The sequence below is a fragment of the Aythya ferina genome, assembly GCF_964211825.1.
Source record: "Aythya ferina genome assembly, chromosome: 3".
Lineage (NCBI taxonomy): Eukaryota > Metazoa > Chordata > Aves > Anseriformes > Anatidae > Aythya > Aythya ferina.
Genome location: NC_140298.1, coordinates 2,462,387 through 2,534,475, shown reverse-complemented (window position 1 = coordinate 2,534,475; position 72,089 = coordinate 2,462,387). Strand labels below are relative to the sequence as shown.

Genomic DNA, 72,089 nt, shown 5'->3' with positions numbered 1-72,089 from the left:
TTCTAATACTTGTGATATAGAGAGTTTAGATTTAAAGTTATTTTCTTTATGCCTGCTTTTATCAACATGGTATCTTTCCAACAATCTCGCTCATTCTGGCTGCAGAAACTGTGGCACATAACATTACGGCATTTGCAACCCATTACAGCCTGTTGTTCCAATGATTTGCAATAGAGTGCAATATAAAGCTGTTTATAAGGCAGTTACTTGTGTATATAGCTTAGCGTAACTGAAAGATATTGAAAAGAAAGGCTTCCAGAGCCATCATCTGTTTTACTTACTTATAAAACTATTTTGGAACTTCAATATTCAAGTGTAAATTTAAGCCAAATTAAAGTGCTGAAATGTTTACTGAGTCATATTTTAGGAACAACTAACTTCAAAAGTATTAAGAAAACAAAAAATAAGATCTGAAGGCATACCTCTGCACAGAACAGGAAAATTCAAACAGTACGGTTTAGCTAGAAAACAGAGCGTTCAGTGAAAGTGAGAAAGCAATAAATAACCCTCTCATAAGGGCGCCACACACTGACAAACCCCACCAAACACAAGAGGCTGAGAGCCATGCTGAAGCCCCTTTGAACATCAGGTGAAAAATGTAAATCCAGTGCATACTGACTTTTCCTTATAAGAAGCAGGTTTTTGGCAGTTAAAAGGACTGGAACTTTGCTAATTTCAGTACAGGACTTGAAAGGCTTTTGCAAACGATCTGGATTTAGCAACTCTCCTGGGAAGCAAACGTGTTGTTATGCCCATTTTACAGAGACCTTGCACGAAGCAGGTATTTACAACAGGTTTTGCCCTCATATTTTAAGACATCAGCAATGTGGCAGAAGCAATTTTGAGGCATAGCTGTCCTTCATGGGGTTTCAGGAATGCTTCTGGAAGGCTGAACTGTTTTGATTGAACTGGTTTGATTTTGATCTGTGTTCCCAAAACCAAGGCAAGAGAAGCTAAAGGCCACCACCAAGAGGACGGAGGCTGGCAAAGCCAGAGAGCAAGTTCTCCTACATCTCACTAGTGCAAACAGTGTCTGCTGACCAATAACCCCCATCCAAGTCTGGGGCAGCAGCAGGGACCGGACTTTCTGGGAGGGGAGGCAATTCCCTCCCAGGTGCTCTGTGGCGGTGCTTGGCAATTTTTGTTGCTTCCACTGTTTTGCACTACTGAAAAAAAGCAGTGTAAAGTGGAAAAAGCACACGTTTTCAGGGAGCACGGGGCCAGTTCCTGTCAGTCTCTGCAGTGTGCCATGCACAATGGCCCAACTATTTTTCTTCTCTGCAAAAAACATTCCCCCAAGCAAGCCCCGCTCTACAGTTCCAAACCGACTGGCAACCAGCAGCAGACGAGCGCTCCAGATCATGCTGCATCACAATACAGTTACAACTATTTAAAACCCAATTAATTCTCTTTCATACTTTCCCATAGAGCTGTAAAGTTCCAGTTGGCAAGACTTTTTACTTTGATTTCGAATTCCTGCTTGGAAGATTAACTGAAAATGGATTTGGCTTGAACAGCTGCACCGAACATATTTTGTTTTATTTTGTTGCCATCTCAAATAACAATACTTAGCACTCTTCATCTTCAAAGCATTATACAAACACTGAGTCACATCCCCTCACAACACTCTCGTGACATCACCTCCTGTAAATAAAATCACGCTCCTCGCAAAGAGGTGGAGGCTGAGCAAGAGCTTGGAATTTGTGCAGGGTCAGAGGAAGAGCCCTTGGCAGAGGCAGATGGAGAGGCCGGAGGCTCACAGGCCCCTTCGGTCCTCACTTGAATCATCTCCACTCTCTCCACGTCTTCCCTCAGGTACCACCCATGGTAGCTAGTGAATGCATGTACTTGCGGGCACCTGCTGCTGCTGCATGCCCTGCCACCTGAAGTCAAGCAAGCTCAGCTGGCTTAGCAGCAGGGAGCTCCTTCCTAGTCACTGAGGAAAGAGGGATCTCAGACATGGTTGTATACAGTGCCCCTGCCCTGAAGTCACTGAGGCACGTCCGTCTGGCTGCATCCAGCCCGGGAGGATCACTCTTTCCCTCAGACACACTCGACTCGGACAAAGCAGCGGTGTCCTGAGGAGCTCACTGCCTGTGAGCAGAAAGCAGTCCCTGAGCAGAAGGCCAAGAGCGGCCTTGGCTGCTCCCGGGCTTCTCGTGGGCTGAGGAACCCAAGAAGGCACCGGGCAGCCCAGCCTCCGAGCGGCAGCGGCGCCTCCCTGTTCCCACCGGCTGCCTCCCCACCATCAAGGGGGCGAGGAGACGAGGTGTGCCTCGGCCACACCGTCCCCCAGGAACAGGGCACGTCCAGCTGGGACACACCACGGCCTAACAGCCCTCTCTCTAAAACAGCTACTCTGCTTTGTCCCAGTTCTCCCAGCAACTTACTCTGAGCGAGGAGGTTCCACTCCCACAACGCTGAGTGGGTTTCCTGACTTCGTGTAGTGGGTTTACGTGGCAGGGTTTTGGTAGCAGGGGGCTATAGGGGTGGTTTCTGTGAGAAAGATCTAGAAGCTGCCCCACGTTTGGGAAGGGCCCCATTGTTTTCCAGAACTGAGCCAATAAGCGATGTTGTTTTGCGCCTCTGTGAGAGCATATTTAAGACAGGGAAAAAACGCTGCGCCAGACAGCAGCCAGGAGTGAGAGAACAGCCTTGCAGGTGCCAAGGTCAGTGTAGAGGGAGGGGGAGAGGTGCTCCAGGCGCCGGAGCAGAAGTCCCCTGCGGCCTGTGGTGAGGACCATGGTGAAGCAGGATGTCCCCCTGCAGCCCATGGAGTACCACGGTGGAGCAGGGTTCCATGCTGCAGCCCGTGGAGGAGACCACGGTGGAGCAGGTGGCCCTGCACCGACGGAGGCTGCCGCCTGTGGAAGACCCCTGCCGGAGCAGATTCCGGGCCGGACCTGTAGCCCGTGGAGAGGAGCCCACGCAGGAGCAGGTGACCCGGCAGGAACTGCTGCCCGTAGGGGAGCCAGGTTGGAGCAGTTTGTTCCTGAGGGATGGACCCCGTGGTACGGACCCATATCTGGAGCAGTTCTGAAAGAGCTGCTGCCTGTGGGAAGCCCACGCCGGATCAGTTCATCAAGGACTGCATCCCGTGGGAGGGACCCCACAGCACAGGGGACGAGAGTGACCGAGAAGGAGCGGCAGAGAAGAAGTGCTGTAGACTGACCATAACCCCCATTCCCCTGCCCCTGCGCTGCTCGGGGGGAGGAGGTGGAAGAGGGTGGATGGGGGGGAAGGTGCTTTTGTTTTTTTTTCCTTTGTTTTCTCACTTCTCTCGCTTGTTAGTAATAGGCAATAAATCTTACTATCTCCTTATGCCGAGTCTGTTCTGCCCGTTACAATAATTATTGCGTGATTTTCTCGTCCTTATCTCAATCCTTGAGCCCTTTTCACATATTTTCTCCCCATTCCTCTTTGAGGAGGGGGAGTGAGAGAGCAGCTGTGGTGGAGCTCGGCTGCCCACTTGAGTGGAACCACGACACTTCGAAGCTGGGCATGGGGCTTCCGTGCCTAAATTAGGATCCGCAGGTCACTCTGAACTCAAGAAAGAAAAGGCATGTCCTTTCAGGGCTAATTCTGAGACATTAATGTAGGCTCCAGTGACTACAGAGAGAGCCTGTGCTCCTAAATTAGACATCTAAATCAGTAGTCTGTGTGAAGCAGATTTTGTGTTAATATGTCCCTATAAATACATATTCTCTGCTGTGCCAATTCCCATAAAGTGAACCAATGTCAAACATGCGGAGCATGTAGTTCTCATGGCTTCTTTTCCTGAAGAAAACTGACAAAGCAAATACACATTTTGCATTCCTTTCAACCTCTTGTTTTTCCCCTTATTTGGCTTCTTCCTAAATATATGAAGAGATCTTTCAGACCAAAACAAATAGATCACTCACTATAAAGCTGTAACACTACCCTGAAAACCCCTTCCCAAAGCATTCCAAGGCACGAGGAAGAGACCTGCTTCTCCCATAGAGCATGACAGGTATGTGGAAACCAAATTTAGCAGGTTTTGTTGCATTTATGCCTCTTTCTGAGGTCTAGACCCCTCTGTTTCTAGACCAGCAGGCATAATGAAGAAGCAGCATCACAAAGAGGCTGAATCAGCCAGCAATTAAGACACTGGCCTAGGGTAATTCCCAGGCCCGTTATTCCTGGCGCACAGCTTTAAAGAAGTTATTGCACCTCCATTCCTGTTATGAGGTAGCCTTGATCTCAGGAGATGGTCTTAGGTGCTTCGTAAAACCAGCCCTAGTGCCAGTTCTTGAGTTCATGTGAAAGTTGTCAGTCGAATTCCCAGCCCACACGGCAGAGTGTGGAGGTGCTGGGGCAGTGTGAGCAGGCTTGCACTGGTACCTCTGTGCTCTTCCTTCTTCAGAAAAAATAAAAAAACTCAAGCCATAAGCATAAGCAGCAACAGCTCTGTCAGTCTGACAGACACTTCTGGCCCATTTCAAAACGGAAAAAAATGCAAGAACTTCAGTTTACAGAAAATGGTTTGGGGGCATTAAAAAAATAATCTTTTAATCTGTATTTTATGCTCAGGTTCTTTAAACTGTACAGTTGGAACCTGTCCAATTTAGTCCTCCACCTCTGCAGAGACAGCTCTTCTATCAGGACTGCAATACTGTGAGGCATGCAGATCCTCACTGTTCACAAAAATCGTTGGCCCTCTGACATAATCTGAATTCTTCTTGCCTCATCTATGGGAAATTCCAGCCAGGAAGAAGGATCCTGAAACTGTGAAAGCTGTAGCCAGTGACCCTGACTGCCAAAGGACTACTCAAACTGTCCAAAACCACACCTAGAGGTGAGATTACCCTTGCTGTTCTTCTCAACATAGACAACGTATTTCTGATCTCTAATTAAAAGGAAAAAAAAAAAATGAAAATGCCACTGCAGCTTTTCAAGTAGCAGGTCCTATTCCCAAAGGCTGACATTGTTAGGAACACTGATCCAGCCTATGTCTTCAGCAGCACTTTCTTGCATCCCAAGTCTCCCCCAAAGAGCCATTTATGTCCTTTCTGTTGTTGGGGTAGTAAGAACACACAAAGATACCAACAGCATATGAAAAACAGCAAGACTAGAGAGAAAATGTAGTTGAAAGAGCTTTTGAGAACCTCTTTCTCTTAGTATGCTCTCCCAGTTGCTAGCTTTTGCTTTATTCTGGATCTCCCCAATTCCTTCTGAGTTTATGCTATCAATTTCACATCCAGAGACTGAAATAAACCCATCATCTGGACTGGACTGTATCAAGTCTGTGAAAGAATTCATAGCTGCACATTTCTGAGTTGCCGAATGGTGAAGTACTGCAGGATAAACTGTGTGATAGAAGAAGCAGGAACAAAATTTTGGACACTTCTGGGCAGTGAATTACAGATGTGCAGAAGGATGAGTTTAAAATTGATACTGCTCATCATGTAAAGACTCTACCAAAGTTAACAGAGTACAAACACTGGAAGCTGAATCAGACTCAGATTCCCTTTGGTAATTCAGAGTCCGACATTTTAGATCTTCCATTAACCACTACTGAAGCTTCAGGTGCTATCTCTAACCAGTACAGAATGATATCCCTGTGTTTTATATATAACCTTCACTTTTCAGGTATAATGAAGTGATGAGCTGTGGAATAGAAAGGAAGAAAATGGTCAAGGTAACTATCTAGACACCAAAGGACTATATGTATTCATTACTTCAAAGTGAAAACAGAGCGCAGACAGGAAGGGGAAAAGGTTCAGTAAAAGCACTTTCAGCAGAGCAATTTAAAATTATTCACATATTCCTTGGAAAGAATCCATAGCACTTTCATCTGGTAATAGTAGGACTGTGTTAGGAAACAGCACTTAGAAGTGTTGGATTAAATAGCTATCTTGTAAAAATCAGGTGGAGGCCATTAGTGCTATTCATCTGTAACCAGGCTTAAAACCCTCCTAAGAAAGCAGTGATATGCAGCAAAGGGCACGTTAGGAGGAATGAAAAGCATTACTGATACAAAACAAAAGCACGGCTGTCATTATTTGTCTTCTCCAAGGGTAAACTTGGATTGCCTGATGGTAACACCTGGTATCACACAAAAGAACAGCTTCATCACACTGACTGCTTCACATGCAGCGGGCGTTCACAGACAGCGGCTGATACAAGGAAATGGGCGAGACTGGAAGAGCCCTTTCTTAGATCCACACTTACCCTTTGTAAGTTCCCCAGTTTCGCCATGCTGCTTCACACTTCCAGAGTCTCGCAAAGCAAAGTAAGGATAGTAATTAATTTACACACGGAGGTGCTGCATGCATTTATACACTGGCAGCCTGCAGCACAAAGGTCAAGATCCTCACCTGATGTAAAGAGTAAAGCTGGGAGATTGAGGAACAAAAACAAGCGTGGGGCAGATCCTCAGTTTGCCCAAACTGCAATGAAATTAGTAGAATTGTACAGTCTAAGACAGCTGACTTCCTCCAGTGCCAAGTGATATTGAAAAAAAAAAAAAAGTGATAGGAAAAAAAAGGAAAAGGCAGCATAAGCATGACTGCATCTGGGTGCAGTTTTCAACAGGAACATTTCATTTTGGAAGGCACTGTTTGGTGCCAGCTCCCACACAAGCTTTTAACGGGTAAAATAATAATAAAACAACACAGAAAATCTAGCGAACACTTGATTGTGAATCAGCTGATCTGTCCCAGGGAGCACAAATTGCAAACAAAGCAGCATGGGAAAAACAGGAGAGAAAACAGACCCCGGTGAGTCCTGGGCTGGGAGGAAGCGCTGTGGACTGGAACAGCACGGATTCCCCCGTCGGTAATGCTGCTGCCCCAAACAGCTCCTGAAAAGCACTTTCATGAAAATTCCACTGCTAAAAAAATAAACAAGCAAGTAAAATGACCACCATAAATACACAAATAAAGAGTAAAAATATATGTGTGTGTATATATGCATGTGTATGTATGTATAAAAATATACACAGGGAAGGAAATGTTCTCAGTTAAACCTGAGACACCACACAAAGAGAATTCGGTATTCATGCCAAGCCTACAGACAGAAAAAGCCATCAAAGATATATGGAAGATTTCTTTAAAAAGCAAGAGGAGAAAACCCAGGAGTCACCCAAGCCCATTTCATTAGACAGGCCAACTTAATTAATTTGTTCAATTTGCTACTCTTCTATGCATGGGTGTAAATGCAGACTCGAAAGCAGGAGGCTAGAGGTGATGGGAATGAAGCTCATTAGGAAGCAATAAAGAAGGAAGAGACGCCAGAAAATGAATGCTAGTTCATTGGGAGAATTTTAAAAAATGCCATTTGTCTTCATGACACAGAGGGAGAAGAGCTCAGCGAGCCCGTGCATATGGTTAGCTTGCAGGGACCTTTGGCTTCTGCTGGCCTTTGACCTCGGTGTTTCAATCAAGGCAACACTAAGCTGTGAGCAGTGCCACCTCTTAGCACCTAGTGACTACGCTTCTTAAAGACTGCAAGCCGAACCCAGAATGAAAAATAAAATAAAAAAAAAAAGACCCTGAATACAGGATTTCAGCAGAATGTATATAATGTATACAATACGTAATACCAATGCAGAAAATCTGAAAACCCAAGATCATTTGCACCCTAGTCTTTGACACACCTCACCTCCTGCACACTGACATTTCACACGTCTTGGTCCCCTTTGACCCCAAAGTCCTTTTTCTGCACGTTGGATCTCAGTCCACTGCACATTTCCAAAGGACCAGGCACGAAGTGACCTGGGCACAGAATAATAGTCCTGACCGTCCTTTTCCTGCAGACCATGGCCAGAGGTGGTGCCGCCGTACACAGAGGCTGCTGGTTAAGGATTTGCAGAACGTATCAGACCTTGCTACAAGCATTTATCTTTCCTGACATCTTTCAAACCGACACCTGCCAGGAACCAGAGCTACGCCACTGGCTAGGCAAATGAACTCAAATGCAGGAGCAAAATCCTAATACCAGGGAGCTCCAGCTTTCCCTGGGGACTAAAGTGTTTGGTCCTTCCTCCTCAGGACCATTGAAGCATTCCCTGCGACCAGCAGGAACCTCACCTACCCGACAGAAAAGCTCTGCTCTCTCCCTAGCCCAAAGGCAGAGCTCTCGCAGCAGGGGCAGACTGTGTGTTTGAACGAAGAATCAAGTCCTAATTCCTTGATTGCTGAACTGCTGCCTGAAAAAACAAAACCCAACAACAACAAAACACACACACAAAAAAAAAAAAAAAAAAGGAAAGAAAAAAAAAAAGAAAGAAGAGTGGGCATAGAAGGAAGTTCATTTGTCGAAAACCTTTAAAGGAGAGCAAGGCAGTTAACTGGGCTAGTGGGATTGCTGCAGTCACTGCAAAGTTATTGAACTCCCAATGCAAGCTGCAGATCATAACAGATCATAACACAAACAGAACCGAGAGATTTGGGAAATTTTAGCAGACCAAATATTTGAGTTCTTTGGAGTGGATTTTTTTTTTGCTGTTGCCAAGAAAATTCACTTGGGTAAGGTCCCCTCTGCTCCTGGAGCCCCATAGCAGCCCTACCATTGAGTAAAGGAGGAAAGAAGTATCTGAAAACCATTGGAGAGCTCTAAAAATTCAGCATAGCACCATTGTTGCTAGTGGGAACACCCCTGAGAAGCGCTGCTTCCTCTCTCACGCAGGCTTTTACATGGATTTGTGGAGGGGGGAACGGCACAAACTGACGAGAACTGCAGGGGCACCGTGCATTTTGCCAAAGTGTGTCATCACCACCAGCTGCAGGGAAAACAAACACACCCCAAAGCCGCCTTCCTGCCCTGCACAAGGCTCGGAGGAGAGAGGGAGAACGAAGAAGCAGCACATCCTGTGCACTGCCACACGCACACAGAGCTCCTTCCTACTGCATGGCCACGCAGTATGTATGAATATTACTCTCCCACGCTTCAATATAAATGCTCTTGAACCGGGATCCTTTCTCCAGCCAAAGTTTTACTTTCTTTTGCATCCAAATTCATTTTGCCCATTCAGGAATGGAAGGCTGGCTGCCCCTTATCAAGGGCAGGCTGGGGAGCAGAGCTGGGTGCATAGCCATACCCCAGGCTCTGGCTGAAAGACGCACCCAGAGCGCACAACCTGACCTCTTCTGTACCCAGCCTCTGCAGCCAGTCTGCTCTGGAGAGGCCAGGAGCCACGAGGAGTCATACCATATCTCCAAGCTGCATCCACTGCACTCAGACATAACCGCACGTACCAAATGATGCAATAAATGTGAGCTGCTCTCCTAGGCGGTTTGCCGTTGCCTTTTCCTTGGCTGCTCACAACCTTCCCAAAGAAGAAGGTGTTTGCCCTTTTAGGCTCCCCGAGAAGAGCAGCAGCGGTCAGTTCTGCCGCAGGAGAAGGCAGGGGCACACCTCACCTGGCCGGGATGATGGGCATCACTCGCCTCTTCTTCCTCCCTTGGGCACTGAGCCAGCAGTCTTCCAGGGAATCTCTGCAAGCTGAGACAGCCATATCCCATAAATAAGTCAGGCTCCATTATTTTATATCAAAACAGTATCTTAGCTTTTAATGAGTGCAACTGCCAATACAAAGAGTCACGCATTATGAATCACTATTTTCTCCTTCCCAGCACTTTCTAATTTCCTGCTAAGGAGACAAGCTGAATGGGGTCATTAATCTGCATTAGAAATACTGTGACCTGCTCTGCACTTTATGCGCTAACATTTTCTGGCATAGCAATACAGGACAGGATTTTGTATTTCAGACAACAGTAGGATGTGTGAAACGTAGGCTCTCATTTTAAATAACCCCAGGAAGAGAGGCGTTGCTACTAACAAACTCTTACATTTAAATGCAGCACAGGATTCTTTCGTATTGAAGCATCGCAGAACACACGTTGGCCAGACAGCAGATAACATGCTCTTTAAACAAGCTAGCATGGGGACTTGTCTCCTTTACCTTCCAGTCCAATATTGAAGTGTTTTTGAAAATGCATAGATGAATGAAATCACAAAATAATTATAAATAGAAATGTAAGGCTTAAAGATACAAAAAGCGTATAAATTACAGCGACGCTCAGAAAAGGCATGACAAACCTTGCCCCTAAGTTCACTTTCCATTTACAATGCGACTTTCCTTGCCTGGGAGTCCCAGGGCCCTGACAAAAGACAGGGCTGCGCTCTGATCCCTGCAGCCAGATGCTGAACGACACAAACCTGACACAGCTCACGGGCTCCGATATCTGAAAACACTTAGGCGCTCAGGTTGTACTTCCTTTTTTCAGTATGACCTCCATTAGACTGAAATGGAAAGTGCAAGCTCTAGTTATGGAGCTCGGTCCCCTTGCGCGAGGCACAGAGCAAATCGGGCCCAACAAAAACAAGACGCCAGGACCGAGCCGAAGCGCTGCCCAGACTTCTTGCCAGCCGCTTTACAAAGGAATGCGCTTCCCTCCAAATAACTTTCCACAAATGGATAATCCCAGCAAAGTCAGTGGGAGTTTTCCACCGGACTTAAACTGCTCATGGAAACAAGAATTTCCAGCGTGCGGCCCAAGGCCCCGGCAGGCCCGCGTGTGAGGTTGCCCAAATTTCCAGAGCTCCTCCGGCGGGGCCGGGCCCATCTCAGAGCGGGGCGGCTGCCGCCCCGAGCAGCATCCTCAGCAGCAGCACGGGCAGCACACACATCCAGCGCTACAGGGCGCAGCCAACTCACTACAAATTACTCAGTAATTATCCTCTGCTCCCTACATACATTTGAGAAGCCAATAAGGGTAGGAGCCAGTAGTAAAACTCTTTTTTTTTTCCCCCTTATTTCTTCAGTAAAGACCTAATTTTCCCCTGCCTGCGGCGGTTCCACTATGCCAACATCCCTGCAGCATTTAGTTTTACTTAGAACTAAGTCATCTTTCCTCCGACCCAGACCTCTGCCTCCCCGGGTGTTACATTTATTATCGGGTTTTGATATCATTTTAGAAAGCTATTTTATAGTGCAAATGTTTTTTCAGCTTTGCAAATCTTGTTGCTAAATGGGTATTAAGGCAGACTACAAATTAGAGCCATGTAAATTAATTAAGGCCGAAGAGGCAGTTTTGGGGTTGTTCAGATTTCTCTGCTTCAGTTCCTGCCTGCCTGTGCCCTGTCCTTCTCTAGGAGGTGACAAGCAGCATGTCAGCATCTTCTCAGTCTGCTGCCGTGGCAGAGGAGGAGGAATTTTAATGGGCTCCTGAAGTTTACGGATATTAAGAATCAGATTTAGAATTGCAGGCTGAGATCACTCCCATCTTAATAGCACAGATTTTTCTACAAATGAGCAGTGCTGTGGTGTCCTCCTTCCTCATCTTTGCATACAACGGGGCAGGTGAACATGGAATAAACGTTAGCTTTGAAACTCAATGAGCGTTGACAGGTGACATTTCCTCCTTTTTTGACATGAAGATATTTACATGATGTCAGAGTTTTCTCCTCAGTGCATGCAGATGGCAAACAACACAACGTACAGGCTGCAGAACCACCTCCTCTCCCCCCCTCCCCCATTTCCATCAATGCATGCCAGTGACAGCAGGCAGGATGGAACTGGAGAAAATGAAAAATGTTTATATGATTTCCCACCTTACTTTCTTCCTAAATTTACCATCCCCATACCTCCCTTTCTTGTTACCAGGACATTCCCATGCATGACACAACTACTACCTTTAATTCAAAAAAGACATTTTGTGCTGAAAAACACATTAAAAAGAGATGTAAGTTCCCATCGTGATTATTTATTTTTGTAATTATAATTAAACATATATACACTGACCTACCTGCTAAAAAGAGCAAGGTAACCTTTAAAAGTCTGGGTCTACATAGAGGTGACCTATCTGGTGTGCAATCAGTTCTGACTTCCTTTTATTCAAAATAAAGAATTGCAAACTGCAATGCTTACAGCAGTTTGACAGCTGTTTTAATACCAGGAAACGACTTGCTCTGCACTGGGCCAGCACTGTTTTCTCGTATTTTTTCCTTCTTCAGCCACTGGCTATAAAAAAAAAAAAAAAAAATTGGCAAACAGTAAAGAGCACAGGAATTGCTGGTCAGCAGTCTTGCTATTTCAGCATCGTGGCTGTGCCAGCTGCTTTCAGGAAAGCCACCTTTTCTGGTCAGGCTTTGCAGGTTGCTGTCACCAGGGCTCGTACAAACACTCACTTGTGGCTGTGCCCCCTTGGCCAAGCACTTCAAATAGTCCTCCCTCAGCTTTGAAGGCAATCCAACAGTCATCTCATCGACCTTCTTTACTGCTCACTACTAACCTTCATGAAATTTCTTTGTTTTGCAGAGAAAACCTCATGATTTTCCACTGACACGTTTCCACTGCTGAGCAGTACCCCTGTCCTCGCAGTGGGTCACAACATGTTCAGAATAATGAGCTCTATCCCCGAGTGAATTCCTTGTCCAGTTTGAATTGTGACACCAATAGGTACATCCTAAACTCTCTGTTATCTTTCCAAATCCCAGTAAAGCTGTAACACATTCTAACACTTTTTTTTTCTTACGCTGCCATCCAGTTTTTCCAAAGGAAACACAGCAGTTCTTTTCATGAGCTTTTTGCGAATTTTGGAGGCTGACACTCTGCCATGCAGTAATTCCTAGAAAAAGTACAGCAGAACAACTGAACATTTGAACTCCCACAAATAACCTCCACAATGATTTTCCACATGACCCAGAAGAATTATTTTTAGAAGCAGAAAAGTAGTTTTATTCTCTATTTCCACTTAATCCCTGTGATGTTGGATAGGACATTCAAGAAGGATGAGTGTTATTATTTCTCCGTGATGCGTATTTGTTTGGAAAAACTATAATTCTTAGAAGTACCAGCCATGATGAAGACATGCTGTTCTAAGTACTGAGTAACTCATGGTAAGAGACAGCTTCTGCCTCCCGAGAATTTACAACCAAAACAGATGAATTAGAGAAAATAAGATGATGAGAAGCTCATTTTGCAGGCAGGGGTTCTTCAGTTTCTAGTTTCGCCACGTCGTTTTGTGGGAGCAACGACAAGTCACCAGTCCTTCTGGCCTTTAGACTCTCTGCCCTGCTCAGCCACAGGGAGCCTTGATCACCTTGCTGTGAACTGAGAGGTTTTGGCAGAGGCTCTCAAATGCAGCCTCACCTGTGATCCAAGCAGGCAAACTCCCCTGCCTTGCTTTTCATGCTTCTTTTTTCACTTTCCAGCACTGGGGGCTCTGGGCACCACTGGGAGGTCAGGGAAGATGTTCAGCAGTGCCGACCACACCATGGCTTTTCCAGCTTTGACATCCCGCTGGCTTTGGAGCCAAACAACATTCGTGGGACTTCCACAGCATCTCTATTCTATTCACTCCTCAGCAGCTCAAAACCACAGCAAGTAACAAACCCCCGACAAATAACAAATGCTCTGAGAGCCTTACAGGAGCCCAGCGTTTCTGACAGCAGCTCCTCAAGCCTAGCAAACCTTCAATTATCGCAATGCTAAGGGGAGATGCATGATGTGGTATCTTGCACAAGACAGTATCGTTTCGCACACAATTTTAATTATTTGCTAATCTCTTGCTTATTTTTACAGCCAGAGGAAAATCAACAACTAATGACAAATGCTGCATGAGCAGCTTTTTCTGTACGATACTAGAGAGAACTTTGATTTGCATGCTGCAGCAAATGAAGCCATAAATTCTATTTACTGTAAAAGCCCCTGACTATATATCATATTCCAGAGTAACACAAATTCTGGTGCAAGCAACATTGCAGCACGTGGTTGTGGAGGAGCCAAGGAAACGTGGACAGTGTGATCTATCAAGTCCCAAGAAAACACTGCTGCTCTCCACGGATGGCTGACTTTCTTACCAATTAGTTTTTTGGTGAGACAGGATAGGGTTTGTGCACTGAAAAATTCTGAGATCAAATATAAACGTATAATATATATTATGCTGAGATCAAATATTAAAACTCTGGCAAATAAAAACCCCAGCAAATCCCTCATCACCTGTTTTAATAGATATTTTAGTAGCTAATAGTAAACGTAATCCAAACCTACTTATAGGACTCTCTCTATTTCTGAAATATTTTCTAGAATTGACACACAAGTGCTTTGTGCTCACATACAAAATAGTGCAGAATGCTTCAGAAAGCCATGACATTTCATGTCATTTGTCCCTCGCATTTTGACATGTGAGGCTCCACACTGCTTGTTTTAAGCAAAGAGCACTAATGTGCACGCTACAAAAGGTTAACTTACTTTTATCCTCCTTTTGCAGGTAGAAACAGTTAAATGATAGACTGTAGGAGTGTCAGGATCACAGGGGACCTACATCTCCTCAATAATGTGCCGGACACAGTTCAAGATCCAGGCCTATAAAGAAATTCATTTACTGTGAAAACACGCAGGAATATTCCCAGAACATATTTGACAGACGAAACAAAAACATCTTATCAGTCCTTCTTCATTTGCCCCTTTCCACGAGCCCTTCTCTGCCCTGTTCTGGAGAAAATTAGATTATTTTTAATACAATGTGTCGTGACGTTGCTGTTGTGTTATCTCAGCAGGGCGCAGGCTGCTGCTGAAAGCCGGCACTCGGCAGGGACCAAGCGGAGCTGCAGCTGCACTCATGCATTATCCCCCCAGGTGCTGCCCATCGCGGAGAGAAAACTCACTTGTTTTTTCCTCCGACCCCTTCTGCTGCTCACCGTTAGGAAGAAACCACAAAGCCTGGAGAGCAGTGCAGAGCCCATGGGCAGTGGGATGGCAGCAGCAATGTCCCAGCTGAATTTGGGCACCTGGCCTGGAGCAGAGGACAAGCTTGCCCCAGCAGGGCAGGACAGGGCTCCGGGGTTCAGCCCAGCCCCAGAGAGCAGCAGCAAAGGGCTGGGGATCAGCTCCTGCTTCTCCTGATCCCCACAGACTCTCCCCGCTGCTCCCACAGAAGTCAGGGAGCACCTTGCCGGGGGGGACAGTCTGTGAAGATGTTCTTTCCAATGAGATCCTGCGTAAGCACAAATTTGCGACTTGCTGCTCATTTAGTTTGCAAATCTATCAAAACACCTCAATTTGCCTTACATATATATATATATGGTTATTATCATCAAAAAGTCAAAAAAAAAAAAAAAAAAGGTTTCTCAATTTATTTATTTAAAGTTTTTGTTTGTTTGTTTGTTTTTTCCTTTTTATACCTCCCTGAATGCAAACTGATCCTAGAGAGCCCAGGAGAAATTCAGCCACACTTGAGGCAGTCCCAGCCGCAGCTCCATGCATGTGCAGGGCCAGCACAGAGGAACCCGTTTGCTCCCACAGCTCATCTTTTTCTGATTTCTTCCTCTCTGGGTTCATTGGCTGTACTGAGAAGCACGTTCTCATTTATACAAACAGCATTCTAGTTCTTTAATTAAAATGCAGCTTAATCAGAAACAATTGACCAGGCATCGCTGAGGCACAATATAGAACAGCTTGTAACACAAGCCGCAGCATTAGGGCTGTCGACGATTTTCATTTGTTTCCTTATTAAGGAACATAAATGAGGCCTTAAATTATTTGGAGATGCTTAAAGAATATAGGTATGAGCACTTGGTGAGTTAATCACATCCAGACAGAAGACTATTGGTAATTTCTTTAATTACAGTACAACTAATCAAACACAGAAAACTCAAAAGAATTGGCTGGTTCCTATGGATTAGGCTGCAGGGGTCCCATCTAATTTCAGCGACTTAACCCACAATTTCAAGTAATGTATTTCAACTCAAACTCCAGAACAAAAAGCAAAGCTGTATAGCAGATGGTGAGGTTACCATACCATTTTCTGTATTTTTATTTAATACAGCTATAGCTGAGGTTTGGTGGAAAGAGAAAATTAACAAAGTTATCAAACGAAGTCTTTCTATGGCATTAATACAATCAGTTTAATGCAGCTGCAAAAAAATTAATTCATAAATTCTTAAAAGCCAACTAGTTTCAACCTTTGTCCAAAAGAGCAAGTGTAGCTGTCAAAGCAAACGCAGATGTATAAACTGCTTCTTTTGTCTGTTTTACAGCATTATTGTTTAAGACTCAAATTTATTTTCTTTATATTACTACTTAGTTATGTTTATTTAGGTTTCTTCACGTATAAAATAAATTACTGTAATTAGCTTACTATTGTTGTGAATTGCAATCTAACTCAATTTAAAATCATTCTTAATATGAATTTTTCATATTTCTAAAAAGTCTTTATATAAAATATTTATACTTGGCTAATTCTGACATCTAGAAAAGAATGAGAGCAGTTAATCGAGAATGGAAATCAGCTCCTGCTAGAGAAGACCTAAAGAATCTTAAAAGTATTCACAGTGACACATGGAATAATAATTACTTTTACATGGCGCTATAATGGAAGAGGTAATAGAGTGTATTACAATGCACGAAAATAATACGCTGTCCTTAATCCAACATATGGTTTTCATGAAAGATGAACTTAAATTACAGAGCAACCATGAAAAAAATAAAAGCTAGCAAGTGAACAGAGGGACAGACAATTTACTACCTTAATATGAATACAGAGGGAAAAATATCTATCTGGCAAAGCCTCTTCACACAAGGATGAAAAGTTAACTTTCAGGGAAGTTCCCTTGATTAAACAAAGCAGTTGGAAAGAATGTGAGTGCAGCTCTCCCATCTTAAAACAGAGGAATTGCCCAGACTTTTCAGAAGCCTCCAGGTTTTCATGGGTACTTTGTCATATGCATTTCTATCCCTTGGTTCTCCAGCAAACTTGGTATCCTCCTGCTAAATCTCATGTATTGTCCAGCCAGTTCTCACCTTGAATTTCCTAGGAGCTTGCTGACCTCAGGTGCACACAGTTAATTCTTCTTAGCCAATTTATCTTATCCTTCTTTTCAGCTAATTCAATTACTTCGTGATCAGTGATAGAAGACAAAGAAGAAAATAAAACTAGCATAACATTAATGAGCAGAGTCCGGAAATTCACCTTAAGGTTTTCCTGGGAGATGTCTTCAGCGGACCCCAATGACCTGAGAAACAAAGGGGGATGTTGGTGCCGTCCTCCCGAGCAGTCCTGGCACAGCAGGACCGGTTGTGTTCCGCTGCCATCCTCGTGAGCTCTGGCTCAGCTTGCAGCCAGCACATGGGGCTCACGCACCTGCAACGCCTGCACAGCAGGACAGCCTGCACGGGCCAGTGCTTCTGCTCTCTCACACACATGCAGTGTTGAGCTCTGCTTCTCGAGGCAGCACTTGCAGCACGACTTCCTTGGTGCCTCACCTCAGCACGCCTGCTGCCACGTACTGCACAGGGTTTAATTCCCTGCCCGTTGGTCCTCGGCCCTTTTGCTAGTTGTTGGTGCCACCACGTCCTTCCCTCTCCCTGTTGCTGTGGAGCGCTGCCGCTGCCCAGACACCAACCAAGGCACAGTGGTGTACAGACAGTACCACCAGCTGCATCTGCTGCTATCTTCCACCACTACGTATCCATTAAATATGGATTAGAGGAGCAATCAGAGCATTTAAGAAATAATTCCTGCACGCTGGTTTCTGTGAAGGAACGTGGCGTTAGTTAGGAGGTCATTATGGGAGAGAGCTTTTCATGACTTCTGTAGAAGGAACAATCACAGTAGTAATAATTAATGTGTAATGAGAGGTCCCAGTCCAGCCTTCTCAGTTATCTGACTCTGGCTAAGATTTTCAAGAATACAAAAAGAACTTCTTCAGATAAATACCAATTCAGAATCAAGTAGTTTCACCTCTAAGTACAAGAAATTTTATTTTCTCTTATAAGAAGAGTTCTAAAACCTACTTGGAGCAAACTAAATGAGGAAGAAGCCTGGCCTGTGACTGACAACACAGACCTCTTCTGACATGGATGTGAACACCTCTTCTTTTGGGGGAAATTGTGTAATTTCCCTGAATACAAATTGACCAATTAAAAATAGAGGAAGACTGACACTTCGTCTCACACAGCCATTATGAAAACAAAGACACTAGTGCTCAGTGAAGGCTGGCAACCGTGTATGCCACAGAGAGCTGAAGACAGAACTGACAGTTAACTCAGGGATTTGCTTGCTCCAGACGTGTTGGTTCTGGATTAACCAATTTAAGATGTAGTAGTGCATACGAATCCAGTGAGGGAGGCTGCTCTCTGAGATTGCAAAGCCCAGGAGCAAGGAGTGACTTGCTGCTCATGCACTCAGGAGGAGCTTTGCTGACAAGTGAAAGGTTTAATCAAATACACAGAGGGTACCCAAACTGTTCGGGCAGAGCGTCCCTTCTGCTATCTGTGCGCTTAGCTAAGTATACTCCTCATGCTCTTCGAAGACTCCGCTTTGTTTTAGTTCCAGCCAAAGAGGATTTCCTCTCTTCAGCAAAGAACGCAGAGGCAAATTCTGCTGATCCTGGAGCGCTAGGGAGGCATCCGGAAAGGTGGTTTAATTGCACTGCTAAAAGACCTGCACTCCTGCAACTTCAGAGCTGTCTGTAGGCAGGGAAGTAGTGCTCTCCTGCAGCCTCCTCCAGTTCAGAGAGGATTACACTTCTAGGCAACACCACCAAATGATAAGCGGTGCACTTCCACACTACTGCAAGGTGAGACAACATTTAATCCTGAAATTAAAACTCTGGAAAAAAAAAAATGTGCTCATGAAGATTTAAAAGTTGATACGCAGCTGTAGCAAGCTAAATGTAATTTTGCAGCACAAAGTGGAGACCGTAAAAAATATTAAAAGGCACCATTTTGGACCATTTAAAGTTGCTAAGGATACATGCACAACACAGATTACCTGGGGTGGTTCACGTTTCTCTAGCTGTCCTTTAATATCATAAAATATTGTTATCTCCACTTCAACTAAATGATGCCACAAAATGTGATTTCAGATGAAGTGTAATGGGGAAAGCTGATGAACCCTGCAAAAATAAGCATTCTGTAAAGATGAAAATGTTTCTGCTATCGCAGATAGAATACACTAAAATCTCCTTACAGCTGGAACAGGATCATGAGATGTTACTACAGGGTTTGCCACATGTACTGCGGCAGCCTTAAATATTTCAGCAATGAGCAAAGGTGCTGCCTGGTGCCACGCTCAGATTCATGCAAGCACTGATTTGGGGATTAGCCGAAGAACCAAAGACCCAAGTACCTGCAACAGCTTGAGGAGACTCGAGCTCCAGAGCATGTTCTGAATGAAGTTTTCTGCCGTGCCTCAAGAGACTGGGTTTTCCTCAAGCAGCAAATCAGGACACCCCAAGTTCTCCAGCACTGTTGCAGCTCTGCTCTCTTTATGTTCTCTAGTGCTACCATAAGCTTGGCTTAAGCCTTGACTGAAGTGGTCTCTGTTTTTATTTAACAGCTGGGCTTTTGGAATTAAGTGATCAACAAGAGGCCCAGCAGTGAATAGAAATGACTTTGGCTTAACAGGGAAGTACAAATTGTGATTAATGAAGACACAGCCACCTTGTGCCAACAAGGTGAGTGGTACTTACATACATACACAATTCTCAAATCCAATCTTTTAATTAAAAAAACAATCATTAAAAAACGATGCTCAGGTAGAGACAACTGCTCCATGCAATGTCACAGACCATTTTATTGCTTAAGTCGTTGAAACATAATTTTGAGTGGCATCTTCTTGTTTGGGCACCACACTAGAGGGGATCCTATAGCATTCACACGGTGTTGGGCAGTGACTGCTGGGCAAAGCACCAAGTGAAACCAGTGCTGAGCTGTCAGTGCCCCTCTGCGCGTGGCCGTACAGGGCTCTGTGCTGCTCTTCTGAGGCTAAAGCACAAGCAAGCTGCTCCATGTAAGGAAGGAAAAAGGATTTGCCTCCCTTTTTTTGTTGAAATTTGTTGAAGGAACAGCATTTCCTAGCAAACTCTCCCAGAAACAAGGGTTCCAGTATAACGGTGGTCAAAACCTGGTCCAAAGGAAGGTATGCTTATTTATATTCTGAGGACAGCTTTGAGCCCTTAGTATCTTGTTTTCCATATTAGCTCTAACAAAGCGTGCCTTTTCCAAGGCTTGCTAATGAGCCTAGCACACTTAGGAAAAAATTTAAAGTATACAAACAAACTCACTGTCAGATGGGTTTTTCCAAGGCCTGGACTGAAACTCACAGAAATAAGAAATAAATGTTATGTCCCTCCAAATCTATTACAAACTCTGATGAAGAAAAAAAAAAAAAAAAAAAAAAAAGAAAAAAAAACTTGATTCTTGGGCCAAATATCCCAGCTGCTTTTGCAATTCATAACGGGTCTGGCTGAAGAGTTAGTTCATTTTTATAAATCCAGTTCCTTTTTGCAAAAAAATGTTACTTTAATAACATTCAAATCCTGATTATTCCAAGCTTAAAAACAAACTTTGTTAAAAGACAGTGCCTTTTCCTGCAACGCACTTTCACTTGACACACATGGAAAGAACTCCCTGGTGTTTCTTTAGGAAATTGTGTGACCCTTCCAGAAATGGCATGGTTGCTCAGATTAGGATGAGCACATATGAGAAGAAAATTAATCAATCAAGATAGAAAGATAAGGAGACTAAAATTACGGTGATCGGTAAAACTGTCAAAGAACGCAAAATAGTAAAGCTCCAGAAATTACACACATCAAAATCCAACTAATGGGTGAGCAATCAATGCAAGATCCAAACCGACAACATTGCTCCAAATGCCAAAACATACGAGTGTCAGTTTTTGAAAGATGTATTTCCCTGTATTTCCTGTATTTCATCAGTGCTAATCAGCACTGGATTCTCAAGGAATCTTCTGCCTTCTGGCAGGTGTAACATTTTCAATGATCCAGTAGCTAACAAACATTTCTCTTCTCCATATATACTCATAAATAGCACGGATTTTATACCTAAGCTGTTGTAAGCAGAAACCAGAAAACATTTCTGCACTCAGTTACTCATGCAATTGGGTAACTTCTGGGTGCAAATACACGTGTGAGCTGTAATCTGACTCACCTGAACATGCTCTCCTCGATGTTCGAATTTTCCTGTCAAATTACACAAAAATAACCATATAGGAACTGAATGTGTTTCTCAGAAATGCATATGCTAGGTTTGCCACAAAGCCTTTTTCCACTTCCAAGCTCCATTACTCAAAATAGCTCTAGCTCTGAAGTGTTGCCAAGAGGCTGGCAAGACACAAAGCAGCTTTCACATGCGAGCTGCAGCCACTTGTTTCTTCACCTCCTAAGCGACAGTGAAGGGGTCTGGAGAGGTCTTGACCAGATTAAACCTTTTCTCCGCTGTATGCACCAGAAGTCTGTAGGCAGCTACTTCTCATAATACACTCGTCTTTCCAGCATAGACGGTGTACTTACAGAAGTAAATGTTATAGCTGCTGACGTTTTATAAATTTCATCCCAAGGACAGCACAACAGATCTCGGCCAGGGTATCTCTAATGCCATGACACTCAGTGACACAACACCTTTTGGTTCTCAAACAAGTATGCACAGTTTTGACTGACGAAAAGTCAGGAAGCAAGCTAAAATGCATCACATTAAATCACACCAGCATTTGCTCGTTCTTGAAGGGAGAAGCCTCCTTCAGATTATGTCACCTGAAATGGGAATTATCACCAGAGCGATTTTGATGGAGGTTTAGCCTCATCAGAACAAGTTCTCCAGCTAGTCCTTGTTGGGAGGAAAGCTTCCCATGCTCCCTGAGCACATTTTTGCTTTCTAATGTATAGCACAAGCTACAACCCCCTTCCTGTTTCCTCATGCTAACATTAGACCAGAGGCCACCTCAGTAAACCAAATCTTCGTGAACTTCAGGGAGGACAAAGCCAGCACGGACTCCATCATACAGCAAACCCTCCTTGATCTCACGAAGTCCTGCACCATGCTATGATGGGAACCGAGTGCCATCGAGCACACGCAGGAACACGTCATCCTGAGAGTGAAACAGCAGCAACCTGGAGCTCAGAAGCTCACGTCTCCTCTCCTCAGAAGCCAGATCTGTGGTATTTCGTGGAACAGGGCTCCAGGCCAAGCACCAGCAGACCTATGGGACGACGAAGACTTTGAGAATTCCAGAGTTTGCTGCTCCAAAAATATACTGTTTGACCAGCCTGCTGTCAGAGCGATTCCTACTAAAACAAACATTTAACATGTGCAAATACTAAAAGATGAATTTCCTGTTTGAACAGTCAGCACAACAGAATAGTGCCAAAAGAATCATTGCAACATCTGTCAATGTAACCAACCAGCTACCAGCCAGAAAACAGGACAACCATGCTCTGTCATCAAGAGACAGAAAGAATGTCCCAGCAATGCCTTCCTGCATCCCAATTCTCCCCCAGAGACGAATGAGTAGCAGGACAGGGTGAGAGTAAGACTGTCACTGCCATCTCCTGCCCTTCCCTTCATACCCAAACAAGGCAGTAAGCAGCTTAGGAGCAAAAGCACCTTTGGTACTGAGCTCAAGGACCACACAAATGCAGCAGAAGAACCATGCTCTGGGCAGTGACAAGTTTAAGATTCATCACCCTGCCGCTGCTCTGCCCTCATCGACTCCAGCCTCTGACCTAACACTAGCAGCCCTCCACTAACCCATATCCCTAAGCTCTACATCTAAACGTCTTTTAAAGACCTCCAGGGATGGTGACTCCACCACTTCCCTGGGCAGCCCATTCCCATGCCTCACAACCCTCTCAGTAAAGAAGTTCTTCCTAACATCCAACCTAAGCCTCCCCTGGTGCAACTTTAGCCCATTCCCCCTCGTCCTGTCACCAGGCACGTGGGAGAACAGACCAACCCCCACCTTGCTGCAGCCTCCTTTAAGGTACTTTTAGAGAGCGGACCTAACGCTCTTTGAGTATTGTTTTTAAACGTAAACAGGGAAAAATAACATTGCATGATGAACTCAAGAACTGGCCTCTAAGATCACCAACCCAAGCTCACAGGCCGCCAGCTCTCCCCATTACACGTTAACAAGAAGGCAATGCAATAACCTGGGCTCCTTAATGACACTCCAACACCAAAGAGAACAACAATTTTGACGATGTGGTCCTTCCACAATCTGTAAGACAAGGTGATTAGGATGTGCAGCAGGATGCCCTCATGCCCCAGAGATGTTACTGCACCAGGAGAAATGGTGCTGATGTGGCTATGGGGTTGGTGAGGCATTTTTGTTGGGTTGATTTTTTTTAAACCTATTTGAGGAACCAAAAATTCCTCTTCAGCCCAAATACCTGAAAATAAGTACAGCTGTGTGCAGTGAAAAGGTTAAGGTTATCAGCTTTGCAGCCATGCTTTAAAAGTGATGTATAAAACCAAACAAATGCAGATCTAAACAAATTAAATCTAGTCCACTTCAACCAGTTGAAGAACACCCCCCAGGTTCTAGAAGGACGAGGCTTCTACCATAAGCAGCCAGGAGAAAGTTCCCTTTTTGAACTTGGTGCTGGTGGAAATCCAGTGAAAGATTGCCTGAGCTGGCTCCTGCTGTTGCAGCACATGGAAGATGCCAGAGTGCACCACGATACCTCAGCTAGAATATGCTGGAGCAAGGCCAGCAGCAGCAAGACGACTGATTTCCAAATGCTCTGCCCCTCGATACCTGTACCAAGCCTGCAGAAAGAGAAAGCAAGAGCTCCCTGCTCTTCCAGCTTATGTGCCTGGGATCTGTACATGTGAATGGGGCCTTAGCTTCCCAAACCCTTTTTCCTGTTTCTATTTTAAACGAAAAGGAACCCCTGAGAACTTGTAGCATGAGGCATGTCCATAAATCTCTCCCAGCTCAGGGCATCTGAAGTGCCAGCACAAAATGGTGTATTTGCAATTTGTGGCAGGTTTGCTGACTGCTACTTGTAACGTTGTAAAATCATGGAAAGTAAAAATGGAAGGAAAAAAAAAAAGCCATTTCCACAGGGACTGACACCTGCGTTAGTCTATCCAACATTTCCAGCATTTTACACTGTCCTCGGCTTACTTGCACACACTGGTGGTTGCAGTTCCCCTTGTTTCCTTTGGGAAACCACCCCCAAACATAATCCATCTCATTTACAAGAAGCTCTTCTTGATATTCGAGCTCAGTGTTCTTTTTCTTTTAATTCTGCTTTACCAGTCTTACTTCCTCCCTCTGAAATCGCTCCTTTTTTACTTTGATACATAATGTTCTCCCTTTCACTGATAATCAGTGGAACAGTTACATTCCCTAAACCCCAATGTCAACACAACAAATTAATGGAAAAAATCTGTGAACCGTTAGCTGCATAAATAGAATCATAATAATAAAAAAAAAAAAAAAAGCCACCAACAACAAAATAACAAAAATAACAAAAAATCCTTCATAATTACATTCCTACACAACAGCAAAACCTGTCTTGATAGTGTGGATTCAATTATCAGAGATAAAGTTCGGAGGAATAAACCCCCAGCACCTCTTTAAACACAGGGCATGACTGCAGAGCAGTTTCCTGAAGCCACGCCACGCGGTTCGAAGCAGTTAAATCCAGCTGGCTGAATGAACCATACAGCTGTGGCTTCCCTCAGCTCTTAAATAAAATATTAGGGTGTGTTTCTATTGTTTGTTAGCTGTCATCAGCCCATCTCTCAGCTGACGGAGGTTAAAGGCTATGTAGATTCCTGGGACAGCTGTTTGGTAATTGTCACAGCCAGTTACTTGGTAACCCACGAACAGGGATCTCAGGAGGTAGGTTCTTGGTTGCTAAGCGATAAATTCAGGTAAAATAACCTTTTCCTGGATTTTATTGTGACTACAGCCTCCAACTGTATAGTCCCAAGCTACTTTTTTTTTTTTTTTTTTAATTCCCAGGGATGGGATTTAAAATCATTGCTGAATAACTTTTCTGGGATCTCATGCAGCACTGAGGATGGGTTAAATGAAGTGGCACTATATTCCACTCCTATTTAAATAGATAAATCCACAACAGACTTCCCTCAGCATGCTGCAGTGTGTGTAGTTAATTTGCTGGATATAACAGAGTGATTTACACAACAACAGGCTGAGGAAAGCAGAAAGAGAGGCAGGCCCTCCTGCAAAAAGGACTTTGTGTTGCTATTTCCTTCTTTTTCATCTTTTACTTACTTATTTATTTATTTATTTATTTATTTATTTATTGAGAAAGCGCAACCTACAGGTTTGAGCTGAGCCAGATGCTTTTATGACTAACGCTTGCTAAGCAAACCACCGAAGACCTCGCTGTCCTTGGCAGCATTATAGGGGTCAAACTTCCCCACGTACGTGGTCCTCTAGCAACTTTCCCACGTGTGTGTCGCAAGCAGGAGCTCTCGAACATCATCCCAGCTTCAGTGCCAGATCTTCGTGTAATTTCTTCACCTACAAGACAGAGATACTAGCAAGCATTATTTTTCTGCATCACAACCTTATTTATGAAGGCCTTTGAGGATGAAAGTCTGCTCTTGCCCAACAGACACATAATTTGCTGATGTGTCATTAGCAGAGATACAGCTGTGCGCAGTATGGCAAGGCGCTGGCGACGGGTGAAAGGAGACAGGGGTCGCTTGGCCCAGGCTGTCAGCAGCTCGTCCTAACTCCGGATGCGGCATCCACGTGTGACCCCGAGGGGAGCGCTGTGGGCTGATGGCTTCCCAAGGTCGTGGGGAAAAGGGCAGCTGCTCTGCAGCTCTGCTCGGGGAAGGGTTAATGGCCCTGACTGCTTCAGCTCCATCTTACACAACCGCAGCTTGCAGTCCGCATGGCTGTCTGTTCTTCTCCTTTGTATTTTCTACAAAGATATCATTATTAGTTGCTACAGGACAAATCCTTTGACCTCTTGTCATTGTTATTTATTAATTCTCATGTCCATCTGCAAGGACCAATGCTTGTCTTCCTCCGAGAGAGAGATGCAGAAAGAAGCTGGCTGAATTGGCTGCACTAAATTCACCTTGCCATTACGAAGCAGGCCAGAAAAGGGCTATGGTTCGGGGTCGGTGCCCAACAAAGCTTCAGCATGGGCCTTGGGGTAGTTGCTGACCACCATCTACATCCATCTATCGGTAAGCATAAGTGACTCCAGGAGCACCAGCCGGGGGAGCAGGTGGCTCCCCTTTCCAGCAGGGTCTCAGCAGTGTGGCGAAAATCCCATCACACTTCTTGGAACTGGCCGCATCCCCAGAGAGCAGTGGGCACAGCCTCTCCCATAGGATCTGCAGGAGGACAGCGTGTTGGTCCATGCTCTGGAATGACACTGTCTGTTTTCCACTTTCTTTCTGGAAACAACTGGCAATGTCAAGATGATTTTCCAGACACACTGGAAGGATGGCTGCTGGACTATCGCGTGACTTATGTTCCTTCTGAGGGGAAGAAATCTATGGTGTTCCCTTGTTCATAACCCATAAGTGTATGTAAAGCCTTTCTGTGGTATGTGCACACGGCAGCTGCAGGCTTCTGACCAAAATGCTCCAGTGCTGTGACACAAACACACCTTGGTTAAGGAGTATCATAGGCTAGAGGAAAAATATTTTAACAAAGATAGGCCAATTATATTATGAACACCCCAACCTTCAGGCTGGGTGGCTCAATGGAAACATATACAAGGGGATAATGCCCTGCTGAAGGTGAGTCCTAAAAGCTTGTGAAACGGGCAATTTCTGAAAGCATTTTCTGTCCTCATACGCTGTAAGAAACTGATGAAACACACTTGGTAATACTCAGATTGAGACAAGTATTTCTTTAGTGTCTTTTCTCTGTGTTATAACCACTGAACTACGGGTGTTCTGCTACCCTGGCTAGCCAAATAATCCTTCTTTTTTATTAATAAAGGTTAAAGGAGTGAACTTAAACCTTGGCTTGAATGACTAATGTACAGACACGTACCAAACCCTTTTGTTAGAGCCACTGTCACAAAGATAACACAGCAGTTCTCATTTGAATTACTACAAAAACTACCACTGAATACAGAGGTCTGGCCCATGTGTATACAAAACACAGTGGAAAAGATTACGGTTTCCAGAGGGACAACAGGCCCATTTTGCACTGGTCCTGCACTTCTGGTGAAGCAAGAAGCTCATTTGCCAAAGGCAAATTTTCCTAAGCAAAAAGAATACGAATCCAAAATCCATGCTTCCCACAGTCTTATTCTTTTTCTTTTATTTCAAGTTACATCTTCTTACATATCAAATTGATTAAAACAGTTGCACCATACATTTGTACCAAAACTCATTTCAGTAGGAAGGCAATTGCCCCAGCCCAGCCTGCCTGGAGGAGATGGCTCGCTCCAGCACGACCCACGGCTCAGGCCAGGCAGGAGCACAGCCAGCTCGGGGAAAGGCTGGTCAAACAGCCCAGCTCCTGTTTCCAACCAGAGGACCAGCAGCACACCACATTTTCAGCTCCTGCGTGTCCCATACAGCAAGAGAAGGTGTCAGGCTGGGGATTCCCTACTGGTAGCTTCAGCTTTATCCTCAATTCCTCCAACCCCAGAAACACAAAAGCTCTAAAGGTGTGTTTTGTTTAAGGCACTTGATTTGCATGCAAACACCAGGCAGAAAATATCAGCTGTTTTCAATGTGCAATTGGCAGAAATTGGGTACAGTGCCTTAAATGGAGATCACACAATAGTTGGTGGAACACCGGAGTCTAAAGGCAATGTAGATGAAAACAAGAACTGACAGTGGCTTTCAAATGCAAAATAAATAAATAAATAAATAAAAATAAAAAACATAAAAGCAAGCTAGAGTAATTGGGGATGGTAGGGAATAGGCGCAGGTCATATTTTTCATTACAGGCATTAAAGAAAATTCACACTCGTTTGCATACATCACATTTAAAAGTGTTAAAAGATGCAATCAGATGAAATACAATAATATTGTACTCCCATCTCTAAACCACCCATCCCAATCCATTTTGCTTCTTCAAAACGAGGGAAAGTGCTGGTTTCTGACAAAAAGCAAATACTGTCTTCTGTGCAAGCTGAAGCTGAGCCAGCACCTATAGAGTCAATGAAAGCATTCCTGTTGACTCCAATATGTTTTGGATCAGGCTCTCAGTAAGACAGACTCTTAGACCAGGGAATTGTCAGTTACTGAAGTAGAACATCTCATAATCTGCCTCATAACCCAGGCTTCCTGTTCCTCAAAAACACTTTTTTGAGGAAATGAGGTGCCATCTTTGTGAGACATTCGCAGGCATCTTTGAATGCTGAGGAAAACTAACTCATTGCAGCAGTCATACTGATAAGGGGTTAGCAAATCGGTTTCAAAATGCTACAAAGACCTATTGCAAGAATTAAGCATGCTGCTGGATTTTTGTTACGCAGAAAGAAATTGAATGCCCCTTTTTCTACAGCATATTATCATCCTGTGCCTAGGACTCATTTCTTCCCTTGAAATGCCATCATTTTCATATTGTTCTTTATCTTTCTGTTCATGTTTCAGAAGATGATTAAACTTCTAATAATTAAGCAATGCCTTCCTCCGACTGGCCAGGCCCTGCTTCTGTTTACTTATTCCGCTGCTGCTTAGCCACTAAGCCTACCTAAAGCAGCAGTGATTAAACAAGCCACGACTTTTTGGGACACAGGCAAACGTAGAGTAGAACAGGGAAGGCAAAGATTTTTAAGTCACAGAAACCTTAAAATAGCACCCTCCTCGCTTGTCATTTTTGTACCTTGACAAGATCTCCGGCAAAAATTTTTGCATTTTCAGTCTCACAAAAACCATGGGTTCTCCAGCAATGAGGCAACGGAAAAAATCAATACTTGCCATGTACCATGTAACCAATAGAATAAGGGCAATGATTTATGTATGGATGGATGCAGACTGAATCAGCTGGGGCCTCAAACAGAGGGAGAGAGAGAGAAGGAGAGAGAGAGAGAGAGAAAGAGAGGTGTGGGGGTGAGCCGGACTGCAGTGATTATTCCTACACTATGGCCAGATTTTTTTTTCTGCAGCAATAATCCCCCTCTCTAGCACTGCAGGACATAGAGGAAAGACTAGCAATGTGTGGAATATATGATGGACCAGCTTTTCGCTTTTGCCTCAGAATAATGATGCTATGTTGAATATTAAGGTACAGTAAAAAAGGAAGAATGATATATGGTCTGCAGTCCTTCAATCTTCCAGCTACCTCCACCCTAATAAAGACCAATCCAGTGGGTCAACAAGCAATAGTTTAAAGAGAGTCAAATTATCAACAGGATAAAATGTACCATCACTGCTTCATGACAAGAAAAAGCAGGAAGGGCTTACTGAAGAGAACTACTGTATACCCCAGGAGTTTCTGCTGAGAATATAGTTTTGTAAATTGGATTACCAGGGATACAGCACTATAAGGTATTTAATGACTATGGTAACTTTTAGGATATCTAATACTGCTGTTGATTTAAAAACAAAACTATCAAGATAAAGATTTACTTAACTGTTTGTGTGATACAGGATACCAATAAACACTTATCCAAACTATATTCTATGCTTTATTGCTGTATTATTAGTAAATAGCTAAGAGATGACTTTAAAGTGACAGAAATTTGCTACAGAAATGTCATACTGTTTTATAAAAATATCTCCTCTGTAGTGTTTGCAAATTGCTAAAATAAACTGTAAACATTTCTGCAATGCCTTGGATATTCAGCCTGTATTTACGTTTCTGAGAATCAGATGTTCATTCAGTACTTTCAATATTATAGTTTGCCACGAAGTAATCTTGTTATAACTAATATTTCTGCCGCAATTACCATTAACGACTGAATCAATTCTCTTTTCTCCCAATAACATGTATGTAACATTTAAACCTCGGTATTGGCAGTCTTTCTCTTAAGAAGCATAATGTTCTCAGATAATGCTATAGAACAATAGGAGGCCACTAGTTAAATGCACTGGTTATGCAATGTTAAATTAACTAAATCTTTAAGAATTGTAGCATATTTGAAAGCCCTGCATTTTATGTACGTCTGTGAATTTATCAGGTCAGAATAACGTAGAAATAATTTCATTTCTGACTTTCCACAACATATATATGATTCTATGCTAGCGAGATTAATCATTAGCTACCAAACTACATTTTTATGTTTTATGGTTAAAATAGCAATGAACAGATTTAATTTAAGTAAAAATAGGTTTTAGGTTTTAAAGAATGTGACTGCATGTGACCAGACTTTGGACTTGAATGAAAAACATTTCTGACTATTTTGCTTTGCTATTACCTCCCTACCTTTTTTATATAAGTTATACTATGCTTAGCATAACACAACATACACCTGTATGGTCATATCAAAATAACAGTGGTGCAGTAAAATAATATCCTACAAATAGACTTTGTATTTAATTTCCCATTCATTTGACAATGGCAGACAATATATTTCAGAGAATGAAAGTACGAAACACATTACAAAGCAGAGTATATACAGCTCATTAGTAAGTCAGGCAGAAAATTCTTTTTGTGGCAAACAGGAACAACTAATGGTTCTGAGAGCCTCGAGTTCTCTCCCCAAATTGGAATACAAACATTTCACGACTGCAAATATTACCCAGGCCTTGGAATTATGTTAGGCTAAAATGGAAAAAAGCTGCACCCTATGTGCCAAAATTAAAGCAGGACTGAAGACAATCCATAAGTGAAGGTGAAGACACCTTAACAACAGCTGCTAGGACACACATAATATGATGTGAATAATTTAAAGGGATTTCTCAAACTTCTCAAAGTATTGAGAACAGAGCAGGTTATCAATATGCTTACCTTTGAGTAACACATGGTAATTCTTCTGCTTTCTTTCTCTTACAATAAACACAGCAGCAGAAACTCCACGTACAATGCTGGACTTCCTTGAATTTTGTTCTGAGCTTCAGCCAGAATACTATGGACCTGGAGCACTTGGAAATGAAGAGGGATTAACATGAGAACCTGGGCACTACCCCAAGGGAGAAAACGCGACAGTCTACGAAACAGGTAATAGCTCCCCACAGCACCACGACCAGGTGAGTTATCTGAGCAAACAATGCTTTGGAGCCAGTGACGTGGAAATTATTGTTGAAAATTAATGAAAGAACATTGCCTTGATCCCGGACCTGCACTGGTTTGGTAAGTTGAAATACAAGCTTGCATAGTGAAAGAAATCTGACCAAAGTCATTTTAAGTGTTCACCCGGTTATAAATGAGTATAGCAACATGGAGTTCATTTTAAAACAACAGACAAGTTTCCATGATATAAATGAAAGGCAGAGTGCACTATCTTTACTGTACTTCTGCATCTAGACACACTGCACTCTGTGCTCCAAAATTTGCAGTGGTAAAAAACTTACAAAATGAGCAATATTGTTATAACTAGGAAAAGCTTGAGATAATGATTGTATTTGCAATACAGAAAATTATTTCAATGTTGCATGTGAAAGTCTTTTTCATGCAGAAGTAAGTTTGGTTCTTTCCAGCATACTGTGTACTCTTCGCAAATTATCATTTGAAAACCTTCTTAAGCTGAAGAACTCTTGTGGTAAAAATCCACAGCTGTATTACTGGAAGCTGATACAAAAACACTGGAGAAAAAGAAAAAAAATCTTATTCACCATTTTAAAAGAAGGAAAAGATTTTAATATGATGCTTACCACAACTAATTTCCTTCTCATGCTTTCAGCTTTTATTACAAGAAATATGCAGTCAGGGCACAGTCCTGTGTCCATTTAAACTAACAGCAAGATTATCCGTAACACTAATTAAAGTATTTTGGTTGACATCTTCTTAGCATTTACAATATTTGTACTTCGGGAACAAGACCAAAAAAGAAAGTTGGTGTATAACTTTGTGCAACGTTCTTAAAACATGTATTGTAAGTAATGTGTTAGTTTGAATTAATTTTAAATACCAGAAAACGTGTGCATACAATTGTGTATTTGTGTATTAACATCTTAAAACAAACCTGCTAAAATTCTCTTAATTTCTCTTAAAAGCCATACAATAATTTAATTTTTTTAGGTACACACAGATAGAAACACACATTTAAAACTTTTTTATTAAAAAATAAATTAAATTGAGTATTGTAAATTGTCACATAAATAAGGAAACATCATGGAATTTACTTAATTGAAGTGCTTTATCATGCACTAAAACTGGAATATCGTAGATCGTCAACATGCAGATTACGTCTTCACATATTGTTGTCTTTGTGTGCTCAAAGGATCAACATTTGCTAGAAACTGCTAAGCTACTTCTGAAAAAGTGCAGCACTGCCAGCTCTAGCTGGAACCAGCCACAGCTGGGGTAGCGAACAGCACAAGGTTCAGCCTAAAACACAACAAAGCAGACCAGTGAATTTATCAGAGATTTAATATTCGGTATTGTAAGGCATCAGATTTAATAAATAGCAGAAGGAGCAAAAAAAAAAAAAAATCAAAATAAAAGCATGATAGGAGATGATTTGAAAATATCAGAGACACAAAAGCAGGATACCCTCTGCAAATAACCTGATGTTCTCTAGGCAAGGCCTCAGTGTTGTGAACAAAAATACAGAAAGCTAAACGACTCTTGCTATTCGCCATATAACAAAACCAAAGTATTTGTGTATCACTGCTCTCCCTGACCATTGGATAGCTAGTGGTTATCATTTGCAATTACAGTAATTGCATCTATTCTTTGCTATTACTTCCCATACTTACAGTGCGCAACACAAACCTCATTCTTTTATCTCATGCAAACCACCCCAGCTCTGCCAACAGCTCTTGAATTTTTAAAGAGGTACGCTCTCCCTCCTGCTTCTGTTCCTCCTGAAATTTCCTGACCCCAGATCTCACGATAGAGCAACTTCCATGGATTAAACAGTTCTATAGGAGTCACCTAATAAAACACTATTAATTGTAATAGATTTTTGTTTCTTCTTCCAATGATATTTCCATGGCAACATTTTCACATCCTATTGTTGAGGGTGTTCTTCATTCCCCGCGCGGGTTAACCACAGGGCAGGAAGGGCAGGCTGTTGGTCAGCCTTTATTTTCTCTGGTCCTTCAGCAAAGGTTAGTTGAGGTCACCAGAAGCCAAAGGGTAATTACTTTTCCTCAACAGGGTTAAAGTCACACAGATTGCTATTGAGACAACTGTATGGACGACCTTCAGCTTTTTATGTTCAATCTTCTTTTCTTTTAGCAGCGCCAGCGTTAATAAGGATAGAGGATAGGGAAAAGCCCCACGAGCCGCACGCTGCGTGCATCTCCAGCAACGCGCTTTGCGGGCGCGCTCCTGCCTGCTGCTGCAATTGGCATCAAGAAATCAATTAGGCGAGTCCCAGCCGCACAAGGTTGCGCAGTGATTAAACACAAAAGCTATCAACAGCCAGAAAAAGGACCTATTCTGTGATTTCTCTGCTCAAATAACTTTTATAATTATTCCAACTCAAGAACTTTTTAGCAGGGCCAGCACCCCTGTTTGTCTGCTTTACCAGACTTAAATTCATCACCCCCCTCACTCGCTTCACTCGCAGTGAATTGGGATTGCGGTTTTAAATGGGGAAGATTTCAGAGCTCTGGGTATCCACCTGGCTCCTCCACAGAGCTTCCCGTGGAAGGACCACCACCTTGGGAGCGTGGAGGGACAGGAGAGGGACAGGCAGCCCTGCACTGCAGGGGAAGCCAGGAAAACAATCAGGGTAACTGAGGACTCTGTGTGGATTCGGGGGAGGGAAGGCAGGCTTGCTTTCCAGCTGTACCCTACACAGAGTTGAAATGTGCCCAAATTGTAAAGCAGCGTACCACAAAGATCTAGCCCATAAAAAAATCACAATGCCTAAAGCCCACTGTAGGGAAAATGCAACTAGCTTGTGATGAAGACCCCAGGAGCCGAGTAAGTGAAACCTCAGCCGTGCCCAGCTGTTACCAGCCACTGCAGGTAGGAGGCGAATGAAAAGCTAGCGGGTGTATCCTCCCTGGGGCTCTGGCCTGGGTGGCACTGGCTGCCTGGCCACCTATTCTTGTCCTTCTTGTGATACAATTATTTTTAAAATAACTATTAAAAGTCAGTAACACGAAACAAGGAAAAAAAAAAAAAAGAAAAAAAGGGAGGGGGGGAAGTCTTCTTTCTGAACCTTAGCTTTGGCCCCATATCTTCTGGCTATCTTTTCCAAGCTCAGTGCTGATGAAATTAAATAAATAAACAACATAAGGATCAGGTTTTGATCATTACAATATCCATTATAAATTAGGGAAGAGCAACTCAGCTCCTTGACTGATGCATTTCTTTGTAAACTCAGCAAAAGTTATAAATAATCGCAATGCTGATAAATGATAAATGTAAGATTTGGTAATCAATCAATTCAAATGGGGCTAAATGGAAAAATAATGCATCATTTATATTTGGCTATATTGTACAGTATGTAAATTATTGAGTACTTGCTATACCACTTTCACTTCAAAGAGGTGGTAGACAAATAGAGAATCATAAAACAGAATTATCGGACTATAGCCTTGTAACACTGTTTAACCATCTGCGCTATACACAACACATTGGTGGCACGCCAAAGGTCCTCAGAAAGTTTCTTCTCTCCAGTTTTAACAAGGGCAGATCTTTCTTTGTTTTGAAGTTGCACTTCCCCAGGCACAGCACCTGCTAGCTTCAAAGGACAAATAGTAATTCCTAAACAGAAATCATGTTAAACAGGGTTACAGACAATATTCTCAAATTAAGCATAAATGCATTACAGGGACTATCCACCAAGAAAAAGCTTCAAACACAGGAATTTAAGAGCTAAAATTTCACAACTAACTTAGACATATACGTTACATCGAACATTCATACATATAAGAAATCCAAACACCCTACGTAACGAAAACCTGTTTGGTAAAGGCACTCAAGCTTCCTTCCATTAGGGAATGACTCGATATAGCAGCCACATGGTGACGATTTGTTCTTAACTCTATTTGCAATCTTGCATTTCTCTACATTAATGAAGACGCTAAATTTTTGGAAAGGGAATTTCATTTCCCTTCTTCTGGTCATGATACTGGGAAGCATGTCAGCCTGGGACAGCACACCAGCACAGGCTGAGGTGGCCAGCTTTCACCAGAGCACACCGCCACTAGGAAAGGGCTTCCCCTTGCTCTGACACCTCCCAGCAGAGTCTGGGGAAGAGCAGTGGGTCTGTGCTCTGTGAGGAAATTAGGAATTTCCAACTACTAATGAGCCATACCTTCTGAATTTCCCACATTTTCACTCTCACTTGAGTAAAGGCAACTGTTAAGAGCTGGTACAGAACAAGGCAGACACAGGAGTTATGGGCACTTCCCCACAAACTCCTGTAGTATTGGAAGTCCCTTCTGTCCCATCTGTTCAGAAAAAATTGGGGTTTCAGAAGAATACATAAACATCCAGGGATAGATTAAAACAGGGCAGTCCCAAGCAATTTCAGACAGCTACCCTGGCTTAACCTGCTCCCTTGGGGCTCAGAATCAACGACAAGGGCTGCGAAGTGCTGACGCTGGCAGGCCAGAGAGCCCAGGAACATTTATTCACTCTTTTTTCATCATTAATTTAGGATATATCGTATCCAACTTTATTCAGACAACATTCATATGGCCAAATGCAGGCTTTCATAGTAGGTATTGAATCATTAAAAACCACAGCAATACGATATACCAAGCCTTTTATAGATTTAAAAGTCAGAAATGGAGAAAAACACTACTAAAATATAAAGTTCATCTGCCTTTTCCTCTGGTAAATCTGTGGTAGGGTACCACAGTCATAAGTGATTTGTAAATGGTTCTTTGGATACATTTTGCATCCACAAGCAATGACCAGTAACAGCATGAGCTTGGAGAAGACTGACTGCGTCGGCATTTTTTTGCTTGGGAATCTTCTCTTGGGTTTCTATTTTGTCTTAATGAGCAGAGACTGAAAAAGAGCATCTCTGCAAACCGCCCAGGCTTCCAAGCCATGCACTCCTCTCCAAAGTACAGCCTTTGCTTATCGCTACGCTTGTGCTCACTTAGCTCCCAAATTACATAGGTTTTAGCTGAAACAAAGGGTTGGAAAAAACAAATGTTGAAGCTGTTTCCTGACATTTTACCCACTGCAACAGTTTCTCCTACAATGCCTCTTCTCAGCCTCAGAGTGCAAATACTTGCCAGGATGGGACACCTTCAGCTTAAAGCTCCTCAAATCTTCAGAGGGCAGACACCTCTCGAGCTAAAAGGGCTTTGCAAAAGTGTGACAGATATTTGCCACAACACTGACACAATTTCTTTTTTTTTCTGTAACATAGGGAGGAAAGAAAGATGTCCCAGTGGGACACTAAGGTGCGTGTGTGTGTGTGTGAGCTAGCAGAGAATCCCCTTCCTGTGCTGCAAGCGCAGGTTGCTGAAGCCAACCCACACTGGCCACTAGCTACATCTCCAGCAGAGAGGGGATGGCTGTACATCTCCCTGTAACACTGTGAGCCATGAGTGTCCCTGCCCATTAGCTTTCTGATCTTCAGGTGCTTCCCTGGCCCCTGTAATTTCCATGACTACTTTAAGCTCTGTCTTTCCCATCAGTTCTCTCAGTAGTGTTTTCTATTCTCTGAAGGATCCTTCAGTTTGAATCCCTTTTGGCAGCTACCTGTACAAGGTCCTTCTTCTGGTCGCATCTGTACTGAAAGCTAAAGAGCAAGCTCAGCAGCAAGACTTGGTATTTCATGCTAGGCCAGGTTCCTGGTTGGATTTGACACTCTTGGAGGTCTTTTCCAACCTAAACGATTCCCTGACTGTAAGCCACGTTCCTGGCTGCTCTCCCTCCATGCTACAAGGTGTTAGTCCAGTGTCAGCCCACTCCAGGCCATGCCTGGCATGATCGGGAAGAGCCAGCCACAATACGCCCTCGGGCAGGCTGAGCTGCCTCTCCCCCCTAACCCGACCCTGGGCAGCCGCTGAGCCAGCAGGAGGAGACGTGCCGGTGGGACTGCAGCTCTCCAGCACGGAGCAGGACTGGAAAGCCTCCAGATGTAGGGCTGAGCCTTCACCCTGTGGAGACGGGGTGATGCTGGTCCTAGCGTTTGCAGCGTACAGAGCAGTGGTGTGAGAAGAGCTCTCTTCAGTGACTCAGAACTGTCTCTCAAGTTGACTAAGGACTTTGATTTCCCGTCTTTCTCACAATCATTCTGTCTTAAAAAACGATACACCCCCTTTCTACAAGCAGCATCTCGGGGCTACCATGTGGCATGAATCTCTCCCAGTGAAATTAAACCCCCATTCGATTCCAGCACTTCTCTGTCATGAATCCTACATCAACTCATTCCATTAGGAACAGCGCCTTCATTGAATAGTGTACCTCACTTCATTTGTTCAAGCTCCATCCCACAACCAACAGGAGACCTCTGTATCGCAGACCAGGTAACTGTTACAGCAGGTAACAGAGAAAGACACCAGTGTCAGTCTCATAAGCCACCTGCTCTGCTTAACCCCGTATGCCACAAAGACAGACATCCAGTGGACTGTGCTACTTGTGTGTCGCTTTGGACATCACTAGGAAAAGCAGATAAGGAAAAGCACAGACCCTGACCTGGCACTTACCTGCTCACCCATGACAAGTGCTTTCTTCCACACTGTGCCCCCCAGCATCTTGATTTTCTGCCAGCTTTTAAATCCCAGCTAATTAGCAGATTCACTACTCCTTATGATTTCTGACTTTCACAGTTTCTAATTAGTCCCTGCAGCAGTCTATTACCTAAATGAATTGTGATATTCCACTTGGTATGTTAAATGAAAATACTCAACATCACCATTTCTCCCTCAGATTATTTACCTCCTAGAGCAGTAATTTTGTTCTGAGGATAACACTTCTTAACTCTGCCACTAAACTGGAAGTCACTGAATGAAGAAAGGTAAAAGGAGACAAAACTGGGTTGAATATTAACCCCAGTTTTCCTCAGTTTAGCAGTCTCAGTTGGGAAGATCTGTTCCTAACGTTGTACTTAGCGATATCGCTGAAGGTCTCTGCAGCAGATAGGCTTGTACCAGCTGGCCTCGGTTCTCACTGCCGCGGCAGCGTCTCTGGGGACAATGCTTCTCTCCCCTCCGCTGCAGCCACTACTGAGTGACTCAAGCAGAACACACCAAGAGGTAAGAGATGGACAAAGACTGTCTCTAAATTCAGAGGAAGCTACATCCAGAGGCAAATTAAACTAGGTAGTGTAAGCCACTAAGTGTGAGGGTGGGAGGAAGGGACAGCGCAGGAAGAGACGGCATGGTATTTCTGAACATTTGGAACATGGTATTTCTTCGGCGTAGCATAACTTTCTGAAAGTCACGGACCCACCAGGTCTGCATGGGTTCAGCATCGCAATCGGTGTTCAGCATAAGCCCCAGTATCTAGCACTTGTCTCTGGAGCTGGTCAGTGAGCAATGCTGCAAAACTGACATCTTGGTATGATGAAGATCAGACGGCTTTTATGGGAGCTTGCATGGGAATGGCAACTGCTTCAGAACTTGAGCATGGTTTCCCCCACCTATTTGAGTTCAGCCTGAAGACCTGTGGTTGATGCACCACTGTTCCTTCTGGAAAAAGGAGCACTAATAGTTTGTACGGGCTGATTTTCTTTAGCAACAATAACGTGAGCAACTAGTTATAAATATTATTTACTTCCACTTTCATCCAGTGCAGCAGAAATGCTGTGCTCAACTTTATGTTGCCTGCTTTAAGATCCGCAAACAAAATTTTGATCTCTTTGTACATTTTGTTGCACTGTAAAATAAATTTGTAAAACTTCTGGAAATTATGAACTTGAGACACTCAAACATGAAGCTATTTGTTAGGGAGAGGAGTTAGTCTCTGGACTTTTTGTCCTGTTTTCTCTCTAACATACTGCTGCTTTCCCACTGCATGATTTCCGATGCCTTATGACTGCAGAGCCTCTAAACTAAGAACTGCACCCTTTGTATTTTTTCCAATATTGCCAATTGCAACAATACTACAGGTTGTCTACAAGCAAAATGTTTGGGTTTTGCTGACAGTATTGTATCTGAGCTCTGAAACCGTGGGAACTTAAATTCAGGTTTGCAAGTGAGAGAATAGAGACTTTCCAAGAAAAGACTTTCCCACATTTCTTTCTGCTAGGCTTTGGAAACTTGTTTCATCTGTTGTGTTGTGTTTTGGCTGAAGACCTTTGTGTCTTCTGATTTGGGGTCTTCTTTTCAACACTTCTATTTTTGGTGTTCAAACGATCATTCAAACTCATGCAAGTTGCATCATCAGATGCAACCCAGGCACAGTCCAAATACTATTATGAGTAGTCCTCAGCACTCTTGCAGCTCCTGCACCTAATTTCAGGTCACAACAGCAGGAAGCCTTCACTAGGCACTGCCCAGAGCCTACAGCACAGCAGCAGAGCTTCACCAGGGTGACTCCGCGCAGCAGCCTGTCCCTGACAGCGGGATGCAGCAGCCACCTACAGGAATGGATGATGACATGGCAAATGCATAGTGAGGTCTTCGGTATTTTGTGGTTCAAGGTCTTTCTGTGCCAGAATCTCTTTCTATCAGGCTATATAAATATAAGTATAAACTGTAGTCCTTATATATATACATAAATCAGGTCAAACAATCCTTATGATCCCTTTTTGAACCCAGCACTTGGGGACCGGTTCCCATGAACACTTCCCTTTTATAGCAGACATGAGGTTAAGGACCCTGTTGCTGACTCTGCATTGTTTCACACCAGTGAACTGAGTAACAGCAATGAAGTCAAAGCCTGTCCTAAAGCACCAGAGAAAAAAGAATGGCAGACGTTTGGATGAGCACCAGTAGCACTAGACTCTTGGGCTAATTTTGTTTGTCTACCCAACATCACAGCAGCAGACTCTTAGGTATCCACTGCACAAAGCCTGTGATTAACCTGGACAGCTCGGCAAAGTGAAAATGGGTATTTATGCAGCATTTGAGTATCCGTGCTGCATACTGAGCCACCGCTGTGTCTGTCAATGCTCTTTTCCCAAGCATTTTTGTCTCTGTGTTAATTATGCCTTTCAGCGCTTCCTAAAGATTTAGTGTATTTTTCTTGTCTTCTTGCTCCATCTTCTCCTGCCCCCTTTATCTCCCCTCCTACCACCAGTGCGTCACTACTCTCTGCTCATCTCTCAGCTGTTTCTGCAACACCTCGCACCACCACACAGCTGAGCTGGGCCAGGCAGCCTGGCTCTGAGGACATACCTGTGTGGAAAACATGTCTTTCAAAATATAAAACTCTCTTCCTAACTAGAAAGTCATCAGTCCATACTGACAATCCAAAGGGCAGTAAAGTAAGTAGTACGTTACATATTCTTCTTGCTGCTAGTGCCATAAGAGTATTTTGCTAAAATCAGTGAGTTTAGACAAAACCTAATGACTAGCTAAATTCCTAACAGAGCATCTGAAGCATCTCCCTGAATTTGAGCATTTTACACACATTCACACTACCAACATTCACAGTGCTAAATCAATCTCATCTCTGTGTGCAATATTTTATGCCTGCAGGCACCTGTATTTCTGAACACCAATACATTTCTGCATGCAAACGAAGCAGGTTTACCTGAGCAGCTTGCTATTCCATGCTTATCGAAAAAGTTCTTTTTAGGTGCAGTTATGCATTCAGAAGCTTGCTTAAGCAGCACAAAAAATTTAACAGTCTTTTGTGAAAATCTATTGTAGTACGCATTTGTAATGGAGCACGTTTGTCCCCACATCCACTACCCAGCATTTGTCAAATACTTTTTTTAGGAAAGGCAACTATTAAGATGCAAAATCACTACTTTTTCACAACCAAAATGAATTTCTCAAAAGGATAAAGACTTTTAAACTTTTTGTCTTTCACTATTTACTCACTAGTAACTATGCATTACCTTCCTGTGGTAGCTGTCCTTGCCCACAAAAATGGGGAATTCAGAGAATCAGTTAGCATCTTTATCCTGTAGATCCTAAACTGTTCATATCCCCCCAGAACAAGTGATGTGTAGAAACACTACTTACTTAGCTGAAAACAATCCTCCCTCTTTCAGCATCCTCTTTAGTTAGACTTCTAAGAGCATTCAACATTTTACAGGATTTTTAAAACAGTATTTTCTGAGCAAAGGACCAAATGATTACGTGTAATGATTAACAACTACTGTAACAAAAACTTCTGTTCATTCGTTTGGCTGTCAGCTAGTACTCTGGCAGGAGGCAAGGGGTTAATGTCAAAATACATCTTCTGATACCCCGATTGCCTTTCTTCATCCATTGTTTCCAACTTCTTTAGAATGGTCAGAAATTTTCTGCCTGAATAAACTTTCAACAGAAAACAGAGCCGGATGAAATGGAAAAATGAATAAAATAAAAATAAACTGTGCTGGCAATATAGAAAGGAGACCTGGTTAGAAAATTACAAATTTCTAGAGCTAGCATTTATTGTGGAAGTAATGTAATTAAAAAATGAAAAATTTTCCCTCTCTCAGCAAAAATTATTTAGAGATATCAGCAATGCCACACAATGCCACAAATATGGCAAATTTAGCTTTGGATGACTCGATGCTCAGAATGGAAAAGAAATTAACTCAGCTCTTTGGAAATCTTTTATAAAAAAGCTTTTGAAAATATAAAATCACTATGTTTTCCTAACACTATTCATGTCTCAGCTTTCCCACAGACCGAAATTTGATTCTAGAAGTAGTATTTCTCGCTAACACATAAGAGCTTCTAATTTTGACCTTCTGTTTTGATCACCCTTCATATTCTCATATTACTATTGGTAGCAAAAATATATTCTCATAAAAAACAAGAGTAGTGCATTTCAGTTATGGTTTTCTATTGATTCAGTTACACTTGAATTGATCTCAAATTGTTTCAAGCAACTGTTCTGCACCCAAAACACCACATGAACCACAGAAACCAGATCAATAGATTTCAAGTGAAATAATTGTTTTCCTTTGTAAGACCCCATTACTTCTTGAATGAAGAACTGTTTGATTGACCTCCAGGAAAGCAGCAGATGTGAATAAGCCAAGCACCTCAGGCCTTATCATTTAAAGGGAGGCCTTGAAAATTACAGGAAAGTACACGAACATGTGCTCGGTTAGCTGTGGGAAATACACAGCTGGAGAAGCCACAAAACTGCATTTTACTCTGATAACATGAGAGCAGTAGTACATGCACGGCGGACATAGACTTTTAGAGTTAGTCACGAACACACAAAAATATTTTACTAGGTAAAAAATAGTTCAAGGATTCTTGAGTGACTGGTTTTATTTTCACAGCCTGGGTACTAGTGAGTTCATTGTCTGGTGCTGAGAAATTTCACATGGCTTGCCACTGGACTCACTTTCTTCACAGTGTGTGAGTGACTACACAATTGCACTGCTTTCTGCGTGCAGCCATTTCCAGACTGCCATATTCAGACACACAAGGTAGGAGGCATAAACCAGTGCAGCAGCCGAGGACATCAGGGTGACCCCATTAATTCTACTGGCAGGATGCAGATTTGTACCATTTTTTATTTTATTTTAGCTATTGATTGGGGTGCCCAAAGTGAGATAATAAGCAGTGCTGCCAAAGAGAGTAAGACGGGCTCTTCTAGGGGCTGGGTACAGCCCGACGCAGGGGCTGTGCTGACCTGCATGCAGCACAGATAGCCCTAGGGGATGACATGCTAACAATAACCCCAGGATGAAAATCTGCAGCACCGCACGGGGAGCCCTCCAGCTGCAGCCCTGCCTCTGCTCCTTCTACCACAATGCATTTGCACCCCAGGACAAAGCCTCACCTACCTGCAACAGGCCCTTGTGCACAGAAGAGAGGCCAGGGAGCATCATCTCTGTCCACAGCCATGGGCAGGAGCATGGTGACTGCAGGAACCTGAGCAGCAGTGTAACTGAAAGGGCTTGGAGGACAGAGCAGCGGGACAGGGGGGCAGGACACCCTGTGAGGATGTTTGCAGGAAGGTGATGCCAGAAGAAGGAACAAACCTGACAGGGTGGACCTGTCCATCTCAGCCCCAAATACTGAGCTCTCGCCATTATACAAAGGCTAAAATGGCACATGGCAACAGCAAAATTACTGCTTAGGCAATGCAAACACCGGTGTTCACCCAGTAGACATCAATACCAAACTAAGGTAATCATGTGCACTTACTTATAAATTGCAGTTTTCCTCAAAAATTTTATTTTTTGATAATTTCTTTGCTCAGCTGATGTTTCCCCCCGACACACACACAAAAGTAGGAAAGTAGAATACAGTAGTGATGTTTTGTGGTGTTGCTCTCCCAAGTATGGGTCCTCTAGGTATTGGAAATCTTTATTTCTTCTAATTATATTGCAAATAAATGAAATGCTCACATTATGCCTTAGAATGTTTTTCTAAGGAAGTCTTGGTTAGCTCCTAGCACACATTAGACTTGATCTGGGCTTTAGTCTTTTATGAGTGCAATTAACTGCAAACACCTTGTCATAAACATTTTAAAAGGTCAAAGAGATTGCAACAATTTTGCTAAAGAGATAAATGGTCAAATAAAACATTGAATTGTTAATTCCCAGGTGACAAAAAGCTGCATGAGTCAGATCAATAAGAAGACACACAGAACGAATTCTGGGATAAAGGGCGGGTCAACCTTGAAGTGTTAATAACTTGCTCCTATTATTTGGCTCTGGCACATCATGTGTTCTAGCAGGTAACAGAGCTGCTAATAGCAAATTAGTATCCAGAGAATCACAGAAGTATAACTGGGCATCAGAGATTCTTGAAACAACAACAACAAAACACTATTTGAAAGGATTTAGCTCTATTAATACCAAGAAAAACAGTGAGTTTATAGAAGACAGGTAAGAGCACCTTCCTACTATTTCTTATCTAATGTGTTAGTCAACTGCTGGATAGGGCATACCCTTTGTCTTTCTCTCTCTCTCCACATTTTCTCCTATCAACCTTGTTCTTAACGACTAGGCTTTTATTAAACAGTGCCTGCTGAAAGCATACTGCTTCATTTAAGTTAAGAGAATTGTGAGAAATTCGTACATTACACAAAAATTGGGTATGCTGATGCGGATGTTGAGGTGGTCTGTACTGTCACAGCTGTTGTTACAGAGCTCGGACAATTTATATTAGCCAGTCTGCCCCATAGAAGGCATCAGTATTTGTGGAAGGTCAGCTACAGAAATTAGCATCTTTGCCAGATACGTGCTCATCTGAGAGGAGACAGATTCTCTTTGATCTTTCTGAAGTAGATGTGCTGTCATACCATTATGCTCGGCATTTCTGTCTGCTGAAAACAGTGGTTTATAACTATAGCTACGTTGTAAGCTAGTCCTTCTGTTACTGGGAAAATCATCCCTTTCTGTCAAATACTGACCATTCCACTCCAAATGCAAATTTGGAATTGAAAATATACAATTGGCATTTGGACTGACATTCGGACAAATTGAAATTTGGAAATTTAGGTAACAATATCAGGTCAAAATACTGGGTATGAAAGGGGGCTTTACAGAATCAGTTAGAAGATATGGTCTCTTTTCTCTAATTCACCCCATTCAACATGACATTAGTTGGACTACAGGGAAAGTCATACAAAACAGACTCCACTCATCTCATTTTGTGACTACCTTCAGATGAGATGACTGATATTTTTTTTCAAATTGTTGAATTTTTCTTTCCATCTTATTAATAAAATTCCAACAGGGAGTGGATAAATGCCAAATATGTCACTTGGAACTGTTTGTTGAATGACTGTGGTCCAGAAACTGGCTCTTATTTACCAGTGAGGTAAAATGGGCTCCTATTTTCAGTTTATTCTTGGAAAAATATTGAGGAATGTTTGAGGCTGTTGGAAGGAGACCACCTGAAGAACTCTCTTCTCAAAAACAGTTCTATTTTTTTAGACCCTTCCAGAGAGAAGGGTCTAAATTAAAAGGGTCTAAATTAAAATGGTCAAAATTAAAAGTCACAATGCAAATAAAATTATCTCACCATTATTTAACTATGGATATCTTGGAGTAGAAGACAGGCTTTTTCCAAAGAGGACCGTGCAACTCGTGGAACAAAAAATGAAGAAATGTAGAAGTCTATGAGGAATCAGTAGCTCCTGATGCACTGCAAAAAATATCTGCCAGCATCTGCGGGAAGGCAGAGGTCTGAGAAATTCAAACTAAACCAAAGCATTATTTAGTGCTATAAAATATAGACAGCAATGTCTATATTGATCCCACTGGACACTTGGAGCCAAATGAACATTTGAAAGGTCAGTAATTTTACTTGTGCCAAATTGGAATGCTAGTCATTTGCATAAGACTGCAAGCCAAATATCAGAGTAAATTCATATGTAAATTTAATTACGCTATACCTCTAAAAGCAATCTTATGTCATCTGGCATGAATAATGTTGAGAAAGCACATAATCCCATAAAGCATGCTGAACTATATACATGCTGTGATACATATAATGCAGAAAGACTACATGGCAAATACCTATTTTGTGAGCTTTATAAATGCCATGAAAACAGATTTTCCTCTGACAGCAAATTTTAAGGTTCTGTTGGCTACTCACTAAATGATTTCACAAATGAAGATAAACTCTTCTCTTCTAGTGCACCTCAGAAATATTTGTTAGGATTTACATAGACTGCGATCTAAAAGAGTTTATTTTTAATTGGGTTTAATATTAAAAAGAGAAAGACATGATAGTGTACTTTCCCCAAAAATATATATTTTCACTTTGTGTCTTCTAAAAGCATGACTTGAAATATATAGCACGAGGCCTCAAGGCTCACTCAATCAATGGCAGTTATGACACTAAAAATAATGGCTATGGGACATGACTTAGGTGAGTTTTTCTTTTCCTAGGGTATTTAAAATTTAAAGAGAAGCCTAAGAGGCTTCCACAACACAAAACTAACAGTACTAAATAATAATTACTAAATGGGTCTGTCTAACATGTGGAAGGAGACAGCAGAAGAATAATTCAAACTGATGTTAAAGCAGTATCACATGAAGTCAGCTGACATCCTTAGAAGACACATGAAGAACGCAAAGGGACATGAACTGACACCCTACCCTTTAGCAGCTCCTCGGGGATTATAAGCATTTCTGCAAAAATCCTGGTGCATTCCAGCCCCGTTCTTCTACAACTCAGGTACCTGGAAGCTGCCCCGATCCACTTTTGTTCCACAGACATCACCTCCTACACCACCCTTCTTTCTGAAGGTGTAATAGAAGATTGATGCAAAACTATACACTGGCACCTTTGGGAGTCTGTGCAACAAACTGCACTGTCCTTCAAGGACACAATGCAGACAGTGACTACTGTATGGACCTTCCTTACTTAGCCCATGACCCCTGAGAAATGAAGGGATTCTGCGCGGACAGCCTAGGGGCTAGCAGGGCATGAGAGCTCCCCAGTAACACTCCCTTCCACAGCGAGATTACAGGCATGCTTCGCTGCCTTCTGCACCCCAGGGTAGAGGAGAACGTAAAAAAACAAAATTACCTTTGCTCTTTTGTTGCTGTGATTGTGAAAACACCCATGTGGTGATCCATGGATTTCTGGCTAGCATGAAGATCATACATTGTCAGGCCTAGAAAGAAAGACAGGAAGATATTTTTTTCAGGTTGTCTCAAATGGCAAGGCAATTTAAGGACCATCCACTGTTGAAAAAAGAGTCCATTAGTGTGAGGGTCTATAAGGCTATTCCTGTACCCTAGATACAATTCAGCTCTGGTTAGCTATTATTAATGGCTCAATTTCGTATAACTCACTTCTAATTGTGATCATTTGATTACATCTTATGACATCAACAGCATATAGATGGGGTGCTTCAACATAATCATCCTAATATCTCTGTGAAGTAGTACCACTTTAGTGCTGCTGTTTGCTTTATTTTGCTACAATCACATAATCTTCAAATAGTCTAGATTTTCATTAGAAAGCATGTGCTCAAGCCTTATGTTTGTAGGCTGACTCACTCTATCAAACCAAAACCAAATTCAAGCCAGTCAGTTTGTGAGATGTCAGTGCAGTAGCAGTATAGAAAGTTTTCTCACATAACAAAAGATAGAACAAGCTCTTCTTAAAATCACATCTTCTCATCAATTTTTAATTAGGTCAGACATATGTCAGATGCAATATGATTTGTATCACCTGAGATACAACACAAAATAAAGATACTCTCTGTTTTGCATGACATCCTTTTTACCAACACAAGCCACAGTTTTACATAACAATTTTAAACCGAAGTTTCCTTGGGCTGCCGAGAGATAGGAAAACAAACAGCACATCATACATGCCTTGTAGTAATCCTGATGGAACTCGAATGTAAGTTTATTAAAGCAAATACCACCTACTACAAACACCCACAAAATATTAGATAGCCCTGACTGACTGCTGTACTGCTTTAAATGCCTCACAACACTAACACAAATGTTTACAAATTGAATAATGTGATACTCACATAGCATAGTAGCTTAACTAGCAAAGCTCCTTTCTCACAAATGCAGCCTGGTACGCTGAAGTGCAACTAATTCTCATGCGGTTTTATTAATTACATCAAACGAATGTGATTTGACCCCATAACTGTGGTCATTTTGAGATGAGAGTGCAAACTGCTGTGAAAGCGCACGTCTTATGCACTCCCAGCCTTTCTTGTTCCATTACCAAGCTCCCGGATCTCCCCCGGGACCCTGCTGGCAGCAGCTACAAACAGCATAAACCAGCAGGAGCATGCAAGGAACAGGTGCTCCGGCTTATTGCAGCTGCGGTGCGTGCGGCGGGGAGAAAAGCAATTGCTTTTGCTCCCCATCTCTGAAATAGCTACCTACCTGGAGATGTGGCGTTCCCCTCACACAATACATCCCTAAGGGTGGATCTTGCAAGGTGTTATACTCTTACACAGTTAAACAACCTGTAAGGCTCTTTCTGGAAGAGATGTGGCCTAAAGCACTCCTGTGATCAGGCATTAAATCCAGCCTGTAGTACATTTAACGGAAGATGTTCAGGGCAAAATGAAATATAGAAATGTAAATGTTGCTCGGCAAGCGGCTGAGGAGAAAAAGTAGCCACATAAGCATGCTCTGATCCCAGTATTGCTGTGCTAACACAGCAGCATAACACAATGGGAAAACACACACTTTACATTGTATCACTTGTGAAAAATCCCAATTCCAGTGATAAAACAACAGCACATCCAGCTGAACACCTCAGCTTTGGCCGGACATTTTGGTAACATGTTGTTCTGTGGCTGTACCCTGTTCTCTCTCCTTCCTTCCCTCTCTCACTTTCTGTGTGCCCTGTGAGCTTAGGGTGAAGCCCCTCAGGAGCGGGCTCTCTTCTGTTCAGTGCCACCCGGCACCAAGGACAGAGGCGTGTACGGCACTGTATGGGCTGCTGCTGAGAAAGTTAACATTCCAGCCAGACCCAGTACAAAATGACAATACCGAATTGTTGGGACTAAAGAAATGGTAAGGGGACAATAAAACTCTATTAGAGCTTTTGCAATCTGTGCTAAGGTGAGCTGCGCATCTCTTCCGCTAAATAACTACAGATTGAAACAATGCGATGCTAGTCAGTAGAGGTAGAACAACATAATGTTGTGAGAGGAAATCTAGGCACGTTGTCTGAGACATTTAAGAGTTTCTGTCCCGTATAGAGCAGCCTTAGTCCCATGGCTGCTCTAAAAGACATGGGCTAGCAGGCAGGCAGCCCTAACACTGATGGCATGAAACAGCCTTGCACTCCTTTCTCCCAGGTATAAGCAGCCACTGCGGTTCCTGGGAACTGACTCTAAAACAGCGATTTGTGCAGCTAAGAGGTGTAAATACCTGGCCACACCATGCAGACATGGTAATCACGCTTGCAGAGCAGCTTCTTACCCGGTCCTCGGCGCTGCCAGGCCAGGACATTTCTTTTGCTGCATTCCTATTTCCACGTGTGCACATGTGACTGTAATACCCTGCAAAAACCCTGTTTCGATGAATTGTTAGCAACATGTTAAAGAAACATTCATTTGTGTCTTCAAACTTTGACCGAATTCAGAACAGGTGCCAATTCAGGGCTGAATATAAACTAATGAGACATAAAAACGTCCCTTTGGTAATTCTTTTACAATGCAGCAGGGGGCCATTTCTTCTCAGCCAGCTCCTCTTATTAAATGTCCATCAGCGGGAAATTTGGAATATCCTTTAAGAGTGTTTCTTTAGGGAAACAGCTGAAACCCCTGAACTGTGCATCACTTCAGTACTTGTGCTAACACCACCGCTCACGTAACTTCATTTTTCAGCATCATCTTTTCAGCTTTGGGTTTCAGATTCTCTCCCACTTCCTGAGGCACGTTATATACCTGTTTTTAAAATCTTAGAGAGCACAGAATAATTTGTTCTCCTGCCCAGCATCTACAGAGTTATTTGGGAACAGCAGGATTTCTTTAATGCTCCTTATTGAATTTCTCTACTTTCTCAGTTAAGTGTAGAAAAGCAACTTCTATTCCGCACCCCTCTCAGCAGATTGTAGTAAAAGAGGAAAGCAGAAAAAAAAAAAACAGCAAAGCTCTGACAGATGGTACCCAGCGTTTGACTCATGCTGGGCTCAGCAGGACCTATAGTTTAGAAGGTTAGGACTGTCAAAAAGACTCTGCTTATCAAGTGAATAACAAAGTGTGGACTGCCAGGCTGTTTCCTATAGAAAACTTGTCTTTTGCATGTAATTCTCTGCTATCTTTCTGATGCTTCCGAAACTTTTGAGGAGCAGATGTATGCTTTTCTATTTAAGAAGCAACTGGGAAGCTGCCATCCTAGGAGCAGCCGGCAGCACGGCAGGCCTGACTCGTGCTAGGGTCAGCGCTGCGCTTCGGGGACCTCAGAGGGGACCAGAGAGCAAAGGGAAAACTCTCCTTCTTCTTCTCCTTCTTCTTCTTCTCCTTCCTTTTCATTGTCCTTCTTTTGCAGTCAGTGAAAAGTTCTTCTCTTAGATTACTGCCCCGGTCTGAGGATCGCTTTAGCGAAGTCACTGTGGTAAAACGTGAGCAAAGGCAGAAAGCTCTGAGCACAAAGCAGCATTTACCAGGCTTCTTTTTAAGTCATTTCCAAGCACATGTCAGTCAGCATTTATCCCGGCACAGAAGTATCTGAAGTGACTACAAATGTTAGCGAGCAGACCTGAAAGCAATCCTGAAGTCTGGAGAAATGCAAACACAAGGTTAACAGCTCGTCCCCATGTTTGCTGGTAAGTCTGGACTTTTAACATTGGGGCCGGGGGGGGGCTTGCTGGTAAATGTAGTGTTACAGTGAATACGTGACAGGCACTGCTATTAATCACCGCTACAGCACTGTAATTATTCTTTTTTCTCCCCAAAATAACGCCAATTAATTTGTTAAACAAGAACATTGCTTTAGTCATAAACTGGTACCAACAGTTAGCAGCTGCTCTTCAGCAGTTAGAATTAATGAGAAAGTAACTGTACAGCAAGAGGCAGCCTCTTCTCTGCCAACACTCGCGCCTCTGTCATTGCCTCATTCGCTTCTTGTTCAGGGCTGTGAAAAATGAAACGAGTGCATTGAGTTTTCAAGTTTAGAGAATATAATTAATTCAATGTGGATTCATCACTGCTATGTCTGGATTCTAAGCTGTTTTATGAAAGACTTAGAGCTAGTTTGGTACCACATGGGCACGGAGGAGGAACTGCTCCTGGTTTACAGTGAAACAGTTGTGGGCATGGCGAGCAGTGCGACTACACAGACATCAGTAATTTTGGTTACTCTGCTGACAGCAAACCTGCAGCATGAAAAAACAACTGTGTGGTCAGAAATTCTCTCACTGTAATTACTTACTAATTAATATCACATTGACCTTAAGGTTAAGCTAAAGCCAGTGCGATGTGCCTGAAGCATATAGCTCCAGGCATGTTGTGTCTGTGTGTCAGAGTGTTTTTACCTGGTATCGACATCAAAAACTTGCTTTGAGTAAGGCAATGAGCAGAGAGGGTATCTCTTTCATTCTCCACTCCCAGGGAAAAATTCTGGCCTGAAATGTAGTTAATTAATTCAAGTGCTAACTTATTTAGGCAACCCCCTCCTAAAAAAGGGAGGGGGGAATAGGCTGAGCCTACAGCCTGTTGCTTGTTGCCCTACCTGACCTCACTTGGATCAGATTCCCTTCCCCAGTTCAAACATCTAACAGATCGTGTAGAAATCACAAGAGGAAGCGTTACATACCCAAAAATTTATTTTGCCAGTTTTCATGTTGTTCAGCCATAAGCCCAGATGAAAGAAGTCCTTACACAATATATTTGTGAAACAGACCGAAAAAAAGAGCTGTTTTCTCCCCCAGCGCTACAGGATGTGTACGCTGTATCCCAGCAGAAGCTGTGATTCCCATTCCCTTATTCAGCACAAACCCAAGGACATACACAGCTGGCTCAGGGAACAGGCAATTTTCCTTCTGGCCCCAGGCTCAGCACCGCTGGGCACAGAGCCCCCGGCAGCAGCTCTCCAGGAGCTGGTGGGGGATCCCTCGGGCTGCGCCCAGCTGCTCTCTGATCCCGAGGCATAAGGAGCCCTGGCCCAGGAGCCCTTTTCCCTGTCCCAAGGCAGGTCCCAGGGGGGGCTTTGCCATAGCGCTAGGGGTCAGGGCAGGGAGCCGCCTGCCAAAAGAGGGGAATTCCCCTCCTCAGGAGAATGTGGAATAAATTATGACATTGGCCAAGATTCTGTGGTTACTCACCAGATTCACCTCTGAGTTTAGTCCCATGGACATATACACAAGCCAGTGACAAGTGATTCTTGTCACGAGGTGTCCACCAAAAGACAGAGCAACCTAAATGCAAGCTCCTATCTGTAGCCAAGAGGTGATGTGGAACAGGGAGAGGACGAGGAAAGATTTTTCATGGACAGACACAGGAGGGAAGCTGGATTAAGTCCACAAATAAAACAAAAGCTAGCAGCCGAGTAGCACTGACTACTTCATACATGAATGCCCAAATTTTTCAGCATACATGTACATCTGTCACAAACTGAAAAATCAGCATTTTAATAAAGAGCCACAGACACCACCAGTATTGGAAAACAGAGCCCCATCCACACCTGCACTTTAGTAAAGGATGGGCTGTTTTCAGCTAGATAGCAACAATTTATTCACTTTCTTATGATTACATGACCAGTAGCCTCTAATTCTTCACTGCTAAGTATCAGTTGCAAAAAATACATATATATAAAGAAGTGCTCTGCTGCGAGCAGCAGAAACTCTGTCCTCCCTACCTCCACATCTGTCCGGGGCACAGCTACGTATCCAGGCTACCAGGGAGGTATGTGCTTCCCAACAAAGGCGGCAGATGGGCCTGCCCAGGAACACCTTCCACTTCTGCACCTTTGACAAAACTCTATCTACAAACTGTGACATTAAATAAGTTCCATGAATGAAGGCCCTGAATGCTTTCCTTTTTCTCCAGATACCAAAAAATAAAGCAAAAAAATAATTATTAACCATGATCCTGAGGGCAGGAGCCTGCCCACTGGGTTGAGAGCTAATTTCATTAAAATTGGGGCCGTCTCTGTAGGAGCTCGGGAAGCACGGTTCCATGCCTGGGTAGGCATCCTGCACACCACGGGCCTGCTGCTGTCACGCAGTGCCTTCTTCAGAGCTGCCCTCAAGCTGCCAACACCACCGAACAAGTCCAGGGTGGCTTAGAAAGGGCAGAGCGGGGTTTAACCACTGCTCACTCAGACGACATGCCTTTTATTAGGAGCATCACAGAACGTCATTTAAACGTTGTTTTTATTTACACCTTAATCAAAGTAAACATGCAAATAGCTTCTATAAATTTTATGAAACAGACAGGAGAGGGAGCTCTCTCTTCATCCCACTAGATTATGAATGGATTTTGCTGAATAGATTAAAATCTAACCACATTTTTATCCTATGTCACATGCTACTTCTTGTCATTCTTTTGTCCTGGGACTGTCTGCTCTTAACAAACAACTTTGTAACATGAAACATTCCTGTGTACCACAGGACATTTTTGGGGGTGAATGCACTAAGTACATCATAAAGGCACTTTTAATTTTGGTATAGGAAAAAATGAGGATGTAATTCCTATTTACAAAATTCTGCTTTCCTACTGACTGGTACATATACAAACGCATGCCGCATGTACGTGTGCATCTTAAGTGTACTTTGTCACTTTCCACATTAAAGTAGCAGGCAAGTGATTTTTTTCATCATTGTCATCATCAGCATGCTCTCCGATAATATGTATTCATCCTGAGATCTAGCAAACCAACCTGAGATTTCTGGTCCATTCAAAGTGCATTTTTAGGATAAATCACTGAAATATCAAATTCAAAAGAAATACCTACAAGCATATAAACAAGAAAAAATAAACCCAAAATGAAAGAAGTCACGGTAATCTTCCTGCTTGCATGTTCTCACTGCGTTTATTTGAAATCTTCTTATCATAATATGATCTTAACTCACATTCTGAAAAAAAAAAAAAAAAAAAAGACAGCAGAAATGCTTGTATCAGCATCTGGATATAATGCTCAAAATCAAACTGTGAGTTACATCTGTCTCGTAAAGGCTATATAATAAGATTTACTTAATCCATTTGAAAGAAAAAAAATGTTTTTGTCCCCCAATTTGTTGCGACATCTGAAAGTTCATGAGGTTATGACCCCTCTTTAAGAAAGCATCTTCTACCACCTGCAAATACCCTAGGAAAGCAGGCTGAAACAATAAAACACGTGCTAGTTAACCGTTACCAGGGCAACGGTTATGCTTCAGCAATGGGAGGTTTCAGCCCCACAGTGGCTTTGTCTGAGGAAGACACGGCCCAGCTGTTACCGAATAACCATTGTTGTAGATCATCGGGAAATAGCAGGCCCTGCGAGATGAGCCCTGGGGAAGTTTCTGTCCTCCTCTCCACCGCAGGTACGGCTGAGATAAAGGGACAGGAAAGCAGGCTTTGTACAACATAAACCAAAACCAAAGAAGAGTAACGATGCTAAAACCACCCCATCGGTAGCCACTCGTCATTCGGTGCATGCGGCTCTGTCGCCTTCTCACTTGGAGGAGGATTTTTCTGATGCAATGAGCTCAAGTCAGTTGATGGCAAACACTGCAATTATTAATTACACAGAGCACCAGAAAGTTTCAGAGAAGTTACCTCTGTGCGCACGAGTGGCTCAGCATGCAGAGCCCGTGTTCTTGCATCAAAGCACTCGCTAAGGCAGGCACGGCTTGGTCTCCCCGTTCACTGTCATTTTCTCAGAGATGCGCGATAGCTAATGTCTCTGTCTTGAAACACCTTTTCAGTCAAATTTCTCAATTCCCTTTGAAATGGAATTTGGCTGACTATAGAGGTTAATTTTTAAGAAGAGACTGAGCAATTTAAGGATGTTTTGCAGGTTTTGTCAGCTGGGTTTTGCCTTTTTATTTGCTTTAACGGGGTGTCAAACCCCAGCGCAGAGCTCTCAGTAACGGCCACACAACCAAGACTTCCTTCTGTTATTTACGAGAATCCTCCTCTCATTAATTAATTTGCTCGCTCACTCCAGAACTGGTTGCCGCTGGGTTGCAGGGGGGCGATGCGGGGCAGAGGGGGACCCGAGCGCAGAGACGCAGAGCCAGGAAAGGCAGCGTGTGCCCGACCAGCAGAGCACCGACATGCAAAAGCTGCAGCAAAACTGGGATCTTCTCCACTTTAGTCCTTGTACACAAAGCACACGCTGCTTTCGCCAACACTGAAGGGTGTGGCAAGGGGAAAATGTGGCTGTGTGTGTTCACTTCCACCATGCTAGGGCTCCGCTGGTATTACAACAGATTACGAGAAGGAGCTGTTCCCTAGGAAGAACCTCTTCAACCTCTCCTGATAATCTGCTTAGCAAGGACACAAGCTGGTTTTCATTTGTTTGTACTGTAAAGGCAGGACAAAAGGAAGGCTTTGATTCATGGATTTTTCAAGAATTTGGGACAAAACATCCTTTCACTTCCAAAAGACAAAAGGAAATAAATAGTGGTCTTTGGTCTCCATATAAAGCACATTAAGGATTTTTCACAGCAACAGACACCAAAGATCTTCCCTCATCCTTTCAAGTCTTTGGATCACTTAGCATTGGCAGAAACAAACCTCGTAAAATGAACGCTTTGCACCAGAACTGAGGAAATTATTCAAAGCACAATAACCTGAGGCTTTCATAGCCTCTTTTGCAGCTCACAAAAAGAGTCTTAAAATAGCTTACATTTTTTCATCTCTCGAATTTTTTAGCATATTTTTTCTCCCTACAATCCAGAGGTATCGTAATCCATTGACGTAAATTGTCTGTTCTTAAGTACTCCACTGTATCTAAGTCCAATCTTAAGGACTGAATTTGTAGCTTGAGCTGCCTCAAATCATTGCAATTGCACACAGAGGATGCAGATTGCTTTCTCCCCTCTGCAGCTGCCCAGGTTTAACTCTCAGAACCGACTACCCAAGGAGGTGCAAATTCCATAAAGTCACTGTAATCTCTGAAATTTCTGCCATATGTGACTGACGGGCACCTCACCTCTTCCCCAGAGGCTGGGCAGCAATCTCCAGCTGCCAGGTGTGCTCACAAAACACTGCACACACACAAGGAAAAGGCAGGACCCCCGCTTTCAGCCTGTGAGGAGCCATGGGGGAGCCCAGCTGGAAGGCTCTTGGCAGGTCAGGGTGTCTCTGAATGCTCTGCCATTCCCTATTACAGGCTTATCTTGTAGAAGGTGACTGCTTGCCCAATACTACACCAAAATACACCTAAAATATACCCAAAGCTTTTTTGTCCTGCATAACTTATGTGCCTAAATTCGTCTCTGCCACTCAGCTAAACTTGCTTTGCCTTCAAATCCAAATTCTTGTCTGTTTTTTAATATTATTCTGTTGTTTTGTTTTTGTTTTTTTTTGTGTATGTGTGCTTAGTGTTTGGAATTAGCACAAATGTGAGAAGCTATAAAGTCCACAGTTAATCTCCTCTCACTGATTTGTATTTTTGCATTTTTTGTTTTATACAGCACCCACACAATACAAGTCTATTCATAATCTGGGCCTCAGAGAATGCCCAATTAACATTTAAAAACGCACAACAAGACCTAACAAGTGGGAGAGTCATAAAACAGACAAGAATTACATTGGCTGAAGGGGAAAGAAGGTTAGCACCAAAGAACCTCCAGGTGACTGCAGCAGTCAAGGGGGTGGTGTGGTGATGACTAGAGACTAAAACGTTTTCTGTCCTTTCTTTCCCAACACCAACAACTAGGAAAAAAGAAAAAGAAAAAAAAAAAAAAAAAAAAAAGGAAAGGAAAGAAGATAAACATTTGCAGAAAAGAAACATTCGGTTACCACCAGAGTGTATGTCAAGGAGGAGAGGGGAAAGTTAAAGTTTGCTGCAGAAGAGACCCAAAAAGTGGCAGAGCAAGGGGCAGGGAGATGTACTTGTTCCCAGGAATGCAGAGGAAAGGCAGTGTTCTCAGCTGCAGCCATGTTAAGTCCAAGGAGATTGTGAGGCATCCACAAGGCAGCCTGTGGAAGACAGGGATCCACACAAACTGTGAGTGTAAAGTATGTCGGAACCAAACAACACTTTAATTATTACCCACAATACTCATCTAGTCCTCCTGAAAACTTCTTCTTCAAGAACTTATTGAAAATTCATTTTAAACTCTGACATCGACCAGTAGAAAGAAAATATTTCTCTCTCTTCTTCACCCTGGATATAAGTCGCAGACTGGGAAATCTCTGCAGGCAAATGTGATGTCTTTATAGCAATCTCACAATTACCTGTAGAGATTCTACAATCTGGCATCTTCAGACACAGTAATTATAAAGTGTTCAGTTCTTCATCTTCCACACCTCTGCTGAGTTGAGCTGAATTCAGTCCAAATCGCCTAAACAGCATGTAGCTGACTGTGAGCTTTTATCTCAATAATTTTCACGAGCCAAAGGTTGAAAACAGAAGCATAGAAACTACATATATGAACCCACTGGATGTTGGAAAAGCACTGTTAAAACTGAACTGACTGAAACACAACGGAGGTTTCATGGGGGGATTGGTTCACACAGCACTGGATGAGCTCAGCCTTTTTTAAATGATGATGTTTTGAAGAGCAGTTTGGTTGATGAGTGGTCTGCAGATCAAGCTTCGAACACAGTGGTAGCAAGAAGTCACTCTGAAGCATTTCTTTTTCAGACACGAGAATATCTATGAATGCAGGTCTTGATGAATGGCAAAAGGAACTTTTTTTTTTCCCTCTTAAAGAGTTCCTAGAATTATCTGATTCGTGAAGTTTTCATCTTATGCCATACCTACACACGGCCTTACTTTCATCCCGTTCTCAGAAAGGTGCTGGTGGTGAACTCCACAGACAGCAACTGCGAGGGTGTGCAATTTTAGCCATCCTTGCCTTGCTCTGACCTCGGTGCTCTGCTACTAGCTCCAGGGGAAGGCAGCAGGGGAGAACATGCTGGCGTTTTCAGGTGCCGGGGCACAGTTCCAGAGGGAGGGCAGAGAGAGCAAATCCTGCTTAGGCAGAAGAGCAGGCAAAGGCATGACATCAAGGCAGGGAAAAGCAGAGGTTCCAGCTCTAAGCACAAAACTCCACAAAACCCAGCAGCTGTGCTCCACCTCTTGCTGAAAAAGATCAGCTGGATGGCTTTTTTTTTTTTTTTTTTCAAAAACAATTCTCACACGTTTTTTTATTCTTCCTTTTACATCTCTTCTCTTCTCCCTGCTCACAACAGACAAGCGCTGCACAACAGCCTTGCTGTGCGACTTTCCAGCTCCCTGCACTTCTCAGCCAGCCTCTATTCCTCCACCAGAGTTACCACCTTTAGTCTAGATTGTTGTTTACCTCAAAACCGAAATAAAGGTGCGCGTTTAATCTGTTCTTCTCAACCAAGTGTTAACTGACAAACGATGAGGGCATGCATGTGCAGTTACCATGATTACAGCCGATAATTACGCATGCAGGTACAAATGGTATGTCAGCATTTGCAAATAAAGCTTGTGGTGGTATCCTAGAATAACTCAAATAATGGCAAAGCCCCGTTCATGTCAATACCATGATTGTTTCAACACAAGCCTTAAACACTAGTTCTGCGACTGGAGGCAGGATTGCAATTGGAACCAACACATTTTCCCCATCAGACCCCTATAAATTATTCTTACTTTTATTAAATCTAACTAGTTCTTGTCTACTGCATCCTGACAGAGACTGTTTTAATAAGCTATAAAATATGCTTTGCAACAAAAACATCAGTTACCTTGTATGATTTTTTAAAATTTATCTGGCTATTCCACTCTAATATTTTAAATCCATCTTCAATTATTCAGCCAGCACAAGCCCTGCAGAGATATCAGTATGGTGCCATACATCGCTCAAAATGCTGTTAATGAATAATACGCAGCCTGCCCATCCATTTAGATTCATAAAGAAATGCATCAAAGAGAAGCTATGCTGGCAAATCCAACCCTGAGAACGAAATCAAAATTTCATTCCAAGAACTGTCTCGAATCAACTCTAGGCTGATCTAGAATTTTACTCCCTTGATTATTTTTATATGAATTTTTCTTCTGATTAAGAGGCTCTTTTGGTTCATCTTGTATATTTTGAGTTGCTGCCATCATTCTAAATATTTCTTATCTCGTTATGTTGCCAGCATTACCTATGCTTTCACACCTCTATTTTTAGAATGATGCCATCGTATTAACTAAAATATTGCACATGAAAGAGAAAAGCAATTTCTTCTGCAAGTTTCAAGATCTTATCATAAAACTGGAGTTGTTATGCCAACACCAATGGACTACGTATTTTCTGGATAAAACCTGTGCCCTACCGAAATCAACACAAATTCTTTCATTATCCTCTGTGGAATCAGGATTCCTCCAGAAGCTTTTCATCCTTATTCTAATCACCTATTTCCATCCACCCATCTATTAGCAAATATTTTTAAACATGACATAAATATTTGTCATTCAGCACTATGGATATAGAGCTAGTTTGAACCCATCATCACACTGGACTAGTGGAAAATTAGATACTACACACTAAAAAAAAAAAAAAAAATCCCTTTATAAAAAAATACATTAAAAAAATGTTGAGCATGTGCCACAGTGTGAACTGGTAACACAACTCCTCCCCTGCGGCTGCCAATGCTATGAGGACTGCCAACCACTACTACAGGTCACTTTTCCTGTAGAGCTGCTCAGGTTTCATACAGTGACATGTGACTATCAATTATTATTTATTGGCTTTTTTTTTCCAAAGTGTCTGATTCCTTCCTTTTAGCACCATGCAGAACTGGAGCACCACCCTATTTATCCAACCCTAAATGTAGAGAAACCTTCGTTATGCCTGAACTTTTCATTAGGCATTTTCACTGCAAATTACACTATCAAAAATATTGAGGTATGATTGTTTGATCTTTCACCTGGAAGTTCTAAACTCTTCTAATCGGTCTTACGCTCGTTTCATAATCTTATGACATCCACGTTAACAATAAGAAAAAAAAAATCTATGTCAGAAGAACATGAAGGTTGAAGAGTCGAGCCATGAAAAAATCAGGAAGTGCCAGAAGTAAGGTAGCCTGCGTAGGATTAATGTGCTCCCTTTATTGCATTTGCAGCGTGAGGTATTCTCTGCATTACAGGATGACATGCTTTACAGCAAGATTATCATTCTTTTACCATAAGCTTTTCATGCACCATTATTAAGTGAAAGGTAGCCCCAGTCTCTCAGGAACTCAGAACACCTTCCTGCTCATCCAGCAGTTGGAAAGGCAAAAAGGGAACATGTATGTTTACCCTTGGAAAGACATCTAACCTGCTCAGGGACCTGCTGTATGTAACGTTCATCTGTATCCATTTATACCACATCGTAACGCTCGTCTGAATTCCTATTTAGAAATGGTCTCTTCCTATTCCTACGAGGCCTTTCTTTCCACAAAAGTCCTACAAACATACATTTGGATGCCTGAACAGTTCAAACCAAAGCAATCGTTATGTAGCATCCATCCATTTGCGCTGCGCCTCCTCCAGAGCAGGATTTCAGTGCCTCCTCCAGGCTGCAATTCCGCGTGCGCTGAGTGGCAGCAAGAACAATGGGCGTGCCACAAATGACTGAGCAAGAAGAGGGGTTACAAGAATTTAGCCCCCGTGGTTTTAACTCTTATGTCACCAATGGAAAACAGTTTATGTAACGCAGAAGAAACACAAAGAAACCAAATTCTCAGTTGTGTCGTGTTTTGTAGCCACCCATACAAAAATCAACAGCAGAGATATGCCCTCTGGCTCTTGTGCCTACTCCTTCAGCCACAAGTTTTCCTCCACTACCACAGATATGCAAGAGACGAGAAAGTTTGGTCATGTCTGCATTCGTCTGGAGCTTTGTTTGGGACTTTCTGTATCACCTGATGCCTTCTTTTGTCCAGCAAATACTGTTGAACTGGCAGAGCAAATATAATCGGACCACCTGCTAAGCCTGCCCCTAGTTTGTTCCAGTAGCAGGCAGTTTTTTCAGAGGATTTTCTGAACTGCTCCCCTGCCAGCATGCTGCAAGGCTGCACTTTGCGTGGGATCTCTCCCAGAGCAAAACCAACATCTCTGCAGCAGCAATGGTACAGGCTGTATTGTTTGGGCCTCACGGTTTCACTGCGCAAGGTAAGGAAAGCAACGCAACCCTGCAAGAACATCTGCTCCAAAGACACATCCTGGGAGGGCTCATGCAAGACAAGGACTTCACCGGGAACTACCAGCGGCCCCCTACAGCCTGAGGCCCCTGTCTCTCCATCTTGCTGCAGAAGAGCGCTGCCGGAGAGCCTCAGGGAGAGGACACAAAGCACACACGACTGCTGTGCCCGGTCTGAAGCCACCTAATGCAAAGTGCAACACGGGCTGCGGAGTCGTGTCTGGGGCAGGGCGATGGTGGCCTTCACTAAGATACTGGGAGCAGAGCATTGCCGTACAACCTGCAGGGAAAAGGAGCAGTTGGTTCTCCTTGTTTCAGTATTTTGCTGTTGCAGCAAACTGTGATGAAACAAAGTGAATGATCTTGCTTATCATCTTCTGTAGGCAATCAGCTCTAGGAAACATGCTTATACTTCACCCTTCAGAAAACTTGCTTATGGCTTTTCTCTCAACATTACTTTTCTTCTTACAACTTCACCAGATGTCTCCAGTACATCCAACTTGTTCTTCTATTCTTGTCTGCTCTTGTGTGCAGTTCCTGCATTTTATCTGTAAACATTTGTGATTCCAGTTACTAACCGTGTCCTTCAGATTCGCTGGCACAGCTCCATACTGCCCAAACACAAGAGCAGGATTTGGTTGTAGTTCTCTGCACAGTGGTGCTACCCTGGCTTGAAAGCACTGATCAGTAGAGTTACAGGAGCATGAAAGGAGGTAAGTGCAAGGAGCTGAAGAAACACGCACATCATTTTTAGAAGATTGACATAAATGGTTTTTTGCTCAGCAGTTAGAGTTGAATTTGCATTTTATTGTATTCCCTGTTACACAAAAAAAAAAGCCAAATAAGCAGTGGCTGAACCAGAACGAACAAGCTTGAGTTATGCTTTATCAGTTTACATGCAACTTGGGGCATGCCAAATATCACCAAATAAACCAGGTCTTAACTCAACAAGTGCCGTTGCTTAATAGGACTTCTCTCAAAGGAGATGCAAGGAGACCCTAACTGTTTTAATGACAGATCTTCACAGCACCAGTTGCTGTCTGTGGAATTTTGCCATTTTTTTCTTCTGTAAGGCATTCAGGGAAGAAACTTAGCTGACATGAATCCACTTGCAGGCCTAACCTGGATGGCTGTGAATTGGCTTAATCTCAGCTGGCAACTGTGAGCAGTTAATAATTCTCTCACAGTGGTACCTGGGATTATGCTAAACACAGCAATTTCTTTGCTCTAATGGATTAATAGACCGGCATGGCACCTAAATTACAGAGCCAAGACGTACCGCTGCAGTGCACAACACCCGAACAAACCATGCGCACAGGATTCCCCCCGCGGCTCACGCCAGTCGAGCACGCTGAGCTCCAGAGCTTGCCACGATGCCTCCTGCCCCCCCGGCTCTGCAGCAGCAGCACAATCGTGGTGCCAACAGGGTTAGCGCGTTCTGCTGGTTTCACATCACATTTCAACACCGCTGAAAAGTTGACTTGCAAAAACACCTTGTGAAAACACTGCTCTAGCACCAAACGGCAGGGCAGATGGTAGCTTTTCTGCATTTTAATCCTTCTCATCTGAGGTTTTTAAGATAAACAAGGTTCTGTGCCCAGACCTTTCCCTTCCTCCCTGTCTTGTCACAAGTTCAGCGATTAGTGTTACACCACAACCACCATCTACCTTGAATTTTCCATTACCCAAAACAATTGCAAACATTTTTTCCTGGGTTTATGACCTTAATAATGTGCCAACTCAAACCAGTCGGGATTCTGGTAACTTTTTTAAAGTTTAAGTTAACGTGCTGAAGAGGAACAAATGATGAAGAGTTCCCAGGAGTTGGACTCGATGATTGTTGTGGGTCCCTTCCTACTCAGATGTTGTATGATTCTCCGATCCTGTGATGGCCTGCCACTTCAAGAACACAGCTATCAGATCCGTGTCCATATTCATGGTAACATGGATTAACACAATGTTTGGGAAATAAGATGTACAATTACTTCTGTGTAACTCTTCTTCAGCTCTTTGCCTTAACACCAGAAGTTTAACTAGAGATAGCATTAGAAATAAGCAAATTAAAACAGTATCTTCTGTCTCTCGTTCAGCCACATCAATTTATGAAGTCACCACAGTTTCATGATAAGGTGATCACTGACTCTGGGTGGCTACCAAGATCATTAGTTAGCTATCAAGTAATCAAGTGTAAATCTGGTTATGCTGAAGCACATATTTAGCATTGTGGAAAGCTAAGACCCTCCTTGCTACCAAATGCCACTCATATATTTCTCTTAAACTGTCAAACAAATATGTGACCTCCTTAGCCATAATTATAATATTGTTATCCATGTTTGCAGTGCTTGCAACTTGAGCACTTACAGCCTCATTCAAAGATGAAGAAATCAATGCAAGACTCCCATTAATGCTAGATGGCTTTAGATCAGCCTATGGATACCCAGCAGGAAGGAATTTTATACAGAGCCAGTGCACATAAAATAGTTATATTCGTTTCACTACATCTTAATGGCTGAGAGCTCCAGTTGGCTGATCTTTAGAGACTTTTTTCCTAGGTTTTATTTACATGTGTGATTCTAAGGAGCATCTGTAGTCTGCCAAAATCTGTTCATGTTACGCTAAGGATCAAAGGATCCTGATAAAGGATGTTTCACTCTGATATACAGAAGTTGGTGCTGAGCAAAACAGGTGTGAGACAACTTCTTTTTTGCCTTGAAAACTTTAGAAGAAAATCATTCTGAGATAAAAGTGAGCTGTCTAAAACAGCCCTGGTGAAGTGATGATTTTTCTATCTCAGTAACTGCTAACAGAAGTACCTCTGATGTAGAAGTGTAGAGTTTGTTCATTGTGTTTATGCAGAGTTAGTTATCACTCTCATTAGTCAACAGATGTTACTGACGTGGTTTGTTTTTCCCTGGAAAATGTTCTCTAAATTCCCGTATTCACTGTTAGCAATTTCCAACCACCTTTCACTGCTCTGTACACTGAAAATTATTTTTCTTCCACACTCCAAGTCCAATTTAACAAAAGCATCCAGATCACTGTGGGACACAGATTGCAGAATATTTTCACAGACAGATCTAATAGATTGCATGGCATTTGTGCCATAGAAGCAATAATTAGATTATTCCCAAATTACTAATAATTAGATTACTTTGTTACGGTTTAGGCCTGTACAGAAATACAAAACACAACTGCCTCCAGAATCTTTGACTGCACTTTTTCAAACACAGTGGATGGAAGCAGAAATCTTGATGTCTGAGGGCTGTGATGACCATATTCTGCTTATGTTGTGTGTTATTTTCTCTCAGTACAGTAAGGTCAACAGCAGATGGGCAGACACATCTGGCTCATACACACCCAATGCAAATATACAGGCCAGCTATCAAGACTCAGGGCTGAAACTAAATTCTTCCTTTCATATGTGGTGTTGGTTCAAGATCCAGAAAACATATGAGAAGTATGATACTAGCACCAGTCTCTAGTTCTTGTTGCTGAAATTCTGCATGCAAAAAGCGCACACAAACTGGCACAAGGTTAGAGTTTCTCATGAATTTCACTTACTGAATTTGTGGACTCACCCTGCTGAGAGTCTACATCATTTCCTGGGTTTTGGAGAGGCAGAACACTTGCTGACTTGCTTTCTCGAGCTATTCAACCATCGCACAATGGTTCTGAATAAAGAAAAACTTGTAGATGCATATGGCTTGCTATCAGTGTTATTTAAAGTCTTCTTGGCAATATTTGTTTTTAGTAATTCTTAGATAAACCATTGTTGTGCTCATGGAAAGTTAGTTCTGTCTTCCCTAAAAAAAAATGAGTAGTGAAATTAAGCAGTTTTGTTTTTGTTTTTTTTTCTTCCTAGTACACTGGCCTTGTTGAGCCTCAGCATTTGAAGATTAAAATTAACAAAAAAGGCATTAAGTGGAGACACTGCAATTGAAAAATTTCGGATGTAACCAAAGCCACTGCAGAGTTTTTGATGTCGCAGATACTGCATCAGGAACTGATTGGATAATAATCAGTCACCATCAGTTCCTAATGCATTGCCTTCAGCATCTAAACAAGCATCTGTGAGTTTCTAACACGAATAGCTGTAATATTGTAATGATTAGATATTTTGCAAAATGTCCACCCACCAAAAACTTGATAGCTCTGTCACAAAATCATAGTATGATGATAAGTGTAAGAAGGAAAGCTAAACTGTTCAATGGGACACCTCGCTCCCTTTCAGATCATGGCAGTGCATTACAACTGGATTGGGAGGGGAAAAAAAATGAAGGAAAAGACGATTGCTCTTGCCTGAGGTGGTTAACTCAACAATGGATTTCTCTTCATAAAGGATTTGTGAGACATACCTAAATTATAGGCATTGTTAATGACAATAGCCACTCATTTCAACATACTGCAAAATCATTTACAATCTGTTACATGTTTTTATAGTATATGCACTTAAAATATGCATACTAATTTATACACAAGAATGGAAAAGTATAGAGAAAGGAATCTTTTCTTCACTGATGACACAGAGGCCAGACTGAACTGGAACACAGAGAAGGACAGCATGCAATGGCAATGCCCAGCAATTCACTCGGGAACTGAATGAGGCATGTCCAATGTCAGGAGCACACGATATCTGGGTAAGTAGAAGACAACTTACAGAATATATGTATTTGACAGATCTTCCAAGTTCTTTGAGTTTTTACATCTCCAAAAATGATTTGAGCCTTGATTTAGATCTCACCTGAAGGACACAGTCATCATCATCACAATTTCAATCTGGAGAACAATTTCGTAGCTAGGTACTGGCTCAGAGGAAAGCATCTGGGCCTTCCAGTACGTCTGTGGATATGCTGAATGCCTCATAGCTCTATCCTGAGCATATCTTATCCCAGGTGAATTTGTGCTCACCAATCTACAGCAGAAGTCTGGATAAACCGAATCAGGAAGATGTACAGTGGGATATCACAACTACCAGTGAATTTATTTGCAAGGGTTTCTCAGAAAAATAACCAGCAAATCATATCTGCACTCTGCCAGAAAACATCACCTCCACAGTTCTCTGAGTGGAAAATGGATGCCTAAGAACTTAATTCCGATACAACCAGAGTCATCTGGCACTGTTTATTCATTATTAGTATTCAGACCGGAAGTTCAAAAATGGTAACTACAATCTCCTGGCTGTTTCCTCATCAGTTTTACCCATTTCTTCCACACAGAGCTTAGGCTGGCCACAAACTTTGGAAAAGAACAGGGATCTGGAACCGATCTCCATCCCACAAATTGTAGGCTTTCTTAACCAAAGGTTTCTTTTATTGTATTACACTGGTAGGAAGCAAAATCCATATTCAAATCCTCAGTCCAGAATCCATGTCTTCGGAGATCAGAAGTTCTGGCACGGGTCCACAGGTTAAATCCTCGGAGTGAACCATCCCAGTGAGAAGGCAATTTGCATAGCACAAAAGCCATCTAAAGGCACCGCTGTGCATGCAGAGGCACGGAGCGCTCTCTGAAAGGCAGGAAACGTGGCTTGTGGCAAGAGTAATTTTAGGAGCGAGACACAAAGCCTGAGTAAGCAGATGTTGTCTGCAAGGTCAGAAAGGTAAGTGCCAGCTTCACAACACTGTGGTTTATGCAGTGACACTGAATTTATTCCAGCCCCTCTGGGGAATCAACAGCACCTGTGTTGGTTTGCATCTGTGATCAGATTAAACTGTGACCTACAATTCCCTCCCTCCAAGCAAATCCCAGGTTCCTGCACGTGGGGATCCACGCTGTCTCCAGCTGGCACCGAGATTCTGATGGAACAGTTTGAAAGAAACCAAAGAGTTTCTTAGCCCTTCCTTCCCCTTCCTCGGAAAATATTTCACGCCTGTCAAGACTTAGAAACACTGGCCTTCCACTTTTTTTTCCTCTACTTTTGCCTGGTTATCTTTTTAAAAAAACATTTTTATTCAAAGGGAAATTTGTTATTTTATTTATTCTGACCTTTTCTAGTGCCAAAAATGTATCACATCATGCATGACCGAGTGGCATAGTCCCACAGGCCACATATACACAAAATGTGAGGAATAACTGTGGCAGAAACGAGCTAGCAATAAAAGGATTAAATAATTAATAGTAATAGCAAATAGTTATTTGTGTACTAAAGTATTTTATGAGAGAAAAGAGAGAGAAGAGAAGAGAAGAGAAGAGAAGAGAAGAGAAGAGAAGAGAAGAGAAGAGAAGAGAAGAGAAGAGAAGAGAAGAGAAGAGAAGAGAAGAGAAGAGAAGAGAAGAGAAGAGAAGAGAAGAGAAGAGAAGAGAAGAGAAGAGAAGAGAAGAGAAGAGAAGAGAAGAGAAGAGAAGAGAAGAGAAGAGAAGAGAAGAGAAGAGAAGAGAAGAGAAGAGAAGAGAAGAGAAGAGGAGTCCCACTCATCATGTTCTTTGATTCCACATTCTTATTTCTGCAGGGGCCTGGATGCAAGAGATGTTAGGACCTGGCCAGCTGGCAATGTGTGGACAGATTCACTCCCTAAATTCAATAGGATTGAGCGCTCTGCAGTTAGCACTGGCTGGTGCCACTTGCCCCCTGGTCTCATGGCACACAGTTGCAGTCCTCCCCTCTCAAAGCACAAGACTCCCATTTAGGCAGAGGCCAGGTCAATCCTAACCAACAAAAGCACGTCCTTCTCAGAAGTGATTGTAGCCATAAAGCACAGAGTTAGTTTTCTTCATTCCACAGGAGCCGTTTTACTTTTACTTTTCTTTGGTCAGTCTTTAACAAAAAAAATAATAATAATAACAAGCACTGACCTTCAGTTACAGTAAAGGTGAATGTATTCTGTGAACCTAACAGCTTTGTGGGTAGCTAGGCACAAAGGAGGGAAGGGGGGCAAGCGAGAGACAGATCTCTTACAACAGAAGCTGCAAACCTTATTACTACTTTTAGGTTTGGTTTTAATTTACTAGATTTCAAGGTGATTCTGTCCCTTGACAACAGTTGAAGTTCTCTGCAGTCCAGTGCTTTTGGGCCTGTTAGATCCAGTTGCCTGTGCAGTGCAACATGCACTTAATTAAACTATGGGCTCCACAGTACAGGGAGTGGGGCTGGCAGCTCTGGGCCTCTGCTTTGGACCCAATTAACCACCAAGGAATTAGCACAACATTATAGGTATCGTCAGATCCTGCTCAGCCTAAATAGAAATGCTGTGAGAGCAAATGGGTGGGAAGACTGAAGGGAGCTGATGTCATTGAGTTCACAGTGTAATCTAATTCTAGATTGTTTCAGGCCTCCCATCTCATCCTCTTCTTTTCTTCCTGTTTCTAGGAAAGAAAATAGCCTCCACCCTGCTAATGATCCCTCAGGGGAGGCAGCGTCAAGAGGCAACACTTGTTGCAGCAGAGAAAAGCCACGGCTGCTGCTGTGGCAGCACGCAACATCAGCCTAGGGAGTATCTGCAGCCTACAGACATCAACTCATCTCGGTGGGTGAGGAAAGAAGCCTCCCCCCACAGGAGCTCAGCTGCTCCAGGGAGGGAGGGGAGCAGCTTTTCAGTGAAAGCAAACCACTGAACTTCCCAGAACCCCAATAATGTCCGTGCATTCTTCAGGGGGGATCTGCAGAAAGACAGGAACAACCCAGATGGAAAGACACAGAGCTGGAAACATCCTTTGAATGTGGCATCTCACAAACAAAGCACAGGGCAGAGGGTTTAAGAAGCCCTCGTTCAGCTTCCCTACCAGCAGGCAGTGATGGGTTCCTCTCTGCTTTTTCTTTGCCTCCTTGCCGAATGCTTAGGGCCAGCCTCTGAGCTCCCTCACTGAAGCCACTGGGAACAGGTAAGGAGGCAAAAGGGGGACACTTATTCCTATCCCATGATCGGTTTATTCTCCTCTTTCGCACTTCTGACGCAGTTCAGCTACTGTGAAATCAGTCTGCAGGGACAGCCCCCAAAAATGGCACTAACTGTACTCCCATTTCCCTTTTTCCCACTGCCCAGAGCGCAGCCAGCCTTGCCCTGGACAAGCTTTGCCCTCCCGTGGGAAGCAGCACTTCCACTGCTCGCACCCGCTCCCCAGCTCAGCCTCTGCAGTGAGCACAGGTAATGCTCCACCGGGTCTGATACCCACAGAGCACCGCGTCCGTTTGTGACACAAAATATGGGAGAACAATGACGAGATAAGATGGAGGAAGTTTTTGATAAGTTATTAATGAAGTACTAACATGCTGAATCTCCCACTCTGCTCTCACTGCTTCTGAGAGGCAATAAAATCCATGATGGTATTTCCAAGGAATCTACACACACAGAAAACTCTTCTGGGCCAGGCCTCCCCTCCAGTATAAATGGCCATAATGGCATCAGACCAAAGATCCATCCAATTCCCATGGCAATAACTAAAAGAAGGTGCCAGAACAAGGTAAGCACAGGGATACTTTCCCAAAAGCTCTTCCAGGCTCCAACAGTTTGTGGCTCATGAACTCCCTGAAACATATGTTCCTATACATTTAGCATCCCTAACAAATCTATTTGTCACCAACCCGTCCTGCACACCCTTGAGCTGCAGCATCCATAATAACTGAGGCAAGGAGCTCCAGCTTAACTACGCACCATCTGAAGAATGACTTCTTTTTGTACCTCCGCTCAGTAGAGCTTCTTCCTTCAAGCTTTCCTTTGTATGAAAAGCTGGCAGCTGAGTATGCATGGAAAACACTGGTTGTTCCAAAAAAAAAATATATATATATATGTTTAAATTGTACTATGCTATTCCACAATTCCTCCTAGAAGTGGGAGAAAGAACAAAGAAGGGAAAAAAATATATATATAGGGAAAAAAAACTGAGCAACAAGGAAAGAAAAGAAGGTGAATATCTGCGGTGAAACAGGTCATTGCATCAAAAAGAGAATCTGTAATTCCTGCTTTAAGGACACAAAGAAGTCTTCCAGACAAGTTTAGACATCTTTTGAGTTTCTGCCCAAGTATCTAAGCAAGTAGAGAGATGTTTTAAATGACCAGCCCCCCTCTCTCCTGACTGCATACTTGGAGATGTTTAGATGCCATATTTATTCCATCAGGCTCATGCAATGAGTTACACCCAAGCAATGTGCTCCAGAGATGCCCATCTCGGACAGCAGGGTATGACTAACTAGCACGGAGGTCTATGGTCTCCCCAGTTTTGGTCAATCCACCTCCCTCTTGGACCATATCTCAGCACAGACAGGGAAGACGCACAAAGCTGTCCACCCTCCTGGACGACTCTACAGTCCTGATGGCGCAACAGCTCGGGGCACACGCTGCGGTTAGCCACCCACACGCATAGGTTAATGCACTTTTTGATGATTCATAAACCCAGATCCAACAGCAGAATCGAGTCTTTTGTTCATTATTTTGGAATGAAACATCAGCTAACATTTTTTACAGATGACTGTCAAGGCAAAATTCTGGACCGAAGAGTCCTGCTTATCTAAAGTGAATTTCAGCTACACCCTTTAAGGCAAAGCCATGTCTATTAAAAGAAATAAAGAAAATCCCCAAATCATAATCCTGGAACATTCAGCCAGATTCTGTACTCTGCACAGTCCGTTGTCTAGATTTTGCAGGTATCCTCTTTACAGCAAATGCTATTACTGTGCTACATAATCCCTACTCACTGTGGACTAGTTAAGGATGGATTTGTATAGTCTTAACTGCAAATTCTTTTGCTTTGGGGTGTTCTTGCTGAGCCTTCAATAATACAGCTTTGAAGTTTAATTATTGTCTTAACAGTTACAGCTATTATACTTGAGATATATGTAAGATGAGTAATAAGCTTGTACAGGAAGAGTTAAGTTTAATCAAAAAAGGAAAAAAATCACTAAAGTTTTATTCATCAATAGCTTTGACAAAATTGATTTTAGCATCATACACATCAAGTCCAATTTTCAAAACACTGCAGATCTACTCTCTCACTCCTTCCAGCAAACCCTATTCAATCACTAATTATGAAAGAGAGGAAGATTTGCCAATCAAAGCTGGGGAAGCGGGCCGGGGGGGCACGAAGATTCACAACTGACAGTTGGCTTTACTACTAATATAATGGGGAAACCACACACAGAGCAGCCACCCAGAAGATGACTGCCCACAACATTTTGAAGAAGGAGTCACATCAGAAGAGAAGATGGCCACAGAAGATTATGTTGGCACACACCCGAACTAGTCTAATGCACAGAACTAGAATGAGAGACACTACAGACACACAAAAAAACCTGCTCTCACACTAAGATACATTACCATGCTCCCTTATTTACCAAAGAGGAAAGATTAACAACCTATGTTTCAGCTATGAGAGAACAGAACTTTATGAAGAAGGCATTCCTCTAAGATCAATCATTTTCTTTGACCTCCCCACAATACTGCAACACCCCCACAGCCATGCTGCTCTTACTTGCAAAAAGAACAGCAAGAGGACACTGAAAACATGGATCCAATGAGGAATCCTCTTTTCTATCTTTACTGCTGTTTGCCTGATGACACAGGCAAAGTTTTAGGTAATGTGCATATGATAATGTCTGGATGTGGATGTACACAGCTGCAACAGCCCCTTTGCATGGTTGGCAATGCGAAGCATAAACATATTGTGGCACACACCTTATGTAGTCAACAATAAATACAAAACGATATGTTTAGACTCCAGTTCTGCAGCTGTGTTTTCTCAGGCACCCACCTATATTCAGAAAGCATCATTTGCCCAGTAAGTACATACTATCAAACAGGACTACAGAATTCATTTTCTCTACTACATTTACTAAAATAGAAGAAAGCAATTTTGATAACATAGGACATTACTTTTTCCTTGGGCACAGCAGGTGCTACAAGATGGAGAGACACATTTTGTGTTTTAAGTAATAGGAATGTTATTCCAGTGAAAAAAGTGATGGTTACTGGGTCAAAAGCCTTGGACTCTGGAAGGTGTTTTTCAGATATAAATAATATCCCATTTTGAAAAACTTCATACTCCTTCAATAATCTTCTCTTTTTTTCCCAACCCATTCTGACAGCCATATAATTTCTATATATAATATTTTCTACTGATTCATATCAATTTATGCTACTTATGAACACCTATGTTTATCACTATATAAATAAAAAACAATGTTGAAAGAATTTTTAAGTTGTGAAGTCCAGCCTCCAAACATCATGAAGGTGCAGGATTCAACTTGCACATTATTACACAATTTACAGGGAAAAAAAAAAGTTGTTTCTACCTCTTCATGGTTTCCACAGAATATGAAGGGAAAAGATGTCAAGAATATACGTGATCCCTTGATCCAAACAGTCACTGTAATACAATGCATGCTGGTCATAAGAAAAATTTGGAATATTTTTACTTCTTTTGCTAGATATTCTTCAATTGTCAGATATAATAAATTTAGAGTGTTATTTCTTTCTAAATGCAGTACTAAAACCTGTAGGGAACTTTCAGTTTTGTGAAACAAAACACTAGTGTTAGACTGTAAAAAAAAAATCACTGTAAAATTCAGTTTTTGCCCAATTTACCCTAATTTTCTAAACCTAAACATCCCCCTCCTTACCATCTGAATACAGCTTGTCTGGTCTTG

General features: G+C 42.7%; 1 long non-coding RNA gene across 2 annotated transcripts; it reads left to right on the top strand.

Moving 5' to 3' along the window:
* Positions 1-37,761: 37,761 nt before the first annotated feature.
* Positions 37,762-71,628, top strand: LOC311434149. 2 transcript variants are annotated; one of them, XR_014691290.1, is made up of 4 exons: positions 37,762-37,960; positions 64,377-64,584; positions 65,041-65,151; positions 67,821-71,628. It is a non-coding gene; the product is annotated as an uncharacterized lncRNA (long non-coding RNA). The 2 variants fall into 2 exon arrangements; XR_014691291.1 differs by having other exon boundaries at positions 64,377-65,151.
* Positions 71,629-72,089: the final 461 nt, after the last annotated feature.